This window comes from Triticum aestivum, chromosome 7D (genome assembly GCF_018294505.1).
Source record: "Triticum aestivum cultivar Chinese Spring chromosome 7D, IWGSC CS RefSeq v2.1, whole genome shotgun sequence".
NCBI classification, from domain to species: domain Eukaryota; kingdom Viridiplantae; phylum Streptophyta; class Magnoliopsida; order Poales; family Poaceae; genus Triticum; species Triticum aestivum.
In genome coordinates, this window is record NC_057814.1 from 609,514,689 (window position 1) to 609,586,777 (window position 72,089).

Here is a 72,089-nt window from a genome sequence, read left to right on the forward strand (position 1 = left end):
TCCTTAGCCGAACTAGTACCGTTGATGTAAATGCACTGAAATTCGTCATGTTTAATTATACGAAGATCCGGCATATTTATATGAAATCCGTCATGTTTATATAAAATCCAGCTGTGTTTATACAAATTTCTCGTGTTGGTTCAAGTTGTTGTGAAAATATATGCGGCTACGGTTGAATGCATCCTCCCGCATCCGTGTCCACGCACAGATGCAAGAGGATTTTTACGTGTTGCTGTTGGAGATGCCCTGACCGGGCAGAGATGCGTCAACTCACAAACCTTGGGCCGTACATCATGGTTATGCGGAGTTCAGTTCAGACTTGAGACCGTTGTGGAAAAAAGAAAGAAAGAAAGAAAGAAAGGTGCTGCGTTTGCATGCATGCAAGCAGCAACGGTGGACGTGTCCTGCGCGCGAGGCTGCGATAGCTGACTGCTCACTCGGTCGCAATCCCACTCCCTACCCAGGTGGATCGCATGCATGCATGCCCGAGAGCTCGGGTCAAATCCATGCAAGCCAAGGCGACGACCGGACCGGTCCAGGCACCCATCTACTTTTTTTTCTTTTTTGCGAATAAGGCACACATCTAATCACATAACACCCCGTTCCCTCCTCCCATGGACCATGGTACCGTGGAGTAGTACTTTATTACTGAACTAATGAAGTGATCAAAGGCAGCTCAAATCGTATAGTACCAGTAAGGGAGGGCGAGGGAGGGGCGCACGCACATGGGCGCGGTGCCTGACCGGGCCGGGCCATGTGTCCGTGCCTCCGTCCTCTCCTCTGCGAAGATCATCGATCGCCCAGTGCCCCAGCCCCAGCAGGAAGGAATCCAGCTCGCAGGCAGCCTTGCCGGTACTTGCGCCACCATGCTTGGGAACTCCCAACCCCATCAACGGCCCCACTTCTGCTGCTCCAGCTCGCCATTTTCTGCCTGTCATACTACATACTCCCTTCCTTGCTGTACGCTCGTCCCGCCCCCAGGTCGGCACCCCCAGGTCGACGCGCGCTAGCTAGCTAGATTCCCTTCGGTTTTTTTCTATTGCTCCAGCATGCACTTCTTCTGTACCACTACAGGTGCAGCTCGCCATTTTCTGCTTATCATACTGCCTTTCCTCCTCCCGCTCCCCACGTCGGCATGCACCAGGTTCAAGTATCGGCTTGAGCATCTGATGCTTACGGAGTTTTCTTCTATAAAAAAATGCCAACCGGCTAGTCTAGCCTGAATTGGTCTTTTTTTTTTTATCTCATATACGGATTGGGCCCATTTCCTACGTTCCATGTCCAGCAGGAAGGATGATTGTCTCAAAAAAAAGCAGAAAGGATGCTGCTACTTGTTTACGGAGATCAGTCTTACTGCATCGGATTCAACTAAATCTCATCTCAGTTTTATAAAGGGCGTACGTATATATGCGAATATTTTATTTACTTATTTATTTTGACAATAAGAGCATATGCGAATTGGTGCCATCCATACATCTCCTTTTTCCTTTTCTCTGGACGGGCTCCATCCATGCATCTGGACCATGCACCATCTCCCATAATCCTGCCTTGAATCAATAAGCAAGTGCATGCACAACTCATTCGTGCCACTGTTATAGTCGTAGCAGCCCATGACCATGAGGCGTTCGTGATCCCCTCCAACCTATATAGTACCAAAAGGAAACAAGACTTTTTTAATAATATATAATAATCTACACAAGAAGAAATCCCTCCCTTCGCAATGCTCGAGAGTGTAAGCGGAGAATAAAACTCCATACTATAATTTTTCTTTTTGCGATGAACTCTATTTTTGCAGGTGAACTATTTTTGTGATGAACTCGATACTAAAATTTTATTTTGAGAACTACTCGATATTATATTTTTTTGTTGAGAACTACTCTATTTTTTTTGACAGTTTTGAGAACTACCCTATCTCTATCTCTTCTTTATACTACCTAAAAGAAACGTAAGGTTCCCTCTCCCCTCTTACGTCAACAATTGTTTCGTCGATACCCCCACGTCTTCCCTTCGTGCAACCTCTCCCGATTCCCTTAATTCTTGTTCAGTTTCCTATTTTTCTTCCTTGCAAACCCGCCCCACCCGATCTACCGCCCTGCCCCCGCTCGATCTGATCTAGAGGTGGGGTTGCCTCCCGTCCCGTCCTTTCTTGCACCGCCCGTCGAAGATGCCGAGAGTAGCGAGGAGAGAGGCCGCCGTGCTTGCCGCTAGAGGCGCGATCGATGTGCGAGATGATTAGCGCAACTCATTCGTGCCACTGTTATAGTCGTATCAGCCCATGACCATGAGGCGTCCGCGATCGCCTCCAACCTATATAGTACCCAAAGGAAACAAGACTTTTTTAATAATATAATAATCTACACAAGAAGAAAACCCTCCCTTCGCAATGCTCGAGAGTGTAAGCGAAGAATAAAACTCCTGTTGGGAATTAGCACACAAATGCACTTGTGGTTAACTGAAAACTGCAGCGGAAACAAGTAATCTCAGCACCACATCATGTACTAATTCAAGGATCGTTGCTTAGCACGGAAGGAAACATATGCAGCAGCATATATAGAGGCAGAAAATGTTACTCAGCAGGCAAGACACTCCTCAGCCTAGTGTCTTGTGGTAGGAGTAAGTTTCTGGACAGCACCAAGCATCAACAAAGAGACATCAGATTTTTACGTGGAAAACCCCTCAACTTGAGGGGAAAAACCACGGGCCGAAGCCACCCAAATCTCTTCCACTAGTATCAAATGTGGGATACAACAAGTTCTTCTCTAGACAGCACTAGAGGATCTCATACATCAAGATTTCTGAATCTTGGATGAACACAACAAGATTTGGGGCTCAAGAACTAGGGATTGGAACAATCTCACCAAAGATGGTGGAACCGAAGCTTGAAGGAGACAAGGTAGTGGATCTGGACCATCACAACCTTGGGGAGGAGTTCCCTTTTCTTCTTCCTTCAATCTTCCTCTTCTTCCCTTGCTCTCTTGGTTTTCTCTCTCCTTCTCTCTTGGAGGATGAACTGATTTTCGTCACACTTGGTAGTGGCTGCTGGATTGAGGGTAAAGCATACCCATCCACTCATGTGCAAAGTCCAAAATGACCCTAGGTCATAACCCTAATGGGTAGTGGGCTTCTGCACCTCTTTGGGCTGCCTAAAAGGCCTTTAAATGGTCATCTCCTCACAGCCCACATGAGGAGGATATCCCAACAAATCTCCCCCTCCGACTCATGAGGGGGGCACCGCCATGCCCGCTACCTTGCAACATGCTTGTAGCTTCTCATTTGGCAATATCTTGGTCATCATATCCGAACCATTGTCGTCGGTATGGATCTTCTCAAGTTTCAGCAACCTGGAACTAACAACATCTCGAATCCAATGGTACCTCACATCAATGTGCTTGGTTCGAGAGTGATAGCTTGAATTCTTGGCAAGATGAATAGCACTCTGACTGTCACAAAACAGAACATACTTCTCTTGCTTCATGCCGAGCTCTTGCAAGAAGTTCTTCACCCACAAAATTTCCTTGCCAGCATCAACTGCTGCAATGTACTCAGCTTCTGTAGTTGATGTAGAAACACATTTCTGCAATCTTGATTGCCATGACACTGCTCCCACTGCATAAGTCATCAGGTATCCGGATGTGGACTTCCTACGATCCTTGTCACCTGCATAATCTGCATCTGTATAGCCCTGCAATACAGGATCACCGTTTCCAAAGCATAGACAAGATGTAGAAGTACCCTTGAGATACCTGAGAATCCACTTCACTGCTTCTCAGTGAGCTTTACCTGGATTTCTCATGAACCCGCTAACAACTCCAACTGCATAGGCAATGTCAGGCCTAGTGCATACCATGGCATACATCAAACTGCCCACAACAGATTGGTAAGGTACTTTCCTCATTTCTTCTTTCTCCTTCTTGCTTGTAGGACATAGTTTAGAATTCAGTTTGTGATGGCCTGCAAGCGGAGAGATAACAGATTTTGCATCTTTCATATTGAACCTTTCAAGTACCTTCTCAATGTATCTTTCCTGTGAGAGCCAAAGCAGCTTCTTTGATCTATCACGGGAGATCTTCATGCCAAGTATTTGCTTAGCTGGTCCTAAATCCTTCATGGCAAATGATTTACTCAATGCCTTCTTGAGGAGAGCAATCCTCTTTGTGCCATTTCCAACAATCAGCATATCATCAACATACAACAAGAGAATAATGAAGTCACCCTCGGCGTACCTCTTCATAAAGACACAATGGTCAGGTTGTGCTTTATGGTAACCAAGCCCGGTCATAAAAGACTCAAACTTCTTGTACCACTGCCGAGGAGCTTGCTTCAAGCCATACAAGCTCTTCTTAAATTTGCAAACTAAGTGCTCCTTGCCTGCAACCATGAATCCCTCTGGCTACTCCATGTATATCTCCTCCTCTAGGTCACCATGTAAGAATGCAGTCTTCACATCAAGTTGTTCAATTTCCAAATCCATGGTGGCAGCCATGCCAAGCACAACTAGGATCGAAGACATCTTGACCACCAGAGAGAATATCTCACCATAATCAATGCCCTTTTTCTGACTGAATCCTTTCACAACCAATCTGGCCTTGTACCTTGGATGTGAGGTGTTTTCTTCAGTCTTCACTCTGTACATCCACTTGTTCTTGAGTGCTTTCCTGCCTTTTGGCAGATTCACCAACTCAAAAGTATCATTCTCATACTGGGAATTCATCTCATCCTGCATGGCTTCTGACCATTCTTCTTTGTTCTCATCAGACATTGCCTCCTCATAGCATGAGGGCTCACCTGCATCTGTCATCAACACATATTGATGTGGTGGATATTTGGAAGAAGGAATGTGACCTCTTTCACTTCTTCTTTGCTGCTGCACTGGTGGTGAATCAGGTGGATTTTCGTTGGCATCATCATTACCAACTTCATCATCATCATCACTTGATGGCTGCTCGTCACTTTGACTTGTACTGCCTTGATCAGTTGCATCTCCACTGTCTTCAGTGTCATCATCTCCCCCATGATTGTCATGCACGAGAGGAGGACGGATTGGATCCATATCAATCTGAGGTGTGCTGGTCATTGGCTTCTCTGGTTTCCCAATATCTTTTATTGTTTCATCTTCAATGAACACCACATCTCGGCTTCTCACAATCTTTCTATTTGCTGGATCCCACAACCTGTAGCCAAACTCTTCACTTGGTTGGCTGAGGTAGATGCACTGCTTTGTCTTGCTATCAAGCTTGGATCTCTCGTCCCTTGGAACATGTACAAATGCCCTGCAACCAAAGACCTTCAAGTGCTTGTATGATACCTCCTTCCCTGACCAAACTCTCTGAGGAATATCACCTGCAAGAGGAACTGAGGGAGATAGGTTAACCACATACATAGCATTCATCAATGCTTCAGCCCAAAATGAATTAGGTAAATGAGCATGAGAGAGCATAGCCGTGACCCTCTCTGTGAGTGTCCTGTTCATTCTCTCAGCAAGACCATTGAGCTGAGGTGTCTTTGGTGGACTTTTCTCAAGCCTGATACCAACATTTCTGCAATACCTTTCAAAAGGACCTCTGTATTCACCACCATTGTCTGATCTCACGCACTTCAATTTCCTACCAGTTTCTCTTTCAACTTTGGCATGGAACTCCTTGAAGGCTTCAAGCGTCTGGTATTTGTGTTTCAGCACATACACAAAAACCTTTTTGGAATGGTCATCAATAAAAGTCACAAAGTATAATGCTTCACCATGAGATTTTTCAGTCATGGAGCAAACATCAGTGTGCACAATATCAAGAACATTTTCTGCACGATGTGGAGGGAGTGTACAAAATGTAGCCCTATGTTGTTTGCCAGCAAAACAATGTGCACAGGGTTTCAAGGATATACCTTTCAACTCAGGGAGGTACTCCATGCGAGCAAGAGCGTGCATGCCCTTCTCACTCATATGCCCAAGCCTCTTGTGCCACAATTCAACCGAAGTATCTTTTTCAGAAATGTTCAACACCTCATTGCACAACTTGGTTTTAGTCACATAGAGATTACCTTGCTTACTTCCTCGAGCCACAATCAAAGAGCCTTTGGTGAGCTTCCACTTTCCTGCACCAAAATAACTAGGATGTTTGATATCATCAAGCTTGCCCACTCACAAAAAATTTAGCCTTATGTCGGGAACATGCCTCACATCATCGAGCATCAATCTGCAACCTGTGTTTGTTTCAATGCATATAGAGCCCTTGCCAACAATTGTTGACGAACCACTATTTCCCATCCTCACTTGGCCAGTAACACCACTAGTGTAAGATGTGAAATACTCCTTGTGTGATGTGATGTGGAAGGACGCACCTGAATCCACAACCCAACTCATGGCATCATCACGAACGGCACTATAGCAATCTTCATCTTCAATGACTAGATAGTCCTCATCTGTTGCGGTCATGGCTGAACTGCTCTCAGCCTTTTGCTCAGTTTTCTTTGTGAGTTTCCCCTCTGCAAGCTCTCTCTTGTACTTCCTGCACTCGCTCTTTATGTGTCCCGGATTACCACAATGAAAACAAGTAATATCTTTTCTCTGTTTTGACTTTGATCTCCCCCTGGATTTGCTTTTGCCTTGCTAAAATCTTGTATTGCTGCGTCCACGGTTCTCATTCTTCCCATGGGTTTCAGCCACATACGCATCAGAAGAAGAGGCATCACCCTTTTATTTCTTTCTGGCTTCTTCATTCAGCATACTGTTCTTCACCATCTCCAAAGTCAGCTTCCCATCCGGAGCTGAATTGCTAAGTGACACAACAAGCGTGTTCCAACTATCAGGCATGGAACTCAGCAGCAACAATGCTTGCACCTCATCCTCAAAGTTGATCTTCATGGCTGAAAGTTGATTTATATGGAATTGGAAGACATTCAAGTGCTCAATCACACTTGTGCCATCTCGGTACTCAAGCTTTGCAAGTCTTTTTTATCACCGAGGCTTTGTTCATTGATGTCTTCCTCTCATACATAGACTCCAACTTCTGCCACATCTCATAAGCATTTGTGTCATTTGCAACATGGTGGAAAATATTGTGGTTGATATACAACCGAATCATACCTACTGCCTTTCTGTGCAACACTCTCCATTCTTCTTCCGTGACACCTGTGAGTATCTTGTCTTTCACAATTGGCTCATACAAATCCTTGCAATAAAGGATTCTTCCATCATGGGCTTCCATAATGAGTAATTGGAAGAATCAAGTTTTATCATGCCACTTGTAGTAGCACTTCCGGAACAATCAAGCAACTGGGATTTGCAACCTTCTAAGCAACCAAGACTCTGATACCACTCTGTTGGGAATTAGCACACAAATGCACTTGTGGTTAACTGAAAACTGCAGCGGAAACAAGTAATCTCAGCACCACATCATGTCTAATTCAAGGATCGTTGCTTAGCACGGAAGGAAACATATGCAGCAGCATATATGGAGGCAGAAAATGTTACTCAGCAGGCAAGACACTCCTCAGCCTAGTGTCTTGTGGTAGGAGTAAGTTTCTGGACAGCACCAAGCATCAACAAAGAGACACCAGATTTTTACGTGGAAAACCCCTCAACTTGAGGGGAAAAACCACGGGCCGAAGCCACCCAAATCCTCTTCCACTATTACCAAATGTGGGATACAACAAGTTCTTCTCTAGATAGCACTAGGGGATCTCATACATCAAGATTTCTGAATCTTGGATGAACACAACAAGATTTGGGGCTAAAGAACTAGGGATTGGAACAATCTCACCAAAGATGGTGGAACCGAAGCTTGAAGGAGACAAGGTAGTGGATTTGGACCATCACAACCTTGGGGAGGAGCTCCCTTTTCTTCTTCCTTCAACCTTCCTCTTCTTCCCTTGCTCTCTTGGTTTTCTCTCTTCTTCTCTCTTGGAGGATGAACTGATTTTCGTCACACTTGGTGGTGGCTGCTGGATGGAGGGTAAAGCATACCCATCCACTCATGTGCAAAGTCCAAAATGACCCTAGGTCATAACCCTAATGCGAGATGATTAGCGAGGCGGCCCTGCAGGGTCTGGTGGCCGGCTCGCCGAGGGACCAGTTTGATGTGTGCACGGTGCCAATCCACCCTGCAGTCGTGGATGTTGATAGATTTGATTTGCCGGTGTTAGTTGCATGGTTGCCGAATTGTGTGCGTTCCATTTCCGTTTGTCGCTGGGAGTAAGGAGGGATGGAGCAGCGCCTTGTGGAGCAAATAGTGTGGCACGAGGCCTCGCTCGCACTAGTAGAAAACGGGCCTTTAGTCCCAGTTCTAGAACCGGGACTAAAGGGTCGGTACTAAAGCCCCCCTTAGTCCCGGTTGTGTTACGAACCGGGACTAAAGGCTCTCCACATGCCCGCTGTCTGGAGCTCGACCTTTAGTCCCGGTTGGTAACACGAACCGGGACTAAAGGAATATTTTTGATTTTTTTTTGAATTTTTTGAATTTTTGAATTATTTGCATTTAATCTCTACTCACCCCTCATCACTGCTCAATCTAATCTCTAATCACCCCTCATATTTCCAAATCGTCTAAATTCCCAGCAGGTCACCCATCCTCTCACTACTCCAGCCTGAGCACGCTTAACTTTGGAGTTCTATTCCCCCTTGTTTCCAAGTCTGCACTTGTTGTTTTCCTGAAAATAGTAAGCTGTCAATCCTATTAACCCTTAGGAGTTGAAGTTGAGCATTAAGTCACACGTTACACCGTTTGAAATCAAACTATTATTCTTAAACCAATGATTATTTAGTAACACTAATATTTCTTTAATAAGTAGTTTGACCAGATTTGACCAAAATTCAAAAAAATAAAATAATTATTTAGTAACACTAACATTCTTGAATAATTATTTAGTAACACTAATATTTCTTGAATAAGTAGTTTGACCACGGTTTGACCAGATTTAACCAAAATTCAAAAAAACATAAATTCGAGCATATCTTTTTTTTTCTTTTCGAATTTGAGGATTCTAAAAATTTGCAAAACGGCCATAGGCGGTCAAAAACGGATGAGGATTTTCGTGCTGAACATTTTGATATATTATACGTTTTTTTCTGACATCGTATGCAAAAGTTATAGCCGTTTTACTTTTTCATAACACTTTTTTGCAAAACATGTCGAAATTTAAGTTTTTTAATTTTCCTAACTAGTATATGTAGTAATATAACTACATCTCGTAGGATTTTATTTTTTGAAGTTTTTATCATTTTCTTTTCTTTTTTTCAAAACTGAAATAGCGATACACCGGGGGGCGGGGGGGGGGGAGTTTGAGACACGAACCGGGACTAAAGGGCATCGCACCCTTTGGTCCCGGTTCGTATCTCAAACCGGGACTAAAGGTAACCGGGACTAAAGGGCATCGCACCCTTTGGTCCCGGTTCGTATCTCAAACCGGGACTAAAGGTACCTTTAGTCCCGGTTTGAGATACGAACCGGGACCAAAGGGTGCGATGCCCTTTAGTCCCGGTTCGTGTCTCAAACCGGGACTAAAGGTCTCATTTGAACCGGGACTAATGCCTTTAACCGCTCGAACCGGAACTAATGCTCACATTAGTCCCGGTTCATAATACAACCGAGACTAATGTGTATATTGAGCTGCGACCAAAGCCCTGTTTTCTACTAGTGCTCGGTTCGGCAGCACAAGCGTCTAGCGACTAATTGGAACAGGGCCGGGTAGTGATTAGCTAATGCAGCGGCGGCGGACTGGGCATGGCGCGCTCAGACGGCGATACAGCGGGATCAACTGCTTTTTTTTGAGACAGTCTCGCCAAGCTTTATTCATGTAACCATAATGTTTACAGGTACAAAAAGAAGATCGCCGGGCTGGCCAAACCATACATGACGGCCAATCCCTAATGATAAAGCATGCTTAGCGAGATTGTGAGCCTCTGTATTCGAGGCTCTGTGCTCGTGAACTATATTACAAGAAGTAAACGAGGTCGAATGATCTATGATTTCACGAATTATGGCTCCACACTCCGCTGCTGATCCTGTCTTTATTCTGTGCACCACATTCTGGCAGTCCGATGCCACATATATTTTTTCCTCATAAAGATCGTTCGCCAAAGCCAGGGCTTCTCTTACTGCCAAAGCCTCAAGAATTTCAGGATCCGAAATGTTCCTAAGTGTTATGCATGAAGCTCCCAGGAAAGTACCTCCCGCGTCACGGCACAAAGCCGCAACTGAGCCATAGCTTCCATTTCTCGTAACTGCCGCATCGGTGTTGAGTTTCACATATTCCACCGGAGGTGCAATCCACACCTGTGCTCTGGCCGGCTGGTTCCTAGTTTGAGCTATAGTTGGCTGCTTAAGAGACTCCAAGTCATCCAGAAAAGAGTTAATGAAAGAAAAAGTTGACAGCGGACTTTGGAATATCTCCTCGTGTGTAGCTTTCCTCCTATCTCTCCAGATTGCCCACAAGGTGACCACCAATCTTGTGAAATCATTTTGGGCCAGAGTTTCATGCATCAGAAACAACCAGTCCTTCGCTTCCAGCTCCGAGTTTGCTTGCATATGTTCCACCATCTCAGAAGGAGCTAGCACCCATACACTACCCGCCATATGGCAATTGATCAGCGCGTGCCTCCAACTGTCAGAAGATGAACAAATTGTTGGGAATCATAGCATAATTTAAAATTTTCCTACGCTCACCAAGATGCATCTATGGAGTGTACTAGCAACGAGGGGAAAGGAGTGCATCTACATACCCTTGTAGATCGCGAGCGGAAGCGTTCCAATGAACGTGGATGACGGAGTCGTACTCGCCGTGATCCAAATCACCGATGACCGAGTGCCGAACGGACGGCACCTCCGCGTTCAACACACGTACGGTGCAGCGACGTCTCCTCCTTCTTGATCCAGCAAGGGGGAAGGAGAGGTTGCTGGAGATCCAGCAGCACGACGGCGTGGTGGTGGATGTAGCGGGTCTCCGGCAGGGCTTTGCCGAGCTTCTGCGAGAGAGAGAGAGAGGTGTTGCAGGGGAGGAGGGAGGCGCCCAAGGCTGTTGGTTGCTGCCCTGCCTCCCCCCTTTATATAGGCCCCCTGGGGGGGCGCCGGCCCCAAGAGATGGGATCTCAAGGGGGGCGGCGGCCACAAGGGGGGAAGGGGTTGCCTTGCCCCCCAAGGCAAGGGGGAACTCCCCCCCTAGGGTTCCCAACCCTAGGCGCATGGGGGGAGGCCCAAGGGGGGCGCCCCAGCCCACTAATGGCTGGTTCCCTTCCACTTTCATCCCACGGGGCCCTCCGGGATAGGTGGCCCCACCCGGTGGACCCGCGGGACCCTTCCGGTGGTCCCGGTACAATACCGGTAACCCCCGAAACTTTCCCGGTGGCCGAAACTGGACTTCCTATATATAATTCTTCACCTCCGGACCATTCCGGAACCTCTCGTGACGTCCGGGATCTCATCCGGGACTCCGAACAACTTTCGGGTTTCCGCATACATATATCTCTACAACCCTAGCGTCACCGAACCTTAAGTGTGTAGACCCTACGGGTTCGGGAGACATGCAGACATGACCGAGACGCCTCTCCGGTCAATAACCAACAGCGGGATCTGGATACCCATGTTGGCTCCCACATGTTCCACGATGATCTCATCGGATGAACCACGGTGTCGAGGATTCAATCAATCCGTATGCAATTCCCTTTGTCAATCGGTATGTTACTTGCCCGAGATTCGATCGTCGGTATCCCAATACCTTGTTCAATCTCGTTACCGGCAAGTCTCTTTACTCGTACCGCAATGCATGATCCCGTGACTAACGCCTTAGTCACATTGAGCTCATTATGATGATGCATTACCGAGTGGGCCCAGAGATACCTCTCCGTCACACGGAGTGACAAATCCCAGTCTCGATCCGTGCCAACCCAACAGACACTTTCGGAGATACCCGTAGTGCACCTTTATAGTCACCCAGTTACGTTGTGACGTTTGGCACACCCAAAGCACTCCTACGGTATCCGGGAGTTGCACGATCTCATGGTCTAAGGAAAAGATACTTGACATTGGAAAAGCTCTAGCAAACGAAACTACACGATCTTTTATGCTATGCTTAGGATTGGGTCTTGTCCATCACATCATTCTCCTAATGATGTGATCCCGTTATCAATGACATCCAATGTCCATAGTCAGGAAACCATGACTATCTGTTGATCAACGAGCTAGTCAACTAGAGGCTTACTAGGGACACGTTGTGGTCTATGTATTCACACATGTATTACGATTTCCGGACAATACAATTATAGCATGAATAATAGACAATTATCATGAACAAAGAAATATAATAATAACCATTTATTATTGCCTCTAGGGCATATTTCCAACAGTCTCCCACTTGCACTAGAGTCAATAATCTAGTTACATTGTGATGAATCGAACACCCATTGCGTCCTGGTGTTGATCATGTTTTGCCCTAGGGAGAGGTTTAGTCAACGGATCTGCTACATTCAGGTCCGTATGTACTTTACAAATATCTATGTCTCCATTTTGAACACTTTCACGAATGGAGTTGAAGCGACGCTTGATATGCCTGGTCTTCCTGTGAAACCTGGGCTCCTTCGCAAGGGCAATAGCTCCAGTGTTGTCACAGAAGAGAGTCATCGGGCCCGACGCATTGGGAATCACCCCTAGGTCGGTAATGAACTCCTTCATCCAGACTGCTTCCTGTGCTGCCTCCGAGGCTGCCATGTACTCCGCTTCACATGTAGATCCCGCCACGACGCGTTGCTTGCAACTGCACCAGCTTACTGCTCCTCCATTCAAAATATACACGTATCCGGTTTGTGACTTCGAGTCATCCAGATATGTGTCGAAGCTAGCGTCGACGTAACCCTTTACGACGAGCTCTTCGTCACCTCCATAAATGAGAAACATATCCTTAGTCCTCTTCAGGTACTTCAGGATATTCTTGACCGCTGTCCAGTGTTCCTTGCCGGGATTACTTTGGTACCTTCCTACCAAACTTACGGCAAGGTTTACATCAGGTCTGGTACACAGCATGGCATACATAATAGACCCTATGGTCGAGGCATAGGGGATGACACTCATCTCTTCTATCTCTTCTGTCGTGGTCGGGCATTGAGCCGTGCTCAACTGCACACCTTGCAATACAGGCAATAGCCCCTTCTTTGACTGATCCATACTGAACTTCTTCAATATCTTGTCAAGGTATGTACTCTGTGAAAGACCAATGAGGCGTCTCGATCTATCTCTATAGATCTTGATGCCTAATATATAAGCAGGTTCTCCAAGGTCCTTCATTGAAAAACACTTATTCAAATAGGCCTTTATACTTTCCAAGAATTCTATATCATTTCCCATCAATAGTATGTCATCCACATATAATATGAGAAATGCTACAGAGCTCCCACTCACTTTCTTGTAAACACAGGCTTCTCCATAAGTCTGTGTAAACCCAAACGTTTTGATCATCTCATCAAAGCGAATGTTCCAACTCCGAGATGCTTGCACCAGCCCATAAATTGAGCGCTGGAGCTTGCGTACTTTGTTAGCATTCTTAGGATCGACAAAACCTTCCGGCTGCATCATATACAACTCTTCCTTAAGGAAGCCATTAAGGAATGCCGTTTTGACGTCCATCTGCCATATCTCATAATCATAGTATGCGGCAATTGCTAATATGATTCGGACGGACTTCAGCTTCGCTACGGGTGAGAAAGTCTCATCGTAGTCAACCCCTTGAACTTGTCGATAACCCTTAGCGACAAGTCGAGCTTTGTAGATGGTCACATTACCATCCGCGTCCGTCTTCTTCTTAAAGATCCATTTATTTTCTATGGCTCGCCGATCATCGGGCAAGTCAGTCAAAGTTCATACTTCGTTTTCATACATGGATCCTATCTCGGATTTCATGGCTTCTAGCCATTTGTCGGAATCCGGGCCCGCCATCGCTTCTTCATAGTTCGAAGGTTCACCGTTGTCTAACAACATGATTTCCAGGACAGGGTTGCCGTACCACTCTGGTGCGGAACGTGTCCTTGTGGACCTACGAAGTTTAGTAACTTGATCTGAAGCTTCATGATCATCATCATTAACTTCCTCTCCAGTCGGTGTAGGCACCACAGGAACATTTTCCCGCGCTGCGCTACTTTCCGGTTCGGAAGGGGTGACTATCACCTCATCAAGTTCCACTTTCCTCCCACTCAATTCTTTCGAGAGAAACTCCTTCTCCAGAAAGGACCCGTTCTTGGCAACGAAGATCTTGCCTTCGGATCTGAGGTAGAAGGTATACCCAATAGTTTCCTTAGGGTATCCTATGAAGACGCATTTTTCCGACTTGGGTTCGAGCTTTTCAGGTTGTAGTTTCTTGACATAAGCATCGCATCCCCAAACTTTTAGAAATGACAGCTTAGGTTTCTTCCCAAACCATAATTCATACGGTGTCGTCTCAACGGATTTCGACGGAGCCCTATTTAAAGTGAATGCGGCAGTCTCTAAAGCATAGCCCCAAAATGAGAGCGGTAAATCGGTAAGAGACATCATAGATCCCACCATATCCAATAGAGTGCGATTACGACGTTCGGACACACCATTTCTCTGAGGTGTTCCAGGCGGCGTGAGTTGTGAAACTATTCCACATTTCCTTAAGTGTGCACCAAACTCGTGACTTAAATATTCTCCACCACGATCTGATCGTAAGAATTTTATTTTTCTGTCACGTTGATTCTCAACTTCACTCTGAAATTCCTTGAACTTTTCAAAGGTTTCAGACTTGTGTTTCATTAGGTAGACATACCCATATCTACTTAAATCATTAGTGAGAGTGAGAACATAACGATATCCTCCGCGAGCCTCAACACTCATTGGACCACACACATCGGTATGTATGATTTCCAATAAGTTGGTTGCTCGCTCCATTGTTCCGGAGAACGGAGTCTTGGTCATCTTACCCATGAGGCATGGTTCGCACGTGTCAAATGATTCGTAATCAAGAGACTCCAAAAGTCCATCTGCATGGAGCTTCTTCATGCGCTTGACACCAATGTGACCAAGGCGGCAGTGCCACAAGTATGTGGGACTATCGTTATCAACTTTACATCTTTTGGTATTCACACTATGAACATGTGTAACATCACGTTCGAGATTCATCAAAATAAACCATTGACCAGCGGGGCATGACCATAAAACATATCTCTCAAATAAATAGAACAACCATTATTCTCGGATTTAAATGAGTAACCATCTCGAATTAAACGAGATCCAGATACAATGTTCATGCTCAAAGCTGGCACTAAATAACAATTATTGAGGTTTAAAAGTAATCCCGTAGGGAGATGCAGAGGTAGCGTGCCGACGGCGATCACATCGACCTTGGAACCATTCCCGACGCGCATCGTCACCTCGTCCTTCGCCAGTCTCCGTTTATTCCGTAGTTCCTGTTTTGAGTTACAAATATGAGCAACCGCACCGGTATCAAATACCCAGGAGCTACTACAAGTACTGGTAAGGTACACATCAATTACTTGTATATCACATATACCTTTGGTGTTGCCGGCCTTCTTCTTGTCCGCTAAGTATTTGGGGCAGTTCCGCTTCCAGTGACCACTTCCCTTGCAATAAAAGCACTCAGTTTCAGGCTTGGGTCCATTCTTCGACTTCTTCCCAGTAACTGGTTTACCGGGCGCGGCAACTCCCTTGCCGTCCTTATTGAAGTTCTTCTTACCCTTGCCCTTCTTGAACTTAGTGGTTTTATTCACCATCAACACTTGATGTTCTTTTCTGATCTCTACCTCAGCTGATTTCAGCATTGAATATACTCAGGAATGGTCTTTTCCATCCCCTGCATATTGAAGTTCATCACGAAGCTCTTGTAGCTTGGTGGAAGCGACTGGAGGATTCTGTCAATGACCGCGTCATCCGGGAGATTAACTCTCAGCTGAGACAAGCGGTTATGCAACCCAGACATTCTGAGTATGTGCTCACTGACAGAACTATTCTCCTCCATTTTACAGCTGAAGAACTTGTCGGAGACATCATATCTCTCGACCCGGGCATGAGCTTGGAAAACCAATTTCAGCTCCTCGAACATCTCATATGCTCCATGTTTCTCAAAACGCTTTTGGAGACCCGGTTCTAGGCTGTAAAGCATGCCGCACTGAACGAGGGAGTAATCATCAGCACGCTGCTGCCAAGCGTTCATAACGTCTTGGTTTTGTGGGATTGGTGCTTCACCTAGCGGTGCTTCTAGGACATAATCTTTCTTGGCTACTATGAGGATGATCCTCAGGTTCCGGACCCAGTCCGTATAGTTGCTGCCATCATCTTTCAGCTTGGTTTTCTCTAGGAACGCGTTGAAATTGAGGACAACGTTGGCCATTTGATCTACAATACATAGTGTAAAGATTTTAGACTAAGTTCATGATAATTAAGTTCATCTAATCAAATTATTTAATGAACTCCCACTCAGATAGACATCCCTCTAGTCATCTAAGTGTTACATGATCCGATTTTAACTAGGCCGTGTCCGATCATCACGTGAGACGGACTAGTCAAGATCGGTGAACATCTCCATGTTGATCGTATCTTCTATACGACTCATGCTCGACCTTTCGGTCCTCCGTGTTCCGAGGCCATGTCTGTACATGCTAGGCTCGTCAAGTCAACCTAAGTGTATTTCGTGTGTTCCGAGGCCATGTCTGTACATGCTAGGCTCGTCAACACCCGTTGTATTCGAACGTTAGAATGTATCACACCCGATCATCACGTGGTGCTTCGAAACAACGAACCTTCGCAACGGTGCACAGTTAGGGTGAACACTTTTCTTGAAATTATCATAAGGGATCATCTTACTCACTACCGTCGTTTTAAGCAAATAAGATGCAAAAACATGATAAACATCACATGCAATCAAATAGTGACATGATATGGCCAATATCATTATGCTCCTTTGATCTCCATCTTCGGGGCACCATGATCATCTTCGTCACCGGCATGACACCATGATCTCCATCATTGTGTCTTCATGAAGTCGTCACGCCAACGATTACTTCTACTTCTATGGCTAACGCGTTTAGCAACAAAGTAAAGTAATTTACATGGCGTTATTCAATGACACGCAGGTCATGCAAAATAATAAAGACAACTCCTATGGCTCCTGCCGGTTGTCATACTCATCGACATGCAAGTCGTGATTCCTATTACAAGAATATGATCAATCTCATACATCACATATATCATTCATCACATCTTCTGGCCATATCACATCACATAGCACTTGCTGCAAAAACAAGTTAGACGTCCTCTAATTGTTGTTGCAAGTTTTTACGTGGTTTGTAGGTTTCTAGCAAGAACGTTTTCTTACCTACGTATGACCACAACGTGATTTGCCAATTTCTATTTACCCTTCATAAGGACCCTTTTCATCGAATCCGTTCCGACTAAAGTAGGAGAGACAGACACCCGCTAGCCACCTTATGCAACTAGTGCATGTCAGTCGGTGGAACCTGTCTCACGTAAGCGTACGTGTAAGGTCGGTCCGGGCCGCTTCATCCTACAATGCCGCCGAAACAAGAAACGACTAGTAGCGGCAAGAAGAATTGGCAAACTCAACGCCCACAACTGCTTTGTGTTCTACTCGTGCATAGTAACTACACATAGGCCTGGCTCATGATGCCACTGTTGGGAATCATAGCATAATTTAAAATTTTCCTACGCTCACCAAGATGCATCTATGGAGTGTACTAGCAACGAGGGGAAAGGAGTGCATCTACATACCCTTGTAGATCGCGAGCGGAAGCGTTCCAATGAACGTGGATGACGGAGTCGTACTCGCCGTGATCCAAATCACCGATGACCGAGTGCCGAACGGACGGCACCTCCGCGTTCAACACACGTACGGTGCAGCGACGTCTCCTCCTTCTTGATCCAGCAAGGGGGAAGGAGAGGTTGATGGAGATCCAGCAGCACGACGGCGTGGTGGTGGATGTAGCGGGTCTCCGGCAGGGCTTCGCCGAGCTTCTGCGAGAGAGAGAGAGAGGTGTTGCAGGGGAGGAGGGAGGCGCCCAAGGCTGTTGGTTGCTGCCCTGCCTCCCCCCTTTATATAGGCCCCCAGGGGGGGCGCCGGCCCCAAGAGATGGGATCTCAAGGGGGGCGGCGGCCACAAGGGGGGAAGGGGTTGCCTTGCCCCCCAAGGCAAGGGGGAACTCCCCCCTAGGGTTCCCAACCCTAGGCGCATGGGGGGAGGCCCAAGGGGGGCGCCCCAGCCCACTAATAGCTGGTTCCCTTCCACTTTCAGCCCACGGGGCCCTCCGGGATAGGTGGCCCCACCCGGTGGACCCGCGGGACCCTTCCGGTGGTCCCGGTACAATACCGGTAACCCCCGAAACTTTCCCGGTGGCCGAAACTGGACTTCCTATATATAATTCTTCACCTCCGGACCATTCCGGAACCTCTCGTGACGTCCGAGATCTCATCCGGGACTCCGAACAACTTTCGGGTTTCCGCATACATATATCTCTACAACCCTAGCGTCACCGAACCTTAAGTGTGTAGACCCTACGGGTTCGGGAGACATGCAGACATGACCGAGACGCCTCTCCGGTCAATAACCAACAGCGGGATCTGGATACCCATGTTGGCTCCCACATGTTCCACGATGATCTCATCGGATCAACCACGGTGTCGAGGATTCAATCAATCCGTATGCAGTTCCCTTTGTCAATCAGTATGTTACTTGCCCGAGATTCGATCGTCGGTATCCCAATACCTTGTTCAATCTCGTTACCGGCAAGTCTCTTTACTCGTACCGCAGTGCATGATCCCGTGACTAATGCCTTAGTCACATTGAGCTCATTATGATGATGCATTACCGAGTGGGCCCAGAGATACCTCTCCGTCACACGGAGTGACAAATCCCAGTCTCGATCCGTGCCAACCCAACAGACACTTTCGGAGATACCCGTAGTGCACCTTTATAGTCACCCAGTTACGTTGTGACGTTTGGCACACCCAAAGCACTCCTACGGTATCCGGGAGTTGCACGATCTCATGGTCTAAGGAAAAGATACTTGACATTGGAAAAGCTCTAGCAAACGAAACTACACGATCTTTTATGCTATGCTTAGGATTGGGTCTTGTCCATCACATCATTCTCCTAATGATGTGACCCCGTTATCAATGACATCCAATGTCCATAGTCAGAAAACCATGACTATCTGTTGATCAACGAGCTAGTCAACTAGAGGCTTACTAGGGACACGTTGTGGTCTATGTATTCACACATGTATTACGATTTCCGGACAATACAATTATAGCATGAATAATAGACAATTATCATGAACAAAGAAATATAATAATAACCATTTATTATTGCCTCTAGGGCATATTTCCAACACAAATAGGACAGACCAAAGAAGTTGACATGTTACGGTGATTTAGCAAGTCTGTTGTTGGTAATGAATTCTGACAGAAACGCCATAAAAAGTTCTTGAGCTTCGATGGAACCTTAATCTGCCACAGATTAACCCACCTCTTCGCCTCCACTGCAACATCCGCAGGGCTTTCAGAATTCTCGAGCCAACTTTCCCTCTGCAGTTTCATTTTCACGAGCATTTTGTAAACCGAGCTAACTGAAAATCTCCCGCGGGGATCAGCACCCCAAGCCCAGAAATCAGCAACCCTACGAGTACACAGTGGTATCCTCAGTATACTATGGGCGTCATAAGGATTAAAGGTTGCCCGAATCAGATCTTCTTTCCAAGTGGCTGAAGTGACATCAATTAATTCTGAAACTAGTTCAGGCGGGTGAGCAACCATCGCGTTCAAAGGTCGTTTTACTCCCTCTCGGGGGAGCCAGTTATGCTCCCAGATCCTCGTTTCTTCTCCAGTTCCAACTCTTCGGATGATGCCCTGGGACAAGATATCCCGCCCGTCTAGGATCGCGCGCCATACCTGAGATGGGTGACCGCCGAGGCCTGCTTCTAAAATGCTCGTGTCGGGATAATAAGCTGCCTTCAAATTTTTTGCACTGAGTGTCATTGGCTCCTGAAGGAGCCGCCACGCCTGCCTTGCCAAAAGAGACAGGTTGAACAGCTCCATGTCACGGAAACCTAGGCCTCCCAGATATTTCGGTTTCGTGCACACGTCCCAAGCGACCCAGCATGGCTTTCTCCTTCCTCTCTTACTGCCCCACCAAAACTGTCTGATTAGAGATGTTATGCTTTCACAAACTCCTCTTGATAATCTGAAACAGGCCATCGAGTAGACCGGGATAGCTTGTGCGATTGCCTTAATCAGAACCTCTTTGCCAGCATAAGATAGCAACTTTTCCATCCAGCCTTTAATCTTCTCCCAAACTCTATATTTCAAATATTTGAAAGTGCCATTTTTTGAGTGTCCCACATCAGTGGGCATACCCAAATACCTCTCGCTAAGTTGTTCATTGTGAACGTTGAGTTTCCCCTTTATGCCATCCCGCACTGTTTGAGGGCACCCCTTACTGAAAAAAATAGAAGATTTGTCATTGTTCACCCTTTGGCCAGACGCATTACAATAGATATCCAACAAGTTTGACCCTGCAACTGCTCCATCATTACTTGCCCTGAATAGCAGCAGGCTATCATCAGCAAAGAGAAGGTGGTTGACAACCGGGGCTGTCGGCGCCACCTTAACTCCCACAACACTAGATGACTGAGAACTGAATTTCAAAAGGCACGAAAGGCCCTCCGCTGCAATCAAGAAAAGATAAGGAGAAATTGGGTCTCCCTGTCGAATCCCTCTAGAAGGTTTAAACTGATCAAGTTTTTCACCATTGAACAACACCTCAAAAGAAACTGATTTCACCATTCCCATCACCAACTTTATCCATTCTGGGGCAAAACCCAGTTTGCCCATTATTGCTTCCAAATATGTCCATTCCAGCCTATCATAAGCCTTCATCATGTCCAACTTTAGGGCACAGTGGCTATTGACCTTTGACCTGCTTCTTTTCATAAAATGTAAACATTCATAAGCAGATATGATGTTATCAGTAATGAGTCTCCCTGGGACAAATGCTGACTGCTCCTCTGATATGATGTCTAGAAGGATTTGCTTGAGTCTATTTGAAACTACCTTCGAAGCTATTTTGTATAACACATTGCATAAACTTATTGGTCTGAATTGAGTCAGGAGAGTTGAATTCATTACCTTTGGGATCAAGACCAAAAAAGTGTCATTAATGCATTCGGGGCTCTCTTCCCCTCTCACTATTCTCAGCACTGCCTTCGTTACCTCTTCCCCACAGACGTCCCAATGCCGCTGGTAAAAGTGTGCTGGGAACCCGTCCGGTCCTGGTGATTTAGTCGGAAACATTTGAAATAAAGCTGTTTTTACCTCCTCACCCGTGTATGTAGCACATAAGATATCATTCATATGATCCGTGACTTTCCTTGGCACATGCTCTAGTACTCCCTCCATGTTTGTAACTCCCTCTGAAGTGTATAAATCCTTATAAAAATTTGAGACCAGAATCTTTAATTCAGCCGGATCATCAACCACAACTCCAAGGGAGTTAGATAGTGCTTTTATCATATTTTTCCTTCTCCTCATACTGGCTCGGATATGAATTTTTTTTGTGTTTCTGTCCCCCTCCGCTAGCCAGTTGATTCTCGATCGTTGCCTCCATAGCATCTCCTCTCTATGGTATAACTCAACTAGTCTTTTATTTATCTGCATCTCCTCCTGACTCGGTCCCACCCTCTGCGGCGCATTTCTGAGTTTTTCAAGCTCTTTCTTTAAGCCTTTGATTTCTTTGCGGACTGACCCAAAGGTGTCGACGTTCCAGCTCTGAAGTCTAATCGCGAGAGAGGAGAGATTTTGCTTTATATCTTCCACCCTCCCACTATGTTGGTTTGCATCCCACTCTTCCACTATAGTTTCTTTCAGATTTCCATGAGATTCCCAGGCTGTCTCATATCGTAAAACAGGAGGAGCTCTGAACCTGTTGCTCTCCCCCTCGAGCTGCAGTAAGATAGGCCCATGATCCGAGGTCGCAGCTGTCAAATGACTGAGACAAGCCAAAGGAAACTAGGCGCCCCACTCAGCCGACCCTAGAGCTCGGTCAAGTCTAACTCTAGTGTATGTACCTCCTGTAACTTTCTTTTCGGAAGTCCAAAACCTGCCTTTGAAGCCAATATCCATCAGGTTGCAGCTATCCACCATGTCTCTGAAACCTTGCATTTGTGCATTGCTCCGCTGCCCAACCCCCTCGTGCTCATCAGGCCTCAACACCTCATTAAAATCTCCCATACAGAGCCATGGGAGGTCATATAATCCACATATTGCTCCGGTTACCCTCTCGATTAGGGTTTAGGCGACTCCGCTGGCGACTCCTCCGCCGGTGGGAGATCTCGTCTTGGAAATTATTTACCGAATCAGGGGATCCCGAGGGAGTAGGGAGAGGGCTCACGCTGTGAAGGACCGTCGTTTCATTCGCCATGGCGGCTTCGAGCTCGGCAACAGCGCCTGGGGCGAAAGAAGAGATAGATCTGGAGGAGATGCTCAAGAACATGGAACTGATGGATGAGGAACTAGACGACGTTGTGATTGGGGCAGAGGAGGCGAAGTCTTTCAACGAGAAGGCGGGGTGGATGGCAATTGCTAGGGTTAACACCAATCGGAACTTCAGTCCGACAGCCTTTTCAGATAATATGAACTTCATATGGGGATTGGCTCAGACTCCGGAATTCAGAGAGGCTGGAGAAAACTTATTCATCTTCAAGTTCTTCTGCCTAGGGGACTAGAAGAAGGTAGTCCATAGAGGGCCATGGCTGTTCAGAGGATTGGCGGTGGTAATCGAGGACTACGATGGGAAGGCGGATCCAGAATCGGTGGTGCTAGATGGATTGTATGTTTGGGCACAGATCCATAAGATCCCAGAAGTTTACCGCCATGAACCGGTGGTGGATCAGCTTGCCCGGAGAATAGGGAAAGTCAAGGAGGTTCAGATGAAACCAACGCTCTTCTACGAGGGGGACTATGTGAGGGTTAGAGCTAGGGTTCTTACTGATAAACCCTTGACTCGTTTCACCCCTTTGACTGTGGCGGGAGAAGGAACCCGGATGCTTGTGGTGAAGTACGAGAAGATTCCGTTTTTCTGCAAGGTGTGTGGAATCATGGGGCACAGTCATGAGGAATGTGGCAGGGGGATTTGGAAAGAAGAGGACAAGAAGTGGGGCTCTTGGATGATCGCAAAGCGCAGGACTGTCACATACTCGCAGCCTTCTGGGAGAGGTTTTTTCAGAGGGGGAGAGGGTATGGCAATGGTGGTACATCAGGTCAATCAAGAGGTGGGGGTAGAGGAGGAGCTGCGGCAGAATTTCAGCAGGACAAGGAGGAAGAGGGTGCAGACCCGAAGCAGCAACCTGACCATACTGGAGTAAAATCAAACTTCAAGAGATCATCACAGGATAACACTTTGTTGGTGGCTGCGGCGTCCCCTGCCGATCAGCGTCCCATGGAAGGCGGAGAAAACAATGCTATGGTGGTCCTCCCGAATCCATCGGTGGTCCCTCCGTTGCCCCCTGTTTATGTGTCACCAAGGAAAGTAAACAAGAGGTTGAAGAACTCGCTGACTGAGCGGGGAGAAGGCACCAACGCAGGAGGGACAGATAACACAGTTGCACAATCGGCGGGCTCCCCCGAGGAGCACCACCGGGCACAATGAATATCATATGTTGGAACTGTCGAGGTGCGGGTAAAGCCTCGACAGTTCGCGAACTTCATGAGTTAGCGAAGAAATTTACCCCTACTGTGCTTTGTATTGTTGAAACTCAATTGGAGAAAGCAAGAGTAGAAGGTTTAGCTAGCTCCATAGGTTATGATAAAGCCTATGCAATAAGTAGTAGTGGTAGGAGTGGAGGTATTGGAATTTTTTGGAATAACTCAATAAATGTGGAGATTTTGGGCTACTGTGTGTATCATGTTGATTGCAAGGTAGATGGTGGGTGGAGGCTAACAGTAGTATACGGGGAGGCGCAGACTCACCTTCGATCAACTGCTAATTGTGATGCTCAGAACAGCCCGCTCTCCCAACGCCCACACCCCGGAGGGTGGCACAAGCGGCGGGACGTAGCAAGCAATTGGGCTAGCAGTCAACCGGCTAGCTGAAGAAACAACCGGCGAGCAGTCAACCTGCTAGCCAACTTGCAAAGGTATATTTTTTCTGAATTATTGTGTTCGCGTTGTGGATTTTCCAAAACTATTTTGGTGAATTTTAATGGATCAAAGACATGAATTGCATATCATATAAATTATTACTGTGTATAGACTATAGAATTATGTACTACTTTGAATTTTGCATCATTATTTGCTCGAGTTCGCCCCACCTCAATTTTTAATTTAAGAAAATGCATGCATTGCTCATGTGTGATGTTAAACAAAAGGAGGGTTAAGCCTAATGAAGTTTTTGATTGAATATATTCTTCATAGCATGACCTTTTTTTGACATCATTCTTAATATCATGACCTAAATATATCACCCATGCATACATAATATTTTCCCGATGTAACGCATGGGCACTTACCTAGTGATATAATATGATTAAGACCATCTTACCGGCGACCATAAATTAGGCCATGGAGGACATATATGGGCCATCACGTCCTTCTGACCCGCACACGCAGGTTCGGCTACCCAACCCGCATTGAGCTAAAAAAAACCTACCTAGGCCCGCGGCGCTAGTTGAGCCGGCCAACAATATAATAGGCTTTGACTCATCGGTGGAATGAATCCCACATCGCATGCCCAGGGACTTGAGGCGGCTCACCAAGAAATAAATAGGGAACCAAGGGCATGTTTTAGAGTATACTTTTCTTGGCATCTTGGCTAAGATCAAATGTAGTATCTGTTCTTATAAGTTTAGTATCTGATATACATGGGTTTAATTTAATTTCTTGGCCAAAAAATGTAGCTTGCTGCATGGGTCCTCGTTTGTTGTCCAAGCGTTGCACTATTGTTTGGAACAGACACACCAAAACCAAAACATTATAAAATCTTTCTAGTTTCCTGCCCATGCAACTGGGAAACCTTATTTACTGCACGAGGCGGCAAATAATCGATGTTTCGCATAGGGCGCCAAAGATTGGGCGTGCCTGTTTTCATTTTTTTCTCTGTTCTGTTTCTATTTTTCTTTTCCTTTCTCCTTTTCTTTGCTCTTTCCTTTTTCTTTTTTCTCCTTCATGTTTATTATTCTTTTCCCCTTTTTCCATAAGTTCACCTTTTCATTTTATTACTATTCCAGTTTATGTCTAAATTTTCATAAAATCTTCAGAATTTGTTCCAATTTTGAAAAATATTTGAAAATTTTAATTTTTATTCTCTTTCAAAATTTGTTCAAAACTAGAAAAAATGTCTGCATTTTAAAAAAAATGTTTGAGGTTTTCAAAATAAACTGCATTTTAGAAAATAATACAAATTCAAAAAATATTCATGTTTATTAAAATGAATTCAAAGTAATGTTTGTGTTTAAAGAATATGTTTTTGAAAATGTTTTCAATGTTCGAAACATGTTTCCATTTCAAAATTTGTTCACATATTCAAAAAAGGTTCGTTTTCTTATAAAAGGTTCGTGTTTTCAAAAAACGTTTGTGAATTTCAAAAAATCCGTTTCAAGTTTTGTTGGTCTTTTTCCAAAAGTTAACGAAATTTTCAAAAAAATGTTGGCATTCTGTAGATAAAAAATTGGGATTGCAAAATTTGTTCACGTTTCGAAGAATATTCAGAATTTCATAATTGTTACTTTATTTTTGAAAAGTTCAAAAAAGATCAGAAAAATCAAAAAATGTTTCGAATGTTACGCTACAGTATGTTCTTAAACATTCGCGCTGGCCATATTTTAGCAAGAGTTGTTTGTTCGAATGCCTAGCAGCATGTGGTTGAGTTTTTGAGGTCGTGAGTTTGTTCCTTTAACTCAACGGTTGTTTTGGATTTTAATTCCTGCCTTACAAACACATGTCGTTTTGGTGCCTACCAGTGGCCTGGCCCTTGTGCATCCCACACGCTATTTGACGATAAAAGAGAATATGTTGGTTGGCTATAATTAAAAGAAATTGTGGGCACATGCCAATAAAAGAGGATATACTGGTTTTGCTCTAATTAAAAAAATGTGGGCAAGTGAGCGCTAGAAAATTTGAAGAGAATAAACCCTGGTAAAGCAGGGACTACGTGGTTATGCGCCGGTTATGCCAGTGAAACGGGAATAACTACAATTAGTAATACATCCGATTACATCAACATAGGAGGGAGTGGTCGAAGCAACTATGCCTCGAAGGTCGCCGTGCAGCCACAAAATGAGGAGGCAACCACTACCTAGACACGGAGGCGGACCCGGAGGAAAAAAGGCACGAGTTCGGTGGTCGCCAACACTCCGACCAACCCCACAACTATCAAGATCTTGCGGGCCAAACATGATCCACGCGAACACCTCAGCTCCTCGCTCTGTCGCCCCACCGCTGCGGAGACCCTTTTGATGGACACAACAATTATCTCTCCAGATGCTTCTCGTAAAATAATATCTCTTCCGTTGCAACGCACGGGCATATGTGTTAGTATATTCTCATTTGCATAGTACGGAGCATAACTCTATGCGGACGAGAAGCCTCTCCTCCACACTCCCTGTCAAGCATGCTAGTACCACCTCTGTCAAAATGCGCTGGGAGTGGGTTGATGCCACTAAAAGAAGACCATTGGAGCTGTACCAAACGGACATCTATTTACGGGAACGCAACGCACACTAATTCTACCCACTTGAAGCAAGAAAAGAGAATGAGGAAAGGCCACAGCTGTGAGCGAAAACGATGGTGCTGATGTTGATGCGGCGGTGCCGGTAGGCCCGACAGGCGACAGAAAGATGGAACCTCGAACTATCCGACTAGCACGGCGTCGAGGAGGATCATGCTCATCAGGAGCCAAATGCCCATGGGTGGGGCTGCGTGCGGGCCCGTACTCAGGGATGGAGGGAGCTGGTGGTGTTGCCGCTCGCCCCAACATCTCCATTGGAGCGGAGCGGAGGAGATCCTGCTCTTTACCCTTTGCTTTGCCAGCTTCCTCGCGGGTGGCGCAATCATCGTCGTCGCCATGGTTGGACGGATGGATCGCCTTTTATTTTTTTCTTTCCTATAACGACCCCCGGAGGCCGGAGCAGTAGTATATTCGGGATGACTCCGCGCCGGCGATATACTAATGAGCACTGTACGATGTTGCCGGGAGGGCTCGGAGCGCGTATTGTATTCTTCTCGTTGGCTCTGGATTTTTTTCACATAGATTAAATCTTGCTTCCACTGTGGTTACGGTGCAGCAGGATTCGTGTGTTCCCAGCCGGGCTCAGATAGTCGTTCGTCGACAAGGAAAATAGACGAAGAGATTAATAATGTTATTTTCCTTGCTAATAATAACCTGACAAGGTGGTAACCGGAGGGAGATGTATATCGTCGAAAAACAGACCTAGCACTACCATCATAGTCTTTTTGGTAGAGGTTAACGTTGCTGGTTTAGTGGTGTTGGCACTGGTCCAGGCCGTGTGGCGTTAAGAACACATAGCATCTCCGGCCGCCCGGGTGCATGTACAGCGTCGCTGTAAGATTCCTCGTACACGGACGCACATTTTGCAGTTTCGTCGTCGGAGGAGGAAGAACTGATGATCTGATCGCCCTCCGTTGAGCCAGCGGAGTTCAGTTCAGACCGTTGCAGAAAGAAAGAAGGAACGTGCTGCATCTGCATGCATGCACGCAACGGCGGACGTGTCCTGCGCGCGAGGCTGCGATAGCTGACTGCTCGCCCGGTCGCAATCCCAGGCTGCGATAGCTGACTGCGTGTGCGTGCCTCCGTCCTCTCTAGATCATCGATCGCCCGGTACCAGTTGGAGGGAATCCAGCTCGCATAGTCGCAGCCTTGCCGCCGGTACTTGCGCCACCATGCCTGCTTGCATGGAACTCCCAACCCCATCAACGGCGGACTGCCCTCAACGGTAGCACTTCTGTAGTTCTGTAGTACTGCAGCTCCAGCTCGCCATTTTCTGCTTATCATACTCCCTTTCCTCAATGCTAGCAGTACCCTCGCCCCTTTCCCATGTCGGCATGCATGCATCCCGTCGACGCGCGCTAGTTGGATCTGCATGCTCCAGTTTTCTTTGTTCCCAGCATGCATGCGTCTTTGACTGGGCATATATATCTGGAGAACTATTTGCTGCTGCTGCCACTTGTTTTTTTTTTCAGGTTTTGTGCGAGGATCTAGCGAGCGCAGTAGCGCTTGTGTGCGGTCTCCTTCGTGTCATCGTGTGGTCTCCTCCTTCGTGTATGGATTGCGCGCATTTACTCCGTTCCATGTGCGGCAGGAATGAGGCTTGCTACTTGTTTACCAAGAGCAGCAGCCTTTGGTTGGCAGGTGGAACTGCAACGCACGCAGATCTTGGCTCAGGTTCAACCGAATCTCAGTTTTACAGAGAACGGAAACAAGCTTCTCTTTTCTCTTTTCTCTCAACGGGCTTCGTCTATGATTCTATATATGCTTCTGGGCCATGCATCATCTCCATAATCCTGCCTTGAATTAATAATATAAGCAAGCAAGCGCACTACGGACCCATTTGTGCCACCGCTAGTCGTAGCAGCCCATGAGGCGTTCGCCACCACCTCCAACCTATAGAGTACCAAAAAGGAAAACATGTGAAGATTTTCTATTTTTTTAGGATGGTCAAGAATTTTTATAATCTAGACTAGGGAAGAAGAAATCTCTCGCTTCCAAGCCCGAGAGCGTAAAAGGAGAATGAAACTGGATACTGTAAAAAAAATTGAGGGGTAACTGGATACTGTAATTTATTTATTTTTTGAGACAAACTGGATACTGTAATTAAGACCATCTTAGCGATCTTAGCGACTTATTGGGCCATGGAGCACGTGGGCCGTCACGCCCTTGCTGATCATCGAAGGAAAAACCTACCCCGGCCGGCAGCGCTGGTTGAGCGGGCAAACAAACGCAGCTCTGACTTGTTGTATACAGAATTCTGAAACAGAAAATAGGATTTGACTCGGCGCTGGAATTAATCCCACATCGCGTGCCCAGATACCTAAGGCGGTTCAGGAAGAAATAAAAAGAGAGTCAAGGGCACGATTTAGAGTATACCTTTCTCGGCCTTTTGGCTAAGATCAAGTGTAGTATCTGTTCTTGTCAGTTTAATATCTGATACATGGATCTTCGGATCCACACTATGATATTAATTTAATTTTTTTGGGGGAAGGACCTATAAAATGTAGCTTGCTGCATGGGTCCTCATGTGTCGTCCAAGCGTTGCACTATTGTTTGGAACAGGCACGTCCCAACCTAAACATAATGAAATCTCTATAGTTTCCTTTTTTGATGGAGGAGTATTAACTTCAAGGTGAGCGAAGTGCCGATTAGAAAACACTCCTCCACACTCCCTTCTCAAGCAAGCAATCATCTTTGTTCAAAATATTTAGAGTTTTAATTTTACACTAGCAAAAAATTATGTAGATTTCTCAAAATTATATAGATTTGATAACTCTATAAATAACATACAAACATCCACAACATCAAATTAGTTTCATTAGATTTATCATAAAAGTATATTTTCATACTATATATTTTTTGAAGTTGTGGATATTAGTAAATGTTTCCATAGTCAAACTTAAGGAAGTTTAACTTATGATAAATCTAAAACTTACAACGGAATTTATAAATTCCGAACGTTCGGAGTTAGGGAATAGATCCGAACGATCTGATTGCCGTTCGATCCTGATTCCCCGCGCGATAATTTCTCCCTCGCTCGCCGCCCGATCCGTTTCTGGCGCGGGCCCAACCACCAGTTCTGCTTCCCGCGCGTGAAAACATATGGCAGAGAAAAAAGTGCGCCTGTAGGGAGTCGAACACACGCGCTGCTCCATGGGATACCTGTGCACCACCACCTGGGCTAAGACTGGCTTTTGTATTTTAGGTACAGGTTAGCTGATATTTATTTATTCAAACGTGGGAAAACAACAATGCTTTCCACAATGAACGATGTGTTGTGTTTGTACTTGTCTCCTTTTTGTACAGATGATCATTTGTTAGAGAAATAAATGTTTCGCCTCCTAGACTTACATAACTTCTTTCTGTAAATATGATGATAATTTACGCACAACAAGACTGATAACTTATATACAAATATTGTGATAAACTTTGAACGAGGGACGGGGTGTTGTTGAAATAGAGTTGATAACTCGTGTATATTAGCATGGTAATGTACGCACATCAGAGCTGATAACTTACTTAGTCCAGACGTGGTAACTATTTTGACTCGTGGGAAAAAATTATTGAGAAAACCCCCGTGACTCATGTGTGCTAGCACGGTAATATATGCACAACAGATCTGATCATTTATTTAGCCCGGACGTGGTAACTATTTGACTCGGGAAAAAGTTATTGAAAAGCACCATCGATAACTCATGTGTATTAGCATGATAATATAAGCAGAGCAGAGCCGATAACTTACTTAGCCAAGGCGTGGTAACTTTTTGATCTGGAAAAAAGTTGTTAAAAAACATCATGACAGCTCACGTGTAAATAACATGGTAATATATGCACGACAAAGCTGATAAATTACTAATCCAAGCCTGGTAACTTATTTACCAAAATAACTCATCGGGGATATACCAACATGGAACCTACTTTCGAATTTCCCGTCACGTAAGATTTTTTATGTTAAAACGACTTTTTGATCAGACCAACGGTTTTTTGGGTAAAAAAGTTGAGTTTCGAAATAGGAGAATGTAGGTCGACATTAGATTTTTATGTCCTCTAGTGTATGCATGCATGTGGGGAGAAGGTAAGAGAAATCATTTTTATGCCCCGGTAGTTTTTGTGGGACAAGCTGATAACTTATGTACCACAGATATGATAATTTACGTAGTATAAGCATGGTAACTTTTTGTCCGAAAAAAGTCGTCGAAATATACCGGGGAAAAATGTTGTTAAAAAATACCTCCATAACTCATGTGTAAACAACATGATAATACACGCACATAAGAGCTGATAACTCATATAGAAATATCATGGTAATTTTTTGACCAAAGGAATGAAAATTGTCGAAAAATATACCCCGATAACTTTTGTGCAACATGGTAATATAAACAACAAAGCCGATAACTCACTGCAAACATCATAATCACTTTTTAACCCTGAGATAAAAGTTTGTTGAAAACATATCACGAAAAACTTTTGTGTAAATGACACGGTAACTTATGTATGACAGAAGTGATTGTTGGGGAACGTAGCAGAAATTCAAAATTTTCCTACGTGTCACCAAGATCAATCTAGGGGATGCTAGCAATGAGAGGGGAGGAGTGCATCTACATACCCTTGTAGATCGCGAGCGGAAGCGTTCAAGAGAACGGGGTTGATGGAGTCGTACTCGTCGTGATCCAAATCACCGATGATCCTAGCGCCGAACGGACGGCACCTCCGCGTTCAACACACGTACGGAGCGGGGACGTCTCCTCCTTCTTGATCCAGCAAGGGGGAAGGAGAAGTTGATGGAGATCCAGCAGCACGACGGCGTGGTGGTGGAAGTAGCGGGATCCCGGCAGGGCTTCGCCAAGCGCAACCGGGGAGGAAGAGGTGTCACGGGAGGGAGGGAGGCGCCAGGGCTTGGGGTGCTGCTCCCATGCGCCTCCCCATTATATATAGGGGTGGAGGGGGCTGGTTTCTTGCCCTCCAAGTCCATTGGGGCGTTGGCAAAGGTGGGGGAAAGAAATCCCATCATTTCCCTTCCCCACCGATTGTTATCCCCCTTTTTTAGGGATCTTGATCTTATCCCTTCGGGATATGATCTTATTCCTTCTAAGGTGGGATCTTGGTGCGCCTTGACCAGGGGTGTGGGGCCTTGCCCCCACTACCCACGTTCATGTGGGTCCCCCCATGCAGGTGGGCCCCACTTTGGAACCTTCTAGAACCTTTCCGGTACAATACCGAAAAATCCCGAACATTTTCCGGTGGCCAAAATAGGACTTCCCATATATAAATCTTTACCTCCGGACCATTCCGGAACTCCTCGTGACGTCCGGGATCTCATCCGGGACTCCGAAGAACTTTCGGTTAACCGCATACTAATATCTCTACAACTCTAGCGTCACCGAACCTTAAGTGTGTAGACCCTACGGGTTCGGGAGACATGTAGACATGACCGAGACATTTCTCCGGTCAATAACCAACAGCGGGATCTGGATACCCATGTTGGCTCCCACATGCTTCACGATGATTTCATCGGATGAACCACGATGTCGAGGATTCAATCAATCCCGTATACAATTCCCTTTGTCAATCGGTACGTTACTTGCCCGAGATTCGATCGTCGGTATCCCTTGTTCAATCTCGTTACCGGCAAGTCACTTTAGTCGTACCGTAATGCATGATCCCGTGACCAAACACTTGGTCACATTGAGCTCATTATGATGATGCATTACCGAGTGGGCCCAGAGATACCTCTCCGTCATACGGAGTGACAAATCCCAGTCTCGATTCGTGCCAACCCAACAGACACTTTCGGAGATACATGTAGTGCACCTTTATAGCCACCCAGTTACGTTGTAACGTTTGGTACACCCAAAGCATTCCTATGGTATCCGGGAGTTGCACAATCTCATGGTCTAAGGAAATGATACTTGACATTAGAAAAGCTCTAGCAAACGAACTACACGATCTTGTGCTATGCTTAGGATTGGGTCTTGTCCATCACATCATTCTCCTAATAATGTGATCCCGTTATCAATGACATCCAATGTCCATGGTCAGGAAACCATAACCATCTATTGATCAACGAGCTAGTCAACTAGAGGCTTACTAGGGACATGTTGTGGTCTATGTATTCACACATGTATTACGGTTCCAGTTAATACAATTATAGCATGAACAACAGATAATTATCATGAACAAGGAAATACAATAATAACCATTTTATTATTGCCTCTAGGGCATATTTCCAACAGTGATAACTTACATAGTCCAAATGTGGTAACTTTTGGTCTGAAAAAAAAAGTCGTCAGAACATATTAACATGGGATCTAGTTTTGAAGATCTCGTCGAGACGTTTTTCTTTGAAGACGGTTTTTCAATCGGAGCGTCGAGAAGTTTGAAAAAAAGAATCTAGGATGACATCACCTTTTCGTCCTTTAGTGCATATATATAATTAAAGTGAAATAAGAATCGTTCTTGCCTATTGCTAAAATCCGAACGTTCAATAGTTATAAAAGTCCAACTCACAATATTTTTGAAGGGGGAAGTAGCTCCCCTCGTGTTGGTCAAAATCTGTGCGTGGCGTGTCCGTTTTCTATGAGAGCGGTGTCTTCGTGTTGCCCCCCGGACTGTCCGGATTAATAGACGGACCAAAGTTTTTAGGGGAAATAAGTATGGAAGAGTCTAGAACAGATGAGATGTGTCTATGATGTGAGGCATGTGCATATTGTTCATTGCAAATCGTAATAAAGTAAAAAAAAAAAGGACTGGCTATTTAGAAGAAAAAAGTTTGGATAGTTAAAGTATGGAAGTTTCCAGACCAACGAAAAAGAGTTAGTGTTTTGAGTTTTTTTTTGCATATTTTGCAGTGTAAATAATAAATTAAAAAAGGGTAATTCGTTTAGAAGTGAAAAAGTTTGGATAATTATATAAGATTCTAGACAAAAAAAGTGTTTTAAGGTCCGTGCATATTGTGCACTGTAAACCGTAAATTAAAAAAAATGGCAATTCATTTAGAAGAAAAATGTTTGTATAATTAAACTATGAAAGATTCTATAGCAAACAAGTGATGCTTGCGTTTTGAGGGTTGTGCATTATGCTTAAGCTCAACCATGAAATCTTTCATATTGTACTTGCGGGTGGAGTGAATATGATACCCAACGGACAGTAATGGTCGAATATGCCACCTCTGTACTGTCAGATTGGTTTCATCGAACGACCAACATTTAATATTATTCACATAATATATAAGGGTATAGATTACTGGAATTCAGTCAAAATCTCACTAAAAATGAAAACCTGCACCATGGATCATCGATCACCTAGTAGGGATCCACCTCGCTCGAACAGTCGCATGCATGGAAATACTTGCGCCTCCATGGATGCATGGAGCACCCAGCCTCATCCATCGGCATCCCCACCTCAATGCTGCTTCGGCTCGCCATTTTCTGCTCATCATACTCCTCCCTTACCTCAATGCTGCACGCCTGCACCCTCCTCCCGCTCCCATGTCGGCATCCCCACGTCGACGCGCGGCGGCTGCTGAATTTCCTTCAGTTTTGCTCGCGGTGGCAACTGGATTTCCTTCAGTTTTTCTTTCTTATATTACCAGCACGCATGTATCTGACCATCATCTCCCATCCCGTCTTGGACTAAGCAAAGTGCGTGCACAACCGATTCGTGTCGCTGCTGGTGGTACCACCCCATGAGGCGTACGTGACCTCCTCGAACTTAAATTACGAAAAGATGGACGCATCTGAAGAGCTTTTTTCAGTCTACGCGAGAAGAAAGAAAGCTCGAGAGTGCAAATGGAGAAACACATCGATAATTTATTTTCTCCACAAACAAATCGATAATTAAGGCCACCTCTGTGTGATGACAAATTGGGCCAAGGAGCACGTGGCCCGCCACGTCCTTGTTGGCTGGGCTCTCGACCCGCCGTCGCGCGGTCGGGTTCACCTTGGCAGGCCCGCATCGCGGGGTTGGACGAGCGCAGACGAACAAACATAAGATTCGGCCTCTTGTTTTGCAAACGAAAAAACGTAGCTTTGGCTCGTTGGAATAGTCCCATATCGCTTTTGCACCTGCTCATAGGCGGTTCGCAGGCCAACAAAAGGGCACGCACGGTCTTCCTTCAAGGCATACCTTTCTCGGCCTCTTGGCTAAGATCAAGTGTAGTATCTGTTCTTATCAGTTTAATAATATCTGATACGTGGATCAACGGATCCATGAGATATTAATTTATTTATATTTTGTGGGGGAGAAACCGTCTATGTAGCTCGCTGCATGGACGGGTCTTGTGCGTCGTTAAAGTGTTGCACTTCTGCTTAGAACAGGCGCACCCCTACCAAAACAAAAATAAATTGAGTATAATCTTGATCTCAATTCAATTCAAATTTGTGTTGAAAGCCCCTGCTGTTGGAGGTTCAGTCAAGCTGTGTTAAGATCGGGGGAAGATTTTGACGCAAAATTAAGGCCAGACACGGATCTCACTACCCTGCTTCCATTTGATCTGATTAGTTGTCCTAATGGATAGTAGCAGCGACGCAATTAGCGCGCCACGCTCTAGCGCCTCTGTTGGAGATGCTCTAAACATAAGATGCTTTTCCCCAAAGACTTGCAAGACACAATTGTTCCACCTCACTTCCCACTCAGCCACAAAAAGAACTTCAAGATGACTAGGACGGGAATTATGAAGCATGTATAACGGCGTCCAGATCGCAGATCCAAAAATTGCAAGTGGAGCAAGCAAATTTCTGGCTGGGCGCACTGCCTCCGTGGAAGACAACCACCAAGGCGGCAAACCAACCCAGCGGATAAGATGGCCCGCGGCGATTTCTGAAACAAAAGCTTAGCTATGAATTCCATCGGAAAATTTTAACGGATTACTCCTACACGCCTCAAGCGAGCATGTCTTTTCGACTCGGCAAAGAATACATTCTGTACAGTGTTTGTCATGAAGCTACAAAATTGGTGGTGCAAAGAGAGAACCGGTCAGTGTTAACTGTTTACGCCTCAACAGAAACAGCAGCGCTCGAATAAGAAGCCTTCACCTTCTTACTACTTTTCTTGCTTGATTGGGTTGTTTTGCTGGATTTTCTCTTCCTGCCCGGCTTCTCCGGGGTCTCCTGCGCAGGCTCTGCAGGCGCGATCTCAGCATTGTTCATTGACGAGTCGTTTGTAACATCTTTGGTCGTGCCCCCATCTACGTCTGGGTCTACGACAGACATTCGGGTCAAGGTGTAGTCCAATAAAAATGTGCTGCGCACTAGTCTATCGACTCTGCTGAAGTGCCTTTGCGAATATGGAATGAGGCCCTCGAGGAGCTCACTGATGCCTTTTGTCTGCACAAACCAACGAAACATCTCAGGAAAAGTCTAACAGTTTGTCATAGATAGATTATCATCAATACAACTCTTCAGAAAGCGAAAAAGTAATTACCTCCAGGATATCAGTGGGAGGCAAGCTCCTCAACACCCGAAAAAGTACAAACTGTGCAACATGACAAAACTTGGGCTTTGTGTTCCATTCACGTATATACTCAAGAAGCACGCGAAGCCCTTCCTTTGGGAGACCAACAAGGGCTTTTTCTATAGGGTCCTCTGGATCAGCTTTCCTGCACAGCCAATAATATATCAATCAAATTTATACAAGAAAAAGCAAAGTGACCTGACCACCTTCAAAGACGAGTACCTGCAAAGCTGTGAGAATAACTCAAGAAGCCTGCGTGGTCTTCTAAGCTCAAATGCGAGTTGAATTGCTCTTGTATAGTCAGAATCTGACACTGCATTTTCCAATTCCTGGCCTCTTAAAACTTCCTCCTCCTGCAACAATGGTGAATGCAGATAAGCATTGTACATAGATCCAAGGAGCCATAGGCACTCACACAAGGAAACATGTACGAAAAATGGCATCCATCAAGACTCGAGAGTATGGTAAATACATAAAACAAAATGACAGAAGCCAGGATCCAATTACCAGACCACTGACTGCAATTGTTTAATGGATTCAAGGTTACATCCATTTATAAGAACCAACGATCATGTTTCCAGTGTTGTTATATTCTGGAAAAAAGATGTATTCGGTGTTGTTTGCCAAAGAAATTATACAAAGACAAGCATCTAGCATGCCAAGCTTTTTTATCCTGAAAGTATAGTAGAATATTGCACTTGCCTTCTTAAGGAAATCCTCCTGCTTATCTTCCATCGTGCAATCGTGCCAAAGGTTAAGATCAGAATCAGTTCCGCCAGTAGCAAGCATTTCAGTTTTCTTGCCAACAGCCAGTGCCCAAACCTGTTGAATAACTGACAGTCAGCTGGGGAATCCTTACTAAGCATTCAGCAAGCGAAAAATACATGTATTGCCTAAAAATAGTATTCGGAATTTACTAATGAACTAACTTTCCAAAGTTTATGTTAGATAGTAAGGTGGATATTAGAAAGTTTTCATAAAATCATACATTTTGTCAAAAGATGAACTGCTTAGTAAAGCTAAGTAAGTCGTAAATTAACAAAAAAAATGATAGCAAATGACGAGGCTGATGAATCGCACAGCGAAACTGCACACTATCTCTCTAATGAAACGGAACACCGGCAGTTTTTGTTTGACTGAACACAAGTCAGGTTCATTACTAAACTCTCTTACAAACTGCTAACAGCAGGTCAACATAGTGTTTTAGCTGCCAATGCCCCATAAAGATTGCAATATCATAAAATGCGGATGATCTACTCAGCTCAGATTACAGATGATACATAGAGCAGAGCTAGATAGCATACCTTCCCATCGTGCCTGTCATACGTAGCAATGCATTCATTCGTTTTTATCGTCCATAGCTTCACTAGACCATCGCTTCCTAAAGTAAGGACATCACAACAAGGGAGTCAGTGCCACCACCCAACACCCTAAAAATAATAATAATACGTGTTTATTTCTTATTACCACAAGAAACAAACTGAGTTCCACGTGAAAGGAATGAAGCTCTTAAAACACTTGACGTATGACCCTCAAATGTCTTCAGGCATGAGCCATCAGCAACATGCCATATTTTGACAGTTTTGTCACCAGATGATGTTATGACACATTGTTCAACAGGGGAAAACTCAACTGACCAAATGCCCCTTTTATGCCCTTTAAGGACAACAGAGGACACTAGGTTAGGGAGTTTCCATATGCTTGCAGTTCGGTCCTACAGAATCATGGTAATGAGATCTGACAGTTCAATGAGGCAAGTCAAAAGAGCCTTCAAGATAAGTAGCATATACTCAGTCTCACCTCCGAACCACTGCAAACAAGGCCGTCATTAGGTGAGACAGACAGAGAATTAATATCTTTATCATGTGCAGCTACACCAGCCTTTGCTTTGAGAGGAACTTCACCGCCAGCATCAATGAGTGTATCATCCCAGGTCCAAACCTTGATGGTTCGGTCACTAATGATAAGGCAAGACTTATTTTAGAAGAACATTAGCAAACGGATAGAGGGAAATGGACAAGGAAACTATCATTCTTATAAGAAACTGCGGTGAAGAAAGACTGAAAGTGTTGAATAGTTCCACTCATTCCAGAATTTGGACTTGAGCATTGGTTCACTTCGACATGTATGCATCCACAAGTAAAACTAGTGAGGTTCTCTAGTACCGATGAACGAATCACCAAGACAGTCTCGAGTTGCCTACATATATTCCCATGGCTAGTTGACTAATTGGGCAGTTCAATGCCTACACTGCTACATACAATAACTCAATATAAAAAGGCAAAGTCAATTTCCTTAGAACACCCACCCGCCCATAGACATGCAAAACCCACCCACCCGCTCAAGACTGACTGATAACTATACGTCTAGAAGAGTCACAATTGATCATTGAGGAATTGAATATCACTCAGCTCTGAAATGGAACAGTTGTGATTTTCAAACTAACCTGCTACCACTAACAAAAAAGTTCTTCGACTTCTTTGAGAAAGCAACACAACCAATAGCTCCTAGATGGCCTTTACCAGTACCAATACAGCTTCTCTTTTCCATATCCCACAATCTTACCTGTGAGATACCAAATGTTACATCCAAAATGGGAAGAATGACAAAGGAGTAATAATAGTTAACCCACAAAAAATGTATGTTAATTCAGCAATATCTTTAGGCAGGAAATCACACTTACAGTATTATCTTTGCTCCCAGTTACAACAAGTGTCTTCCCAGAAGCAGACACACAAGTATCAAGGCAAACAACAATTTCAGTGTGACCCGCCAGCACATAAGAACATGACATTGATGCAACGTCATAAACACGGACCTGCAAATGCAGGAAATGGTGTGAGAAATTGGTTACAAAAGTCCACAAGAACCGTAATATAAAACTATTCACGCACCTGCTCCAAGTTAGTGGCTACGGCAAGATATTGTTCCTCTTCCCCAACAAACTTCACATCAAGAATCTCATCATTATAACCTATTAGACGTTTATATAGGTTCAACTGGAAAGTCCCTTCATCAGTTCTTGTACAAGAATAGAACAAAAATTGTTGATCAGCAGTGACACATAGAATTCCTTGATCATCTGGCAACATATTAGTAGCTGTAAAGCCCCTTCTAGATTCCTCGTTTTCTGAGTTGATGGTTACATCAGATGACTGCTGCTCAAACACGCAGACAGCGCTGTGGAATGACCAGAAAAGCAATTGAGAAATGCATTCTAGATGGACATGAGTGAAGCATTTAAGAACTGTATATGCAAGATCAATGTACCTTTCCAAGCACCATATGCGCACGATTCCGCGTTCACCAACCGTAAGAAAATAACCATCCGTTTTTTCCTTCAACTTTGCCGCTTCGGCACCCAAACAAGCCAAGATGCCGCTCCCTGGTCCAATGAAGGAAACACCTTCTATCATTTCATATGCTGGTATTGTCTTCTTCGAGGCGTACTTCCGAAGATCCCACACATTCACAACCTACAGACGTTTCATCCACTCAAAATGTTGGTAGCTCAGGACAGAAATATGCATTGCAAATTTACAATTTTTATACTGATGAATATCGGAATGCTAGCCATGCAAAAGTATCTAGTCTAGATAAATAAAAAGCATGATCGTAACTAGCCCCATCCCCCATGAGGCCATGAAGATCATCTATTTTATGAATCAATTTCAAACCCCAGCTTTTCCAGTGTCTAGCAATGACAAACCAATGGAACTCATGCATCATCAAAGTATATACTAGCACACATATAAATATGAAAAATCAACTTATAAACATAGGAGAAATTGAAGCCAGATTTCAATCCTCCCGCTATACCTTATCCCTTCCTGCACTGAGCAATGTTAGCCCATCTTCTGATAATGCCAACGAAGTCACTGTTGAAAAATGTGCGTTAAGCACTGCAATGCATTTTTTGCTTTCAAGGTTCCAAACACGCACTGTGCCATCATCACTTCCTGAAAATAACTAGACATCGAGAAAATAATGAGGCTATAAATACCACGAATACAATGAGAAATAGAAGGCATATATCACTAAAACCAACAACAGCTCAGTGGGGCTAATGCTGAGTTACTTGCACCAACAAGAAAAAAGTTCGATTTCAACTGATCATGTTTTCACATGTAAGCAACTTATCTCCAAAATCATACTCACCAGAAGGCGCTTTGGATCTTTGTGGAACATTATGGTTGTGACAACACCTGTATGACCTCTAAAGAAATGTGTGCAAAATCCACCATCCACATCCCACACGCAAACCTTCTTGTCTGCTCCGGCAGTTGCAAGCAACCCACCAGAAGCATGGCATGACATGGCCATAACAGGACCATCATGTCCCTGTAAGTCATAACAAAAAACAAATGAGCATACCTCAGATATTGAGGAACAAAAAGAAGGCAGTACTAATACGCTCAAATGAAAAATTTATAGCTGCAGAAGATGTTAACATTTATATGTGTAAATCCTCCATTCTGTCACTGCTGTCGCCACTATTAAAGATGAATTGATGCACAGCCCTTCATGAAAGATGTAGCAAAAGCTATGTTTAAAAATGTGCATGCCTTATAACACTGCAACGGAAAGCATCAATTAATAGACTGCCTTGTTGAAGCTCCCTGAGAGTCTAGCACCTATGCTTGCAACATTATTGCAATCCTTCCAAGAACACAAGCTAGGTAAATTTTCTAGAACAAACTATTACGACCTCGGGTTTGCTGTACGACCTCGGAGCTAGGCATTATTAGGATTAGGATGCAACATTTCAGTTCAGACTGGGGCAGCACGCACGCGGAAGCAAGCACCACAGAAGAGACGACGAAGATTAGAAAAAGCACCTGCCTTCCAGCTGCGGATGCAAGTGCGAGACGCGAGGTCCCAGACCCTAATAAGCTTGCTGTGGCCAGCAGCAAAGAGCAGGCGGGAGTCGGGGGACAGCGCAATCCCCGTGACGGCCTCGGAGTCGCCGTCGATGGGCTCCCCTATGGCGGAGGCGTCGGTGGCGGACACCACACGCAGCTCGCTGCCGCAGGCACACGCGAGGAACGCCTCCTCGCCTTCGCCTTGGCCGCGGGGGGCTCGCCCGACGGCGAAAGGCCCGCCCGTGTAGAACTGCTGCAGCGAGCGGTCGCAGCGGTAGTTGTTCTTGGGCCCCTGCGACAGAGCCATGGCGTTGCGCGTCGGCGGCGGGTCGTCGGAGCTAGGGTTTTGCAGCGGTGGCGGCGCGAGAAGGGGGGAGAAGGGTTTAAGTCGGCGGCGTGGCCGCGTGGGACAGTGGGCGGCGGCGGCTTGAGGATGGGAGAGGACGACGGCTAGGCTCGGTTGGCTTCTCTGCTCGGTTTTTTTTTTTTTTTAAATGGCTTCTCTGCTCGTAAAACCTAATGTGCTGACTTACTGGAATGGGCCGGGCACGGTGGACTGGGCCGGGGATGCTGGGAGGCTACTACTATTTTAAATATAAAGGGCCCACATGGTCAGCTAATCGGGCGACCCATCGAGTGACCCACGGGCAGGACCTCATGCTCATACCCTACCCGTGACTAATAGGTCTAACCCATGGGTGAATATGCCGACCCATACCCTACCCATTCGGGTCAGGTGCCCATGGGTCGGATTGCCGGGTTGAGGCGGCAGTGCGTTTATGCGGGAGGGAGAGAAGCCTAAGGCGTCGACACTCTCCAACACGTGGGTCCCCGACGCAGCGACGCTGAGAACCGTGGCCCTGTTGGGCTCACTTTTAATTTTGTTTTGACCAAATATTCTGGGCTCCCGTAAGCGGGGTGGGTGTGTGGGCGGATGCTATCCCCGCATAGGCCGGGGAATAGCGATCAAAACACCAACCCCGCGCGCCTCGTCTTCAGTGTAGGCGGGCCCATTTCGGGTTTTTCTCCACCGATTTTGACAAGTTTCTAGAACCTTCCCAGAAATGGATTCCTTTATTCTTTTTCGTTGCTTTTTCTCTGGTTCTCTTTACTTTTTCCTTTTTTTTCTTTTATGTTTTTACCGTTTACCTCTTTCTTTTTAGTTTTACTTTTTCTTTCTCTTTTCTTTTTTTTCTTCTTTTTCATTTTCATTTTTCCTTTTCCAAACTAAACTATATTTAAAATACATAAACTTTTTTAAAAATGATGAACAATTTCTGAATTCATGATTTCTTTTTTGCAAGTTGCAAACATTTTTTAAAGTTGTGAACATTTTTTGAATACAATAACTGCTTTTGAAATTTGTGAACTGTTTTTAAAACTCATGAATATTTTTTTAACATTTTTGAAACTGACAAACATATTTGGAATTCGCAAAAAATGAGGTTCATGTACATTTTTCAACTTGAGCACATTTTTTGAGTTTAGTGAACATTTTCGAACTCACAAACATATTTTTAACTTCATGAGCATTTTTTCATTTCAAGATCATTTTTTAAAAGTCATGAACATTTTTCAAACTCGCTAACATTTTTTTAATGTGCAAACCATTTTTGAAATTCATGAACATTTTTTAATATTCTCAAACTTTTTTCCAAATTTACGATATGTTTTTAAATGCGCAAATATTTTTGTAGCCTGATGAGTCGATATGGTCTAACAAATTTTATTATTAGACTTCGTATGAAAAGAATCAAACAATAATGTTATAACCAGCAGGTGAAGGCGTTGACTGAAATAATCAAATTTTGTTATTAGACTTTGTATGAAAAATATTTTTGTTAACTGTAGTGTGTTAGAATAGCAACAATAAGCTTAAGTCATCATGTGTGCCTCATGAAACCTGATTAGTTCATTAGGCATGGGCTTTAGATTTTCTCTTTGTTGAATATATTTTCTTGATTGTTGTATCCATGCAATACTAATCAAATATCTATATTTTAGCTAGATTTTTGTTTATTAGGTTTTAGATGGTTCTCATATTGAATGTTATCTCTTTAGGTTCTCATATTTATCCCGCGGCTCCAACCTTTGTTGAAGGGAAACTCAAGGTTCCAACTTGATAGACCCTCTCTTTCATTTGGTTTATTGGAGCATATAATTGGTAAGTTTGGTGACCTAAAAGCAGTTTTAGGTATAGGACATAGAAATTGAGGGGAATCTTTTTTTTCCTCTTCTCCAACGAATGCATTAACTTGGACCATGAACTAGGCATGTGCGCCCGAGGGAGGGAAGAGGAGAGAAACTTTGACATTTTTCATGCTTTGGATGAACATATCTATTCATAGCTTTCCTTTTCCATGGCAACGCATGAGCGTGGCGCCATCGTGGTAGAGCCCAGGATGAATGGTGGGTCCAATATAGAACTAGGAGGTAGGAGAACTAAGATAGGAAGGCGGTTGTTGCCCCTGTCCCTTGTTGCCGGCCTACCATGCGCTGTCGATCACTGGCTCACTTAGAACACGAGTTAGTAGATTTTATGTGATAAGAGTGAGGAGGATGGTACCATAGAAAATGTGGAAAACTGCATTTTATTAGAGATGACTTCGCAGCAAATTGCATGAGTGAGTGGTTTATATATTTTCTTCTTCAATTCGTACAACTTTTTGGTTAGGACAGAGGGGTAGATGCATTGGTGGTTGCTTCAAGAGTTAATAACGGACACGATGGCATACCAGTTGCATGCCGAACAACCGACATCATTTTTTTGTTTCATGGTAATGCACGACATTCAGCTATATGTTACAACGTGGCAATGTCTCAGGGGACATCAGGTCTGCCTTCTTGGGCGTCACAGGCGTTACACACCTCGTTCCCCCTGATGGCGGTGGCAGATAGCACGAACAGGGGGGAAGGGGATTAGGGCAGAGAGTGGGACGATTGGCAGGGGACTCCTCCTGGATGTTCCATGGGGTAGTACGGTGTGAAGGAGAAAGGACGCCATGGCGAAGGTGAGGTGGGCGTCATCCGGTATTAAAGGAGAGGGCACCAGCAAGAAATGTCCCTCTATGGCGGAAAATTGAGCGAGAAGGGGGTGGTCCGACAGGAAAAGGGAAGGGTGCATCGTCAGGTGGAGTTTTTGTGTTGAGACCACGTGTTGAAGGTAACATGAAGGATAATCTGGAAAATCACATATCTTCCTCACATATGGGCTGGATTTTGGTGAGCCCCGACCATCCAAATGGTTGGATTTTTGGCCACCCTCTACAGAAGTTCAGAATGAGGAAAAATGATACATTCTATTCTGGACAATAGATTAAAAACCGGTTTGGTCTATGTATCAAGAAAAAAACGCTGCTAGAGTTCAACAAGTAAAACATTGCTCAAGAACTGATGTGTGATTTATAATATTCTGAAGATTACGTGAAACAGAACCTTGCTGGAGCGACACTGTTCCGCATACAAATGGAAATACCCACCTTGGATATTCAATTCATATGTGCTGTCACTGAATTGGAATCCATTAACTCTCTCTAGTGTTCTAAGCCCCCAAAAGATGCATATATTAGAGTTTCAGAGAAGAAAATAAGTTTGTACCCATAATGACATACGTTGCAAGGACTCTATTGAACATAGAAGCTTCCACAAAATTTAATTTAAAAAGGGTGTCCTCTAAATCTAGCGTAGATGCATAACAACTGAAAGTGGAAAGAGTAACAAGCATACACGCGCCATAATTTTACTAATAACTACTTGCCTAGACATAATGGGAGTCATTGACAAAGGAGATGGATCCAAATCTCGGTATATATGTATGAGAGGAACATCAACTATGAAATTTACCTTGGAGATACTTCCATCCTATACAAGCTAAAAATAAATACTCGTCGACACACCTTTGACTTGAATTAGCATGGCTCTTACAATACAGTGTTCACTATTTTTCCGAAACCTACTTTTCTGAACCAATTAATAATACAGAGTGTTCACTATTGAGTACTGAACTGCACATAGTTTGCAATTGACGAAAAGCTTCATCAAAGTATATCTGTATATGTAGACACGGCCAAGGAGAGTACTCTGGCGAGAGCGTACGGCATGTGGCGAGCCGGCACGCGGCGCAATGGAGCTTGCCCCCGGCAGAGCTGATCTCCGAGTCCCACATGACGCCCTGGCAGACTACGATCTCGTGTCGCGTCGAAGAGGACGGACCATGGCGGTGGGGGGCTGGTAGGGCATGGCGGGGCCGAGACGTCCGCCCAGGATGCGGTTTCGTCGGCCGGCGAGTAGCCGGTCGGAGGTGGCTGGCATCGACGAGAACGGCAGGGTGCCGTCCCGATCGGACCCGGACGTCGAAAGGAAGGAACACGCCGGCAAGGCGATCCGACACGAAAGAAAGGAAGCATGCGAAGAATTTTTTGAGTCTACATTTTTTAACCGCTTTTAGTCTATACCTACAGATAAGGATGAAAATGGAGTGAAAACTTTCTGCTTTTCCGGCAGAAAAAACGGAAACAGAGATGAAAAATGGAAGTGGAAATGAACATTCGCAAAACAAAAATGGAAACGGAATTTTTTTTATGCGAAACTGGAAATGAAAACGGAACGATGTTTTCTGATGCAACCGGTGCGGAAACAAAATTTTTCGTTTCTGTTAATATGGAACTTTCTGTTTTGAACATGAGCACACGATTATTTTCCAGCCCAACAAACACACAATTAGGCCATACACACGATGAGTAGAATGACCCAGATAGCCCAATTTCTATGGTACTACTACTACATCAACATGGCAAAATGCGAGCCGAATCCCTAAGCAAGCACACCTCCGTCGCTAACATATCCTATTATATAGCCATGATATATCATAATATTTAGTAGTCACCTTTTAAATTGAACAACTTTGTTGGTTTCTTGTTTTTTGTCTTTGGTTCAGGGGTCGCTAATTCCGATGAACACTCCACTTTCGCCTCTGTGGATGTGCCGCATTCGCTTCGTTTTCATTTCCGGTAGTATTCATTTCCATATTTGTTTCCAGGGTTTTTGTATTCGTTTCCGCTTCCGCAAAAAAATATGAAAACAAATGTGGTGGCACCCAGTTCCGTCCGTTTCCACTCTGTTTTTATGACTACCTAGAGAAGAATAAAGCTACTTAGTTTTTAGCACAAAATAAAGCTCATGAGTGTAAAAGGAGAAACAGATCGGCAATCTTATACTCTCATTAAGGTCACCTTTTTTTAGCAACTCTAATTAAGGTCATGTCTGCTCTGTGGAGAATTTGGGCCATGGGTCACGTAGGCCATCACGTCCTCCTTGGGCTCCCGACCCAGACGGGACAGACAGGTTCACCTGCTCGGCCCGCGTCGCTGGTTGGACGAGCGGCACGCAAGGCCTTTTGTTTTTCCTGCCGGAATACGCATCTTCGACTTTTTTTGAGTAATCCCACATCGCCTTTGCAACTGAGCGGAGGCGGTTCCTAAAGCAATAAAATCACACGCAGGGTCACCGTCCAAAGCATCCTTTCTCGGCCTCTTGGCTAAGATCAAGTGTAGTATCTGTTCTTATCAGTTTAATATCTGATACGTGGATCTACGGATCCATGAGACATTAAGTTAATCTTTTGTGTGGAAGAATTTGTCTATGTAGCTCGCTACATGGACGGTTCTCATGCGTCGGTCAAGCGTTGCACTATTGCTTGGAGCAGATGCACCCCAACCAAAACAAAAGAAAATGGAACCATAATCTTGACCTCAATGTCCATAGCATTTGTCGTGGAGGGTTCATTCATAATTTTAAATTTGAGCCAGCAACATAGTAAGTTGCAATCTGTGGCTTCTTGATCACCTGGATAATTCAATTTCAAGTGTATGAATCATAAGTAACAAGGGTTGCTTTGATTCATTGGATTTCCATAGAATTTTTGTGGGATTGTGATCTTACGGATTTTTCCTTGTGGTAGGTGTATGATTTGCAGGAATCCAGCTCTTATGAATTATTCTAATTTAGAACTTTCCCTAGTGTATTTCATAGGAAATTTTCCATGAGGTCCCTTTGAAAGAGTCCTACGATTTTTCTATGCTGTCATCGAACACCCACTTGTGTTAGTTCCTATCTTTTTCAATTCTATATGATTCAAGTGAGCAGGTCATAGCAATCTAATTTTTCTTTCTATTCCTTCGTTTTTCTCTATAAATCAAAGGAGCTGTAAAGGTCTCAGAATTCCTAAACATAGAAGCAAGCAACACCCAAAGCTTGAGGGTTTAGACCTGAATACCCAAAAGCTTAAGTGTTCACACCCAAGTTACCTGAAAAATAAGACGAATTATAGGCTATAGTCTCATTTGCACGGTCAGAACGACATGGCAACTGCAAGTCTCCTCGCAGTCACGCCCTCCTCTCAAGCCCTAGTTCCTACCGCTGCACAAGAGCGCCGTGTCACATATCTGATTAGTATGGTCCGCATTCTTTTTAGTTTTTTTTTTTGGTTTTGCTATCCGTCAGGTACCAATTTTTACCGCTCAGTGAATACTGCACTTGCCAGAGCGGGTCATATATATTTCCTTGTGTGTTGTGCATGTGGATTTTTTGTGTGCTCATTTGCGTGGGCGCCTGCATGCACCGGCGGTTACTAGTGTTTTTTAAAACGGGCACTTGCGCCGGCCCATGTAACATTTTTTTTCTGTGATTTAAAATGCAAAAAAGCACGTTCTAGTAGAATTGAACCAGCAACCTCCCTCATCAAAGGTAAGCTGGTGTAAGTGTTGAACCACCTGGCCAACCAACACGGATGTGCTAACCTTTAACTTTTCTTTCTTTTATTTGTTCTTTATCTTTTTTTTCTTTTTTCTATTTTCTTTTTTGTTTTTGTTCTTCCTGGACTGATGAATTGTTCACAAATACGTGAACCTTTTTCCCAAATCGGTGAACTTTTTTCAAAATCCATGATTGTTTTGAATTTCGATGATTTTTTTCTCAAAATCAATGAACTTTTAAATTTAGATGATTTTTTTTTTCAAAAGCGTTGAACTTTTTGCAAAATTGATAAACCTTTTTTCAAAAATCTTTTTTCCAAATTTTGGTGAATGTTTTTTCAAATTTGATGGATGTTTCTAGAATTGATGAACTTTGTTTTTTAAATCCGTAAGTGTGTGTGCCCATGTGCATGTCCAATGTTTCTGCTCTCTTGCCAGCCCAATGTTTTTTGGTGGCTCTGCCACTGCATGTGTGTGTGTGTCCGTGTGCATGTCTATGCATGGGCATGCATTCGTGTGTACTCTATCTGTTCCTAAATATTTGTCTTTCTAGATATTTCAACAAGTGACTACATACGGAGCAAAATGAGTGAATCTACACTCTAAAATATGTCTACATACATACGTATATAGTAGTCCATTTGAAATGCCTAGAAAGACAAATATTTAGGAACGGAGGAAGTACATCTGTTCGTGCGTGCTTGCGGGGAGGAGCGACAGTATTATCAAGATGCCTTTTATTTTGGGCGTGTCGAGATAATTAATTGTAACGTAAGCACTAAGTATAATATCGCCATTACATACTCAAGTTATATGCAATCAATGTGACAATCATTCTGTTGCGTGAAAATTGCACTGCTATATACTTATTTTTTATATTATAAAACAATACAAATTTTGTACCAATTGTTACAGTTTTTTGTGCCATCATTTGTTTTATGTTTCTTATTTCATTCTTGTCACAATTTTTTTTGTTTTTGTCTTTGCTTTTTAGTTTTGTATTTGTCTTTGTTTTTTAGTTTTGATTCCTTCTTTTTTTCAGTTGATTTTCTATTATTGTGTGTGCGCGCGCGCGGGGGGTATTAGGTATTCATTTCTCAAGTTCAGCCAATTTATTGTTCTTGTGTTCAGGCTTCGTGCATGTTCTTGTTTGCGCGTGCGTGTGCGTGCATTCGTGCATGTTCTTTTGTGTGTACGCCCGAGCGTGGCACGTACGTACGAACGTCTGCACGTGCGCATGCGAGAGAGAGATGGAAGATACGACACCAATAATGTGAGATTGAGTTCATGTATGGCATGCGGAGAGACGATTAGTTTCGATTGCTGTTGTCATGCTATCTGAAACACCCAATATAGCATGGTCATATACATGTAGTTTCATGCAATATGTGTGCAGATTGTAATGTCATTTTTTCCCGCAAAAAAAGAGATTGTAATGTCATTTTAAAATTGCACTACTATAGTTTCATTTTTAGATATTATGGAATAGTGCAAGTTCTACGAAATCTATGGGCAAGTTTTCATAATCATTTATTTTAAATTTTCTTTCTTAGATTTTTTTCTCTCCTTTAGGGTAATACTAAAATTCTTAATTCGTTTGACCTTAGAAAATAATGGTGTTGTTGTAATATATGACTTTATTCACTGACAAGGGAAAAATGTCTTGCATAAAAGTTATTTTTCTTTTCTCCTATATTCTAATTTTAATTTTGCACTTTTTGTTGTTGCTTAGACGATTTTGACTGTTAGATTTTCTCATATAAGATAACTACCTGCCATGCTTGCAAATTCTTTAAAATAAAGTTGAAGCCCTAGAAAAAACTCTGAAAATTTGAGTCATCTATTTTTTGGGAGAAACTTTCGATCTATTCATAATCAATCATGGTAGTGCAGAGAACATTAGTTATAAAAAAATTACAATCAGATATGCGGACCACCTAGTGACAACTACAAACACTGAAGCAGACTGATGACACTTCGCCGTTATTGTCCCTCCCTCTTTGGAGCCAGGCAAACTTTGTTGTAGTAAATAATCAAAAAGCCGTCGTGCTAATACCCCATAGGACCAACACACCAGAGCAACAACCATCGATGATGAAGAAAGTCGTAGATTAGAAGGATAAACTTGTAAAGTCCCAAATGAAGATGAACGAAAACTGCATACAAACAAATCCACCGAATAGGAGCAGCGACCAAATCCCATGAGATCTGGCGGAGACACACCTCTACATGCCCTCTGACGATGCTAGACACGCCATTGGGACGTGATTCAAATGTGGGAGACATTATTCCTATCGAGGGACATCGTCGCCGACACACGACCTCTAACCATGACATTGAACCTATCAAGAACAAGAGCGGCGTCTAGCTCCCACCGATCGGAGGCCGAGGTCCTTCCCACCTCCACGGCCCAAAGGCCATCAGAGATGGGGCGGATCGGCGGCGGTGCCGACGAGAGGAGGAGGAAACCTGATCGGTTGAGGTCTCGGGCCTGCTTGAAAGTGACGTCATCTTATACCCTCTCTCTATTTTAAAAAAAATTGGATGGGTTAGTTCATATGCGTCTGGACCATAATCATCTTTTTTTTGCTTGTGGGACCATAATCACCTTCCATCATGCCCTGATCATAATGATACGGGAAAAAATAAGCATGTGAAGATTTTTTTTGTCCATATATTTCTTTTAGTGCTTTTGGTCTACAATCTCGAGAATCCCACAAAAAAAAAGTCTACATCTTGAGAAGAATAAAGCCCGTGACTTCTTTTTAGCACAAAATAAAGCTCGTGAGTCTAAAAAGGAGATGTAGTTAAAAAAAAACAGAATTTTTAGGGGATTTTGTACATATCGGTAATACTTTTTCTTTTTTGTAAAACAAATCGGTAATCCTTTTTTTTCTTTGAGGACTGATGGTCGAGTTATCTAAGCTTATATCAGTACCTGCTAATTGCTCCTGCGAGAGCTTGTGTTTCTGCTCTTTTGTGAGCTCTTGGGTTTATCTGAGCGTGATAGATCAAACTGTCCGCTGTGTGGTTGGTTAGTTCTTTGGTGTCTTTGGGTTTTTGCCCCACGGTGAGCTGCTCGATGACAAGTGCTCACAGTGGGCTTCCCAAAAATGTGTTGAACTCGCTATCTCCTTTCTAGTTTCCTTTTGAACTCTGCTGAAACTTATGTATTTCTGTTATGATAAGTAATGGAAAGGGGTTATGCACGGTTCAATAAAAATCTTTTTCTTTTTTTATAAGATCGGTAATCTAATTAAGGTCACCTATGTGATGACAACATGGGCCATGGGTCATGTGGGCCGTCACGTCCTGCTTGGGCTCCACACCCCAAATCACTCAGGTCCCGCGTAGCTGCTGGTTGCACGACGAGCTGATTCGGTCTTCTGGTTTTGTTGCGAGAATACGTCACTTCCACTTATTCGAATAATCCCACATCGCTTTTGGAACCCAGCTCCGTTGGTAAAGCAATAAAATCGGACATAGGTTTACCGTTCAAAGCATACCTTTCTGGGCCTTTTGGCTAAGATCAAATGTAGTGTCTGTTTCTATCAGTTTAATATCGGATACGTGGATCTACGGGTCCATGAGATATTAAGTTATTTTTTTGTGGAGGAGAATTTGTCTATGTAGCTCGCTGCATGATCGATTCTCATGTGTCGGCCAAGCGTTGCACTATTGCTTGGAACAGGCGCACCGCAACCAAAACAAAATAAAACGAAGTACAGATCATAAATATTGACCTCGGTTTCGGTCCAAATCCGTATCTACAGCGCTTGTGTTCATTTGTCACACAGATGTAAGAAATCTTTGCCATTCAATCTGATTAGAATATCATAAAGTAAAAGTATAAGTGGCAGAATTTTTAAGAAGATTATAATGGGAGGAGGAATACCCAAAAGCTTCAGGGTTCACACCCGAGTTTCTTGAGAAGATAATAAACGAATTATAGGCCACGGTCTCATTTGCACAGTCCGGACCGACATGGCTACTGCAGCGTTGCTTCAGGGTTCAGAGACCAGAAGTACTCATACAGTAGAGGGGCATGTCATATGTTCGGAGCGAGACGCCCGATCAGTCCAGTCCAGCTCGCTTGCTTTGCTGCACCCGGCCGGAGCGAAGTCTGTTTTAAACCTTGAATTCGTAGAGGTGGTCGTAATCAAACCCTAAACCCCGAATCCCTGAAATCGGTACCCTGTATTCAATGATCCCGGTCAATCTCAACCCAGAATCTGTTTGATGTTGTTTGACGCACCATGAAAAAGGCGATCCCGGTTGGCACCCATACTACCCTCACTGACTATTTTGGCCCACATGTTATACCTATCTTCTTCCCTCAACGGCTCAGCCCGATAAATAACTCCATTAAGAGGGGAAAATAGGCCACGCTGGTCCTAAGAGGATGCGGCTGTAGCTGGTCTCTTCGCCCGCGCCCGCTTGCATCAGCCGTGCTACAGCCTCGGCGGCGAGACAGGACCCTGCACCGCACCGCACCGCACCAGTCTTCATCAACTACAGGGGACAGATAAGTAGCAGCAGTGTTGCCCGTGTCGTGTGTTCTCCAATGCGATCAATCGATCTACACCAGGCGTATATGTGCAGTTGGCTAGTGCAAAGCTAGCTACATACGTGTGCCTGTGTTTCGCTAGCTACATACGTGTGCCTGTGTTTCGTAGCTAGGAAATCCATCCAGCTGCTTAGGCACTACTCACTAGTTAGGCACTATGCAAAGGCGGCGGCGAGCGTCTAGTCCGAGCGTGTCTTGCGCCAACATCGGCGCTCGCGGCCAACCCAAGCACACGCGCGCGCCCTCCGCTGCCCGTCGTTGTGCTGACCATAAAGGCTGAGACGTACACCTCGACGTCAAGCTGCCGCGGGGGCGTAGGGCGGGAAGCACGCCCCCGACATTCCTCTCCGGCAACAGCCGCACCTCATCGGCGCTCTTTTCCTCTCTTCATCAGCGCTCCTCTCAGGCCACAGCCGCACACCGGCTCCCGCTGAGCCACCTCTCCAGCTACCACGCCCGCGCCAGACCCGAGCACGCGTGTACACAACACACGTTATTCCTGATGTAGGAAGATTTTTAGATGAATCTGTTGTCTGGTGAGAGAAAAGGGGAAGAAGACGAATATGACGTGTGGGTCCGAATAGCCAGTGAGATAAGCTAGGTATCCCGGTCGGGATTGTCACTTTTCCGGTGCGACAAATAGGCCTAGGGTCGAAATTGGATGGGATCGTTGAATACAGGGTGCCAAATTCAGGGATTTGAAGTTTAAGGTTTAATTCCGACAACGTCTACAAATACAAGGTTTAAAATAGACTTTACTCCACCCGGGCCGCAACCTCCGCCGGTACCCGTACCTGCACGCATAGATAATGGAGCTAGTTCTTCAGCTCACCATTTTTTTATTACAACACTTCCGTTCCGTTTCCGCACCGTCACGCCCGCATGTCGGCTCGGCGTCCCGTCCACCCACGCTAGCTGGACTTGCTCCGATTTTCTTCGTTTCCACCCAGCGTGCATCGATCTTCGACTGAGAATGTAAGATGGTGGGTTTTTCTGCTACTTTTTAAGTACAAGTTTTATTCAAGCTTTGTTTGGATCTTAGGCTGCATTTTCCTTCCACGTGCCATAAGGGATTGGGTCGCTCCATGCTTACCAAGAACAGGAGTTTTGGCACGGGAGCCCGTCAGATTTAACCGAGTCTCAGGCTCTCAGTTCATCGTTTCATAAAAGAAAATACCAAAAAAAAGAACAAAGTATGTGCCATGGTCTCATTTGCGCGGCAGTCGACCGGCATGGTTGAAAAAGAAATGGTTCAGGCAAATGGAGCGGCCGTTCAGATAGAGCAGAGATAGGCCCAAGCACACGAAAATAAGAGACAGAAGATAGGATGCCACACGAAAATTGTTCTGTATTGATCAGCACGAAGCACGAACGTGCAACTCTATCGTGGCTAACCAACCCCCTGTTAAAGGACCAGCTCATTAGCTGAAGACTAGATAGGGAGATTCTGTTACACTGTAGTACAACGGCTGCAGCAGTACAGTCAGCTTCGTTTACATTCAGGGTTCAGAGTTCAGACCGGAGTGAAGTGCAGACGAGAGACCTCTCCTGTCCTCAGTCGCATTCACACAACCCCGTTTCGCCTCGTTTCCTCGCCTCATATCCATCGCACATCTGCGCAAGAGCCGCCGCAGCCTAGTGTGGAGCGAGGCGCTCGAATCCGGCTTGCTTTGCTGCATCCAGCCGCAACCGCAACCTCGCCTGTACTATCTGAGAGTCTGGCCAGGTCCGCTCGTCGTCCCGTCCACCCTGGGGCCTGGGCTTGCTCCGAATTTCCTTCGGTCCGATCCAGCGTGCATGTGCATCGATATTTGACTGGGCATATGTATAAGATGATGATTGGATTTATCTGCCACTACTTGGCACTAGTTTTACTCGGGCTTTTGTTTGGATCTTCCCGATGGTACCATGCTTCGAAAGAGCAGCCGTTTAGCACGTGAACCTACAAAGCTGGCGACAGATCCCAATTGAATCTCACTTTGTCCATGATGAGAAGAAGAATATACTTCGGGACACAAGTACGATTCCCACATCACTAGCAGCCCCATGAAACGAAGCATGATGTCGTTGGCTATCTACTACGAGGAGACGAAAGCATGAGGAGCTTGTTGGTAATTAATCTCCATGATAAGAAGAAATGTTCTTTGCTTATTTCCGAAAAATACTTAGGCTTACCTTTCGCAACTCTGACAAGAAATTTTTTCTACCCTACAGAAAAGATGCGTTGGAACCTCTAAGTTTTTTCTAGGGCGACGAGATAATCTTGTAGTATTTAGGAAAGGAATTCATCATTTTTTTTCTGCCTAGCCTAGGACCCGCGTCGCTCCCATGGGTGGCTCGAGAGGTGAAACTCTAGATGCCACCATCGTCCCCTCCCCCGCCGTACTGTCCTCCGCATTCCCTTTTTGTTGCCGGAGGATGCCGGCCCACAAAGTCCTCAACTATGAACCGCGGCGATGGGAATCTCTTCATAAGCACATTTCGGGGGCGGCGACACATTGTTCGCGTGCTCGACGATAACGAGTTGGTTTCGTGAGGCGGGCGTATCTTGAAGGTGCGGAAACTCTTTTGTGTAGGTGTTGCGTGCCATGGCGACGAATGGGCTGTTGTGTAAGGAAGCGGGCCGATGGTGGTTTCTCCGTGCGGTAGTTGTTGTGTCGATTTTGGTGGCGTGGTGGGAATAGAGAGTGCACACAATATTTGTTTGTGATTTCGGTCCTTGATCTAGAGTAGCGTGGCGGTGCGTGGTGCATGGCGGCGCTATAGCATTAATCGAATATAGTTAAATGGCAATGCTCCGAAACATGCGGGGCTTGCTGGTGGAAGTGTGAGATGGTTCATTGGTTTGGGTCGATTACTCCTCTAGATTGATAGAAGCTTATTTTGTAGCCTGGGTGAAACTGAGTTCCACCATGGGCAATGCCGACGATGATGATGCCCGTGGGCATTGTTCACCTCATGGAGGTGTTGACGCAATACTCCTTGCACTCTTCTAGGTGCTCCGTGGGAAGTTTCATACATGGGGCATTCCCGGACATGTCAACATCGAAATCTTTGTATCATTTTCACCATTTGAAGGCACCGTTCTAAGCCCTTTACCAGTGTCGGTACCAAGCTTGTGCTAATTTCCGCTCATGATCTACTGGGCAGCAGGTCTCCCAATAAGGCTAGGGATTAGTAGTAAACGACTCATGTAAAAGAGCGCAACATAAAACCTCCATGTCGTGTCTCCAAAATAATGCTCAACAGAGGAACAACGTCAAGGACACCATCATCGCCGATCTGAATCCGAATCTATGCTTTCGCTTGAAGACAACCAACCAAGTCAGGAAGAGCCAAGTGACGACACACCAGAGCAACGTCTGCAAGAAAGAAATACGACACCCACGGGAGCCGTTGCGAATGGCATCGACGAAATATATATATGCATCTAAGCCCACCTTTTATTGCGTGTCGGACCATAACCATCTTCCATCATGCCCGGATCATAAATAAAGAAGTGCATGAATAACCTCTTCCTGTCACGACTAGTCGCATCCATGAGGCTTAGATCATCACCTTGTAATCAATACAGAAAAATGAAAGCATGAGAAGAATTTTTTGAGTCTATATTTTTTTAACGCTTTTAGTCTACATCTAGAGAAGAATAAAGCTCCTGAGTTTTTAGCACAAAATAAAGCTCGTGAGTGTAGAAGGAGAAACAGACCGGCAATCTTATACTCTAATTAAGGCCACCTTTTTTTTTGAGAAACTCTAATTTTTTTAGGGTATTTGAGAAACTCTAATTATGGTCATCCATTCTCTGTGGAGAATTTGGGCCATGGGTCATGTGGGCCATCACGTCCTCCTTGGGCTCCCGACCACAGATGGGGACAGCCAGGTTCACCTGACCGGCCCGCGTCGCTGGTTGGACGAGCAGTACGCGAGGCCTTTTGTTTTTCTTGCGGGAACACGCATCATCGACTTATTTGAATAATCCCACATCGCCTTTGCAACTGAGCAGAGGCGGTTCGTAAAGCAATATAATCAGACGCAGGGTCACCGTCCAAACCATGCCTTTCTCGGCCTCTTGGCTAAAATCAAGTGTAGTATCTGTTCTTATCAGTTTAATATCTGATACGTGTATCTACGGGTTCATGAGATATTAAGTTATTTTTTTTGTGGGGAGAATTTATCTGTGTAGCTCGCTACATGGATGGTTTTCATGTGCCGGTCAAGTGTTGCACTATTGCTTGGAACCGGCACACCCCAACCAAAACAAAGATTATAATCTTGACCTCCATAGCGCTTGTGTTCATTATCTAAAACAACATGTAAAATGTTCTTATAGTATGAGGGAATTTAGAAAGACTGATGATGAGAGAAAGAAGACCCAAAAGACTTCAGGGTTCACACCGGAGTCCCCTAAAAAAGATACTCAAATTGTAGGAAATAGTCTTATTTGCACTGTCCAGACCGACATGGCTACTGCAGCGTTGCTTCAGGGTTCAGAGACCAGAGTGAAGCACTCGTGTAAAAGAGGGACATGTCCTCGCCGTCAGTCACGCCCTCCCTCTCAAGCACGCTAGCGCCTTCCATTGCAGGAGAGCTCCGTGTTGAGTTATTTACCCAAAACCACCACATTTAGGCTAGGGTAACAACTTGGTACCACATTCAAGCCAAGGCACAAAAAACCACCAAAAATGCGCCTAATGTGTAATGCGGAGCACTGATTGTTTGATTTGCCCACGAAAACAGAGAAACCGACAAGTTGGCCCCACTTGTCGGACTGATGTGGCCTGCCTATGTGGATAATTCGCTGAGCTGGCCCAAGGCCCCACCTGACGGATGCATCTCTTCTTCCCCTTTCTTCCTGTCAAAAAAGAAAAAGACCCGACCATCCCGCGCCGCCGCCGGAGCCCAACCCCGGCGAGCCACCCCACCACCGGCGAGCCGCCCCACCGCCACAGCCACCTACCATCCGCGCTGAGCCGCCCTGCTATACCTCATTCTACCTCCATGAAGGCGGATGCAGCATCGGGCACCAGCGGCCGCCCGGATCCGGCGAGGAACCGCTCGGCCGCTCAGACGCTGCCTAGCATCAGCGCCGAGTCGAAGAGACCTCCCCCTGTGCGTTCTTGCTTCCGCCGCCACTTGCTGCTTGCCTGAGCACGTGCGCCGCCAGGGCCTTCTGGCTGGCGCGGCGAGAACGGGCGTGGCCATGGCGCTCTACGACAGTGCGCGCGTCCAAGGCCTCCCGGCGGGCGCGGCTATGGCGCTCGCGGCGAGCATGGGCATGGTCATGGCCCTCCATGACGTTGCGTGCAGCCAAGGTTTCCTGGCTTGCGCCGCTAGCACGGGCGTGGCTGGCGCTCCACGACGGCGCGGGCGGCCAGGTCCTCCTGGCGGGCACGGCCATGGGGCTCCAGCACGGCGCGCGCGAGTTCCCAACCAAAAATCGCCAGATACAGGCGCGGCAAAGGGCTGGGGCAGTGCGGCGATGACGGGGCAGCGCGGCGAGGTCGAGGCCATCCATGGCGGTGGGCATGTCAGATGGCTCCTGTTTGAGAGAGAGATCAAGATGGAAGGGAAAGAAAGGGGCAGCGAGGGGAGCTCCAGCGGCCTCACAGCGGCGGCCACGTCTCTGATGAACATCGACTAATGCGGTTTGGGTCTCTAGCTGGTTTGACACGGCTACCCACATTGTCGTAAAAGAATTCTAAGTTCATTCCTCTCTCATCTTTAAGAATCATATTGTGCAGGATAACACAACAAGTCATGATGTTTTTCAGGGTTTTCTTATCCCAAAAACGAGCAGGACCACGGACAATGGCAAACCTAGATTGCAAAACACCGAATGCTCTTTCAATGTCTTTTCGGGCTGCCTCTTGCACCTTTGCAAATTCACATTGTTTTTTTGTTTTGGGTTCTTTGATGCTCTTGACAAATGTGCACCAAGGAGGATATATACCATCTGCAAGATAGTACCCCTTTGTGTATTCATGCCCATTGATAGTGTAGTTGCAAGCAGGAGCATCACCACTAGCAAGCCTAGCAAACAAATGAGAGCGTTGCAACACATTGATATCATTGAGTGTGCCGGGCATACCAAAAAAGCAATGCCAAATCCATAAATCCTCGGATGCTACGGCCTCTAGCACAATTGTTGCATCACGAGACTTGCCACAATACATTCCTTGCCAAGCCTTGGGGCAATTTTTCCAATTCCAATGCATACAATCAATGGTACCTAGCATCCCAGGCCAACCTCTCCTCTCATTAGCTGCCATCAATTTCTTTGTGTCATCTTCATTTGGTGCCCGAAGATACTCGGGACCAAAGACACGGACGATCACTTTCACAAATCTACGCACAGACTCAATTGTGCTATCTTCACCAATGCAAAGATACTCATCGGCATAGTCAGCCGGAACGCCATATGCAATCACCCGCATAGCTGCGGAGATTTTTTGATATGCACTAAATCCCTTTAAGCCCGCGGCATTCCTTCTTTGAGTGAAATGCCGGCAATTTGCCTCGCAAGCTTCAACAATTTTCACAAAAAGGGATCGGCGCATTCGGTACCTTGTGCGGAAGAGGTGTGCAGGATATGTAGGATTCTCCGAAAAATAATCTTGCATCAACATCTCGTTTCCAAGATGGCGATTCCGCGGAATGCGCAGACGCCCGACAATAGATCCTCGCCTCCTCTTCCGGTACTCGTCTTCATGCTCCTTCACGGCAAGCGCCATGACCAATGTTTGCTGCCGAAAGGTCGCAAGCATGGTCTCCACACCCGAGTCGTCCGAATCGGACGAATCAGATAGCAAGAAATTCTCGCACGGGGTCAACTCCATCTACACGCACACCGGCGCGTCAATCTACTACACAGCTCGCAAAAATCACAAAAAAGGGACTAACCGGTGGCGAGTGATCCCGGGCGGCGACGAGGGTGGTGCGCTCGTCGGTGGTCGATCCCAGCGGCGGCGGCGATTGGGGGGCGGCTCTTCTCGCCGGATCCGGAGGGGCGGTGCAGCGGCTCGGCGCGGGAGGGGTGGGGCGGCCCCGCGGAGCGGTTCCGCCCGCAGATATGGCCGGAATCGCCGGCGGCGGGCGGGCGGCGGCGGAAGGAGGGGGAAAAGAGCGCGGGCTGAAATGTCCCTCCCGCCAACTGCTTCTCTGTGATGCAGGGCACCGCAGCCGCGAGGGGGAAACCCGCGTTTTCCCGGGTTAGGGTCGGGAATTTGCCGCGCCCCCTAAAAATTTTTGCGGGCCGGGGCGGGATGCGGGGTCTGGTCAGGCAGGCTTTCCGGCCCGTACCCGCATGTTGACGGTTATTTTCCTGCATGGTTCTAGGAACCAAAAGAAGACTTTGGGTAGGTCAACGATAGGCATTCACCCAAGCATACAGAGACAGATGGAATGAAAGAAAGAAAAAGTAGCTCCGCAGCTCGCCCAGAAGAAGAAAGACCCGCCGCTAACGATTTGGAAATCCCTGGTGGGCTGGGCCTGAAAGAGGAAGGGTTAAGGATTTACCCGGTGTGAGATATCGCATTATTCGAGGAACCCTAGATGCTGTCGCAGTAAAGAATCGTCAACAAGGGCGTTCTAGTGCGTTGGACAAAATGATTCAATCTGACTTTATCGGTATTCTGGATTGAGTAAAAAAGGGATATATGAAGTTCAAGGCCTTGCCAAAACCGTCATGGCCCTATTATGTATAGGCCGTACTAAGCCAATAGCGAATAACAAACTCTTTCCTGCTCCCTCAGCAGTCAAATTGACTTCCCCTGCTTGAGCGTAATGCCCGCCCCTGGTGTGGTGGAAAAAGCCTCGTTTTCTATTCCTTTTAAAGCTGCTGATGCGAGCTACCGAACAAACAAGATTAGTACAAAAAGCCACAATTACCGGAAGCTAGTGATCCCGCCCGGCCAGCTCAGCATGCTTTAGAGCTCCTTGATTGGTACGAGGTAGTGATAGCAAGAGGCAACTCTCAATTGTTGTAATATAGAGACCTCTTTCAATGATTATAGATCCAAGTAGTTTACGGGCAAGGAACATCGGAGAGCTAGAACAGTAGGCGGCCAAGCAGAAGGAAAGTCTCATCTGTCTGAGTAAACGAGAGAAGGAAGAGTATAAGTCTAAAGACAGAACTAACACCTATCTTTTTTCTTTAAGCACTGAACATCCGGATCCCCTTCCGACTTGCTTTTCCGGGCACTGGTCTTTCTAACAACTAAATTGAATTCTCCGTGAAGATGCGGAGTACCAACGGCTAGACGGTAAGACCCCGTGCACCTTGACTATAGCTTCGCAGTGACAACCTTGATCGAATGTGTAGGATAGGTGGGAGGTGGTGACACACAATGACCAATCCTGAAAGACCACTCTTTTGTCTAAGGATGCCTAACCGCCGCACCGATCATTCGGGGGGGGGGGGGGCGGGACACTGCGAGGTGGGTAGTTTATCTGGGGCGGAGCAAGAGCTATGAACAACCTAGTGACGCGGTGGCAAGCATCGATACGAGGAAGGTGATAGATCAGATACGATTTCCTTCATAGGATACTCTTTTTCCTTCGGATTGTGGAATGATAGGAAGGGCCTAATAGTAGTGATTTAGTGCGATGTGAGGTGCCCCGCGCGTGAGACTTTCTGAGGTTAAGAAAATAATAACAGGGCGGCTTTCTTAGACTCGGCTCTATAGCACTCTTTGAGTAAGTTCGTTAACGAGGTAGCAGTACTACACGAATGAAAACAGACCTATCTTCTCTTTCTTGGGCGGGGCACCAAATTCATGTATCTTTACCAATTAACCAATTTCTTGACGCTGGGGTGGATCCTAAAGAGATACCACTTCCTCATGAATTTATCTTGAATCGGGACCTTTTGGCTCAACTTTATCCTAGTTTTGCCGAAGGAGCAACCCCTTTTTTCACTTTAAATTGGTCCAAATACGCAGAATTTCTGACTTTTCGCGGAGGACTAGATCCAGTAACCGGTGGTCTCTGGCTGACCGATATTGCGCACCATCATTTAGCTATCGCTATTCTTTTCCTAATCGCAGGTCATATGTATAGGACCAATTGGGGTATTGGCCATGGACTTAAAGATATTTTGGAGGCTCACAAGGGCCCATTTACAGGACAAGGCCATAAGGGTCTTTATGAAATCTTAACAACGTCATGGCATGCTCAATTATCTCTTAACCTAGCTATGCTAGGCTCTACAACCATTGTTGTAGCTCATCATATGTATTCTATGCCTCCCTATCCATACCTAGCTACTGACTATGGTACACAACTTTCCTTGTTCACACACCACATGTGGATTGGCGGATTTCTAATAGTCGGTGCTGCTGCACATGCAGCAATTTTTATGGTAAGAGACTATGATCCAACTACTCGATACAACGATCTATTAGATCGCGTCCTTAGACACCGCGATGCAATCATATCCCACCTTAACTGGGTATGTATATTTCTAGGTTTTCACAGTTTTGGCTTGTACATTCATAATGATACCATGAGTGCTTTAGGCCGTCCACAAGATATGTTTTCGGATACTGCCATACAATTACAACCTATCTTTGCTCAATGGGTACAAAATATCCATGCTACTGCGCCTGGCGTAACAGCTCCTGGTGCAACAACAAGTACTAGCTTAACGTGGGGAGGCGGCGAGTTAGTAGCAGTAGGTGGCAAAGTGGCTTTGTTACCTATTCCATTAGGAACCGCAGATTTTTGAGTCCATCACATTCATGCATTTACCATACATGTGACTGTATTAATACTTTTGAAAGGTGTTTTATTTGCTCGGAGTTCCCGTTTGATACCCGATAAAGCAAATCTAGGTTTTCGCTTTCCTTGCGATGGGCCTGGCCGAGCGTTCACCGCACAGAGGCGATCTCGAACACTACCTATGATAATAAATCCAAAGGAAAGGTCGACAAAATGATTCAATCTGACTCCAAAATTCGTGCATAAGGGTAAGGAACTTTGGATGAATTAATGCGAATGGGTGTAAGCCTCCAGACCTATCTATAGTGGAATACTAGATTCTTTGCTACTTCCTGGATTATCCCTGTGTTTGCTGTTTCCAGATCCTGCCTTCTTGTCCTTTGCGCTCAAGTCTATGGCCAGTACTGCCCGGGGCAATATTAGCAGTTTTCTGAGGGTTCCATCGCCTCTTGGTTGGTTTTTCTCCGCAAGCAGAGCAAGCTAGTTCACATCCGATTATCCTTACCGCACTAACCATTGCTGGCGAGGTAGCCTTGCCGCTTCGAGTTAGCGAAGCGCTGTAGTAGCGTCGGAGACTATGTGCTATAATGCTGAACTAAGGACGTTCCGCCTTATCTATAGAAGCAGTCGACTGAGTTCTGAACGAATGGGATCCTTGGTGGGTGAATTCAAATTAGAGTCACTTGCGGATTTCTTCAAATTGTTGTAGTGTAGTATTGTGGTTTTTCAGTAAAGACCCCTGAATATGGGGCCAGAAATTGCAGAGGAGCAGGATCCGAAGCGGTGGCTGCTACAAGAATGGAATATTCCAAAGCATTCGCTTCTGAAAGAATTTGAACTAATTGTGCCACAGTCGAGCGTTTTTGTCCAATCGCAACATAGACACAATACAGTTTTTTATTTGCATTCACGCCTTTTAGAAAGAGCCGCTAAATTAAATTCTCTTTTAGGCGAAGGTCAATAGTTCAGCATTTAGGCCGTAACATTTAGCAAAAAACGAATCTGAAACCCAACAAGTGCTCTCCGAACCAAGCTAGATAGTCTCCTATCACTTGCCACAAAGATAGCAAACTCGATTATCGAATATATAAGGAAAGGGGCGACGGTTTGGCACCAGATATCCGGGGGTGTGGAAAGAGCAGCTGTGAAAAGCGGAAAAACCATCAAAAAACGACGATTGCTCGTGAAGGTTTCCACAGAAAGACCCCAGCCTAATTTCTAGAATAGGGCTGCGGGCAGGAGGGCTTTGTTTGTGCAATCTTGCTCGCAACACCCTCTCCTCCGGCGAACCTGCGATCGCCGCCTCTAACTGAATGCTCAGGAGCTGACCAGTGACATTTCTGTCTCAATTGAAGTCAACCTTACTATACTCGCTTGTAGGAGATCATCGCTCAGAAGGGCCATGTTTCCCGAGAGAGACTGCCTTCTCTCAGGCCCCCGGGTTTGGTACCAAATCTGGATAAACTCCTTTCGGTTCTTAAACCTGAGGAAATTCTATTTCTGGCTTTTCGCTTCCCCTTAGCTGAGGGATCTTCACTCCTGTCCTGCCATCCATATCCGTGCTCGGAAGAAGATCTAGTTTCAAGTCAGCTAGGAAGACCTCTTTCTTAAATTAAAGGGAAGGGGTCCACATAAGCCCCAATTCCCTTTAAAGTAGTCTGGCTGGATTGCTGCTGAATAGCTTGATGGGTCAGGGCAATAAGGTCACCCATAACACGGCTCTCCCACTGGAGTTACCTTAGCCCCGGGCCATGCTATTCCATGGGCTGGACTCCTTTTTACATGGACAAACAGGAAAGTGGAATCTGAGGAATTAGCTGGAACAGACTCACCTTAGCGGCCACGGGACGAGCCCATTCCTGACGAGTGATTTAGAAAGGAGTGAACGAACTACAGAATGTAGCGAGCCGCCCGCGTCAGACACATCACGAGCCGGAACAAACGAGTGCTTTCAACTCACGAGCCGGAACAAACGAGTGCTTTCAACAATAAGCAATACCCGAGCTTCCTTCTACGCTTCGTAGTCCTCGTATGAATTCGCTATCGCTCCGAATCGTGGGAGCCGCCAGTCACGCATGATCGCCAGAGCCTTTCTTGGCTTAACCTAATTTGTAGAAACCTGCGGCCTAAATTAAAGACTAATTCTAAACTAAAGAAAATAGAAATCGCCTAAGGCGCGTGCGGCCAAGGTCTTCCATAGGAGCTCGAAGGAAGAGGTCAATTGGAAAGTCTGGCAAAGGCGCTTCCAACTCCTGGTTCAGGGTCTGAGGTTACCAAACAAAGATGAATCCTGCGCAGATCAGGGGCCCAGCTAACGCGTGAAACACTCCGCCTGGGGAGTACGGTCGCAAGACCGAAACTCAAAGGAATTGACGGGGGCCTGCACAAGCGGTGGAGCATGTGGTTTAATTCGATACAACGCGCAAAACCTTACCAGCCCTTGACATATGAACAACAAAACCTGTCCTTAACAGGATGGTACTGACTTTCATACAGGTGCTGCATGGCTGTCGTCAGCTCGTGTCGTGAGAGTCGTAAGATCCCGGTTATAGAAGAAGAGTAGGCCAATCCCAATCTTAGGCTGCAACAAACAAGGAAATTCCTGTCATCAAATCGGCCTGCCAGACGTGGCTTATGTAGTGGTCGGCATTCCTACGTGCTCCGACTGATCCCCACTGGAGATTATATGAGGGGTCTTGGAAACTGCCGTGACGCTCAAGCAGGATCAGAGGTATCCGCTTTATTAGGGAGAATGCCCTCCGCAGTGGGTTATCAACCTACTCTTAGTACAGAAATGGGTTCTTTGCAAGAAAGAATTGCTTCTACTAAAAAGGGATCTAGTGACCCACTAGTTCGAGATGCACTGACCTTGGCCATTGCCTGCTAACTACGGTCCTCATTCTACTCGTCCAGCCCTCTTCACGAACTTGTACAATCAATGCCCAGGCCAACCCTACTGCTGAAGTAGAAAGCATCATATTCCGGTTTTTCCAACACTTGATCAGGAACCGGGCGCAGAAATTCCTACCTTTTCTAAAGTCAACAATTTCTGCAATCAGGGAGGAGTCATCGCCTTACTTGCTATACCTTAAACCTCATCAAGATCACCCACTTCCTACAATCCGGTCTGAACCTTTGGGTAGGCTCCGCAGGATCAACAACCATAGCTGCACGGAGTACGGTAGAATTCCCCGGTACGGTCATTCGGGAAGTCCCCCCGAGGACGACTCCCATACAATTCTTGCGAGAGCTGGAGAAGCGTCTACGGGTAAAGCACCGTTCTATTCTATGACGGCTAAGTCGAGGGCAGACACAACAGGTCACGAAGAGCTAGAGGATATAGAATTCCTATTTACCGGGAACGGAAGGAAACATCGGCTCTTCCGAGTGGAGAGTACCATTGCTGACATGATACAATTGGCCTTCCTCTTCAGATTTATTTAGAACTTCAAGCGTTCAAGGCAAGGTTGTGCAATCTCTCGTACCTGCGAGAAAAGGGCTTATTTACTACTTTTTATCGATCAATGGTCCACCGGTCCCATCCAATGAGGAGGCATGAACTAGGTTGTAGAGTACCATTCTAGAGTAACTCCTGGATTATGGCTTCAATTTCATCCGGTGGTGTGAATACCTATAAGGCCTTTGATTCACTGGTTGACCTTTTAGGGAGCGAGATTCTTTGGAATAAGATAGCTGCCCAGAGTTGACGTAAGCTGTATGCATTCGGTGCCCTCAAGTAGGTACGACTATGGATCATTCTATTCCTTTCCTTTAGGTTGTATGAGAACATATTACCCATCTTCGGGGACAAGGGGCGGAACGACCTTTATTTTGGTTCCGCTTCTTGCTCTAAGCAGAAAGACTTGTCGGAAATCGCCGGTTGGGTTGGTCCGACCAAGAAAGGCATGGGAGTGGAGAGGCTGCCGGATTGCGTTTCAAATTCAGACTTGTCTTTGTTAAACAACGCTTTCGGGTTGCCTAGACCAGACGACGTAGGCTGAAAAAAAGTAAACAGAAAACCACCCCTTAAACTCATTTGCTCAACATTCTTTCCACAGCAACTAGAAAAGTGGACCAGGCTTTTACGATTCTTCCGATTGACTTCTCTTCTCTGCTCCTAGCTCCGAATGCCAGTATGTAGGTGCTCTGTTCAGAGACCAAGGAAGCTATTAGTTTGAGTTCCTGATTTCCCTGTTGCCGATTTAGGCGAGCAGCATAGCCTGGCAGAGCCAGAGGAAGAAGTCCGTCTTGTTAGCGAGAGCCTCAGACTGGCCTGCCCTTCCAATCGGGGTTATAACGGGTTTCGCCATTCTTTTCTATGAGGAGCTCTATTTTGCTAATAAAAATGTAATGCTACCTCCCTACGGCGATTCATAACTAGAAGAACTCGTTGGCACAACCGGACCTTATTAAAGGCCTCGGCCGTCTGATCGACTGAAAGATCTTATCATAGAGTTCTAGTATGGGGCGCTAGAAAGGTTACCGAACCAGGGTTAAGTGAGGCTGTTCAAACTCTTCGCCTTCCACCTTCAGCTAAGCACCTAACCCGTGGGACGGGACCTTCGGTCTAGCCTTTGTTCGGGTCGTGTTATGGCAACCTGATTGTGATAACAACATCAAAGCCAAGAAATCAAGGTCGAACAGTTCGTTCTGAGAAGGGAATTAGAGAAAAAAGAGCAGCAGCTCAGTAATAACAGGAAAATGAGCTATTAGTAGAAACTACCTGGAATTGTCGTGAACCATCCGAGAGTAACCGCGCACCCGAGGGGCCACAAGCACCATCAATTGCATTATCCCCGGTACCACACATCACTCCAATCAGAATAAGCGGGAATGCTGCCCTGGAACAATAGCTGTCCGTAGCACACCCTGCAATGACTTCAACCAGCGGACCAGCCTATCCAATACCCTGAAAACTAGATTCATGAAGAAGCCCAAAAAGTGCCGGGCTTAGTGCAGCCCTTTCATTCACTTAAGACCCAAAGCAGAAAAGGTTTGCAATCCATATACTGGAATTTGGTTCCACCGAAGTACAAGGACTAAACTGGTCGACTCCACCGCAGGGTGCGAGCTTGTTCATTCTCTTTCTATTTCCACTGGTTTCTTTTGTTCACTTGCAATGCGGCATTTGAATCCATTTTACTCCACTGAGGGTGACCCGATGTGCTATCATGTAGTGCCGTAGCTTCTTGACAGCGAACACCAGTGCAAGGCAATATATTTAGAATGCTTTTAGGGCTAGTGGAATGAGGCTGGAACCCATCAATATCGCTAAACCGGGAGAGTTGCTTGTGTTGGGTTCAAAGTTTCGCTCTACCAAGGCAAGATGGTCCGAATCCACTCTGACAAAAGAAAATAACAGACTAAGCCGTGCCGTAAGGGGGGCATTCTCCACACGGGACGGGGCCAAGGCCTTCATGTATGGGTGACAGATCGGCCATAGGAGTACTCCGGGATATACACCAGGGCGGAGCAAGGACCCTAAGAATCTGGAAGATATCTCGAGAAAAGGTTTTAGCACCGGTCTCTCATATATGTACTCAAGTTTATCCGAAGTATCCCAATGGTGTAAGACCGTCGACTATTTGGGAAAAAGGGGGAAAATCACTCTGATCTCTGATTTCGGAGAAATAAGTGGCTCACGAGGAGAGAGAGAGGCCTACCTATGAAAACTAGTATGTATCTTTTTCTTGGTTTAAGCAGTGCAGGAAATTGTCGGTCCTAAAAACAATGTGTCCCCATGATCATTTTACATCACGATATCTTTTTCTTCTGGTTATGCGTTTTCCTCTTCACTTTTATTTTTATTTATTTGAAGGAATCGTCCGGGCAGAAATGGGGAAGAATCTCTTCTGTCGCAGAGGCCTCGTCGAGTGCTTCCGCTACGCCAGGAGATGATGATCCACGAAAAAACAAAGTGGGACGTCAAGACGCCGATGGAAAAGATGGGTTTCGGTCGGAGCCATCCGCAAGCCGCACCCCGCCCAACCCAGAAGTACCCTCCATTTCGTTGTTGAAAAAGCAAATAAAGAATGTTCTGAGATCCTGTCGAAATCATAAGCTGCCCGAAACCAAATTGGAAGAAATTTACAGGGATCTTAACCTGGAAAATGCGAGCTAGGAAAAACGGGTAAAAAAAACCCAGGTCCTCGAGGGCATTTCAAGGCCTGACCAATCGGCTCGGACACCAGACCACTTGTGCCCGCCCATTCTGTCTCGCCCTAAATGGAATGGCTCTCTTAGTTACGCTGTGCCCCGACCCGAGTCCCCACGTCCGCTTTTATCCGCCGATCCCTTTTTTGAGAATAAAAGGGGGTTTGAGGGTGTCCCAGCCGGTTCCCATGTCCACAAAAAGCTAGCGGTTCGACTCTTGCTTGAGTTTGATAGGTGAGATATTTATTTAAGGAGGTACGTTCTATTTCTTTTCCTTTGTTTTATTCTGGCTGCGAGTTCACTGGGAAGAATGGCGTCCATGCCAACGACTAAGGAGAAGGGGACCAGTGGCTATACAGATTGACGTCCGATAAGCCCAGAGAGCCTCAAGAAGGCGATCTGGCCAGTCTCCTCTTCCCAGCTCCGCCACCTCCTTTCTACCGAGTATGCTCTACTTGAAAGCGGATTAATGGCTGCAAAGAGGAAGGGCTAATTGGCTCCGCCATGGAGACCGAAATACGAGCTTCTTTCATCACATCATTTTGCAACGGTTTTGACAGTACGATGGTTAGCTGTTCACGGATTAGCTGTACTGGAATGACAACACATATGAGAATCCGAACGGAACGGATTCGAACTTCTCCTAGAAAAGTTTCCGGTGCGAAATTCAAAAAAATGAGTAATTCAAAGGAAAAATGAATTTGAGGCATGCGCCGGACTGAAGAGACTGACCTGGGTTTTTAGATAGTGGTTGATTGCCCTGGATTCATAACTACTACCCTCGAGTGTCTTCTTGGATAGTTATAGCGGCCCATAGGCGCAAGATGTACCTTGTGGAGGGCAGCGGAAAAATCCTGTGGTAGCATGGGATGATCGGCACTTTAGTTTTAGTTATTGATTTACGCATCACGCATTAACTAATATTTATGGGGCTGGAGACTTCGCTAACTGGAAGCAGTGGAAGAACTTCTTGATACTTTTTTCTCCTCACAACTCTCCCATAGGAGGCCATTCAGGCATTGTGGCTACTTATCAAAGGGTAAAAAAGCGCCTCGTGCACAGTATGGAAGGAAGAGGAAAAATGCACGGTACGCAATGTATGATGAGGTTTGTCTTGCTTTGTCTTATAGTGATTGTGTGCCAGGGGTCAGCGAAGAGACGGGACGCTATTGTCCCGGACTACTTGGACTAGTCTACTAGGACTCGGGGGAGTCACGATGGATCCTTTTGTTTTCCCGGGTTCAATGGACGGAATGCTTGTGGAATTTGACCGAGCGGATCAGTCACCGCTGAGTTCTGCTTTCCTCGCAGAGTTGGTTTTAGCCGGAACCGCGCTCTGCTTTCTGTATAATTGTGCTTATGCAGCTAGAAACCCATTTTCTGTTTCTGTCATTTTCCCAAATGTCGGAACTGTTATAGTCCGAATACTCATAAGGTTGGGTCGACGCCCGCCTCCCCCCAAACTTGACTTGCAGGGGTTGGGGCTTTGGCTCCAGGCTCAAACTCTATCTTGTGGTAGACTGCCCTCCTAGGGAGCGCTTGGGAAGAAAAGGCGAAGCCTTCTCTTGGTTTCCCAACCTGTTGCTTCTAAAGGCTGCCCTCTCTCGGCTGGATTTTGGTCCAGCCTACTGCGAGGATCCCGATTCTTGTGCTCCCTATGCGCGTGTTCTTGATCACCGAACAAGTTACAAAATAAGTGCTAGTGGGTGGTTTTTCATTTCTACAACAGGTGCTTGGTTCAAAAAAAGCTTATGAGTTGAGTTCGTCCTCAGCTACGGATTGGGGGCAGCATTCTCAGATTCCATGAATAAGGGCTCCGCTGGCTACCGGGTTCAGAGAAGTTTGTAAGCTCTTTCTCTTTTTTCGTTTTTCGCCACCTCCTGTGTCTTTCCGTTTAAGGTCTTTAATTTTCGGCATTAGCTTCGTTAGAGAAAGCCATGCGCCCAGGGTCTCAAAAAGGTCTTAGCTAGAGTCCTTAGGGATGCTTCAAGCTAAGTCAGTATGGATCTAATTGATTGCTAAACTGAAGGAACGATCTCTGTCGAAGATTCTCATTCTGAAGCAGGTGTAGGCGGGCGGGCACTTAACCAAACTCAGGTTGACACAAACTATACAAAAGTCTTAATTAGGGTGTTTTTTTCCGATCAACCCGAAACTCCGAACAGAACCGTCAAATCTCTATTTCAGACCATAATCTTTCGATCCCTTTACCGAAGTGATTGATAGCAGGGCTAAAAAATCATAGGGCTTCTTCTATTTTTAGTGTGAACTCACTTCTATTCTATATCAAGATAGGGGCTTCAGTACTTGTACCACAAACAACTCTCCTGAACCTGTCCACGCCCGTGGCGACTGTTTCAAGCCATACAAAGATTTCTTGAGCCTACACACCTTCCCATCAGTCTGTTTGTTCCAAAACCTGTGCAACGAAAGATCCCTCACGAGTTCCAAACCTGACCTTCTTTAAGCTGCTTCGACTACGGGAACCACAAGGAAAACGGAACACGAGCGGGCTGTTTTGCCAGTCTGTCTGTCCCCAATAATGAACTCTCGCTGACCGCGCCCTATAGGGATCATCGAATCGATAGCAATAAGCCCTGTTTGAAGAGGTTCGTATACGGAACGCCTGGAAATTCTACTTGGAGCAGGAGATTCAATTAAGCGAGATTCGGAAGCTACAATTTCGCCTCTTTCTCATCTTGTATAACATTTCCTTCATGTTCCAAAGAAGCAATATTACATTTTATGTGTCTTCCATTGGACTCGCTTTGTATCTCCGACACACAAGGAAGGACGCGGTGGGAAGAAAGCTGCCCCGCTAGTTGAACCGCGTCCAGTAGACGACCTCTTCCGCTCATCCCCTTCGTCAGCTCTTTGATAGGGATTTTGGCTGATAGTTTTCGATGAAGCCACAGATACTACTCTTGTCTGAGACCTGTTGGCTTCATCCAGAGGGAGATGTGGTGCATGGTCAACTCAGTAAACCTAACATCTCTGATCTCTGATCCAATTTCAACCCTACTGAACTCTTAAGAGTAGGTGTTTCAAGAACCTAAGTCCTTACAAAAAAAAGAAGCAGCAAATCCTTCTCTCTATTCTACTATCCGATCTCGTCTGTTGAAAATCGATAGCTATTTCCATATCTTTTTTTAAGTAATGAGCCTATCCTCTATCTTCTTTTTTATGTTTATATTTCAATATACCGAAACCTATATAAGACTAGATAAATATTAAGAGGACTCTTCCGCCTAGATAAAAATATATCATGGTCAGCAAAGTTGTTTCTTTATTTTTATTTGCCCTCTAGTTAATAATTTCAATTTCATTAAGAAAAACTAACTAAATAAATGGAAAATGAAAATTAATAGAATTCTTTTTTTTCTTCAAATCCAAAAAATTTCTCTTTTTTATACATAGGTCGTCGATTCGGCATTGGTTAAAAAAGGGCAGGGTGCCCCATCTCCTGCTTACGGCAATATCTGCTTCTTTTTAGCTGAAGACAAGGGCCCCTCCTATAAGGTATTTTGTAGTTGGTGGGAGCGCTTTGGCGCGCAGGCCAGTCTGAGGCTCTGGGGATGCGAGGCCATTGAAAGTGAGTATCCCATATTCTATGACGGAGATAGAGCATTAATTGCAGTCCAATCCCTTTATTTTTCCAAAGGTAAAAGATGGAACAGACCGAATCCAAAATGGAGGCGGGTGTCCCTTTCCTAATGCTTTCATAGCTTTTGCTCGTATCGTCGGAATCCGAGCTCTATGGGCTTGGTCTCGAAAGGTATAGATACCACCAGAAGCTTGGAAAGAAGAAGGAATGTCGACCTACCGCTCCGTGGGCTTTGAACCTTG

General features: G+C 45.4%; 1 protein-coding gene, 4 non-coding genes and 2 pseudogenes across 6 annotated transcripts; 6 read left to right on the forward strand and 1 right to left on the reverse strand.

Annotated features, from left to right (window-relative positions):
- The first annotated feature begins 24,807 nt into the window (after positions 1-24,807).
- LOC123171641 (uncharacterized) lies at positions 24,808-24,977 on the forward strand (annotated as a pseudogene).
- A 4,137-nt stretch (positions 24,978-29,114) lies between these two features.
- On the forward strand, positions 29,115-29,315 carry LOC123171628 (U2 spliceosomal RNA). Its single transcript, XR_006485329.1, has one exon. It is a non-coding gene; the product is annotated as a U2 spliceosomal RNA (small nuclear RNA).
- A 5,547-nt stretch (positions 29,316-34,862) lies between these two features.
- LOC123171637 (uncharacterized) lies at positions 34,863-35,068 on the forward strand (annotated as a pseudogene).
- Positions 35,069-35,579: 511 nt separating this feature from the next.
- On the reverse strand, positions 35,580-41,531 carry LOC123167020 (transducin beta-like protein 3). 2 transcript variants are annotated; one of them, XM_044584858.1, is made up of 14 exons: positions 41,035-41,531; positions 40,351-40,533; positions 40,012-40,161; positions 39,463-39,668; positions 39,087-39,372; positions 38,876-39,010; positions 38,639-38,757; positions 37,993-38,149; positions 37,660-37,906; positions 37,497-37,573; positions 36,895-37,014; positions 36,415-36,545; positions 36,163-36,337; positions 35,580-36,065 (listed from the first exon to the last, which is right to left on the reverse strand). In XM_044584858.1, the coding sequence occupies exons 1-14, from the start codon at positions 41,359-41,361 to the stop codon at positions 35,730-35,732; spliced, it is 2,649 nt and encodes an 882-aa protein (XP_044440793.1). In that variant the 5' UTR covers positions 41,362-41,531; the 3' UTR covers positions 35,580-35,729. The 2 variants fall into 2 exon arrangements, with proteins under 2 accessions (XP_044440793.1, XP_044440794.1); XM_044584859.1 differs by having other exon boundaries at positions 41,031-41,311.
- Positions 41,532-46,570: 5,039 nt separating this feature from the next.
- LOC123171630 (U2 spliceosomal RNA) lies at positions 46,571-46,769 on the forward strand. Its single transcript, XR_006485331.1, has one exon. It is a non-coding gene; the product is annotated as a U2 spliceosomal RNA (small nuclear RNA).
- Positions 46,770-51,308: 4,539 nt separating this feature from the next.
- On the forward strand, positions 51,309-51,508 carry LOC123171636 (U2 spliceosomal RNA). Its single transcript, XR_006485336.1, has one exon. It is a non-coding gene; the product is annotated as a U2 spliceosomal RNA (small nuclear RNA).
- Positions 51,509-56,425: 4,917 nt separating this feature from the next.
- LOC123171634 (U2 spliceosomal RNA) lies at positions 56,426-56,625 on the forward strand. The gene has a single exon (XR_006485334.1). It is a non-coding gene; the product is annotated as a U2 spliceosomal RNA (small nuclear RNA).
- Positions 56,626-72,089: the final 15,464 nt, after the last annotated feature.

What these genes read in the sequence shown, in the direction of transcription:
- LOC123167020 (XM_044584858.1), bottom strand. Translation starts at nt 41,361, where the DNA reads ATGGCTCTGTCGCAGGGGCCCAAGAACAACTACCGCTGCGACCGCTCG. An exon ending in CTGGGAGCAAAGATAATACT is followed by an intron (nt 38,758 to 38,875) that starts GTAAGTGTGATT and finishes GGTATCTCACAG; the next exon opens with GTAAGATTGTGGGATATGGA. An exon ending in AACTCAGTTTGTTTCTTGTG is followed by an intron (nt 37,574 to 37,659) that starts GTAATAAGAAAT and finishes TCCTTACTTTAG; the next exon opens with GAAGCGATGGTCTAGTGAAG.